Here is a 72,089-nt window from a genome sequence, read left to right as displayed (position 1 = left end):
AAAATAATGTTCCACTGTGGCTGTAAAAAAATATATGCTTCCACAAGAGTGTGGTAGATGAATTTGTTAGTAATGTAGATTCATTAAAACATCAGTTCTTTTTTTAACTTGGAGAAGAAATTGGGGCAGTGGATATCTCTGTTCTGAAATGTTTGAGTTTAATGCTAGAATTTATAGATAAGACTTGATACCTCCTGGAACTTTCACATATGATTATTTACTAAATTATTTTTATCAATAAAATAATTAACGTATGTGTTTTTGTCTAACAGGTATGTATTTGCTTTTTCCTATTGCAATACAAAATGTAAGTACCTTATAAATTCCTTCCCTTCAGGTAGAGGAGTCAAGATGGTCAACTGGAGCCAGCTTTCATCAGAAGCTCCCATCCAGAGGGAGAAATAAAGGCCAGAACCAACCTAATAAAGATTGAGAACTCAGCTGAGAAGAGTGATAAGTCCATGTCATTCCTGATGAGGCAAGCTGGGACTTTAAGAAAACAAATATGAGGTACAAAACCTATCCCAAAGAGGATGAGTGTCCGTCCCCTCCACCCCCAAAAGAGTGGCTCACTGTAAGCTCTTTACAAGCCAGCTGTGAACAGAAGACCTCTTGTTTCACCCCATGGGAGAAAGGGGTTGAAGGCCTGGACTCCCTCTCCAGAGATATCCCTCTGCAAGCTGGGGAAGTCTCTTGCCTGGAATAAAAGTTGAACAAATATTTTCCCTGCCTTCCTGAACTCCCAGTCTACTCTTCCCTGCTCTCCTGAAGGTCTGGAAGCCTACCCCCTGCAGAATCCAGAGTGTCTGGAAATTTCTAGCTAGAGCTGTACATCTCATGGGCTGTAGTACAGCTGCACTGAATCTGTAACTCTAGGAGAAGCAGGGAATCACAAGGGGAGAGAGACTTGCCCAGTACTGTGAAAGAAAGTGCATAGTGTGGGGACCTGCGTGCCACACTTCCAATCAGCAGCGGTCCCACCTCTGACTGAGGACAACTGCACTTCTGACCGGCCCTAGCTGCACCTCCTGCCTGCAGTGGTGACACTTCTCACTGTTAGCTGCCTCACCTCCGACCCCCGGAGGCACCACCAACTGTGATGGCAGTTCCACAGACCCTTGGTGGTGACACCCCTGACCATGGTGGCACACACTTGTGGTGTTCAAATTTGAGAGAGACACCTCCCTAATTCTGTGGACCACTGGAGGGAAACAGATCTTGCCTCACAGGTGTTCCAGAGGAGTGTGGCCAAGGCAGAGGTGTGGTCTCTGAGGGAGAGGATCATGTGCTGCAAGGGTAACCCCAGGTTCAGAACAGACAGAGGTGGAATAATGCCCAGTTTCCATTGAGCACATGAGGTAGTCAGGCTCAACTCCCTCTCTGACTGGTGGCAGAGTGCAGCAGCCTGGTGGAGGAGGCATCGACTCCCCTTTGACTCTGGCAGGCACAAATCCCTGGTGAATTAGCTCATTGGAGGGAACTGGGCCACAGCCCCACAGGGTTTCAGTGACTGGGCATGACAGATGTGTAAGGTGGGGAAGGAGGCACCAGTCCCCAGGGAGTAACCCTTTCTCTGAGACAGCCTTTCTGACTCCACAGAGCCCAGGAGAGCGTCACACTTGTGCTGCCAGGGGAATCCTGCCGTCTAGTTGCTGGAGACCTTTTGATCTCTCCCACTTGATCTGCATTTGTGCTGACTGGGACAATTGGTTTGGAGCTCTTCACCTGGGGTCATCCATGGCGGTGTCCTGGCTGTGTTATAGTGGGAGGATCTGATTTTCCACTTCCAGTTGTTGCCCATGGAGGATGGAGTGTCTTATTTGCATTTCTCCACAGCTGGGATTTTATCCCAAAGCTACTGATTCACTGGGATTGGACAGAGACTAGCTGAGAGCAAGACAAAATCACCTAGCCCCATCACACCAAGCAGGTCCCCAGAGTCTCAGGCTGCAGTACTGAATAGGACCTTTCTAAATTTGTAGGGTAAAGCCACAGTCACCAGCCTACTAGTCTTGCCTCAATGTGTCAAAATCTTTGGATATTTCATCTTTAAATTCATTGATTTTTTTTTTTTTTATGGCCCAGGCTGGGTTTGAACCTGCTATCTCTGGCATATGTGGCCAGCACCCTACTCTTTTAGCCACAGCCTAAATTCATTGAATTTTTGAGACAGCTTTTGAATTACTCCTTAAATATCTAATTCCAGAGGGGGTGGAGCATGATGGCGTATGGGACGGATGTGTAGCCCTCCACTCCCAAGTCATCAGGTGAGAGGAAGGGGGGTCTGGAACTTTTCCCCATGTAGATTATTGCTGTAGACAGACAGCTGGAGACATGCAGTGAATTAGCGGATTGTTGTATTTGAGGTGTAATTTAAAACCATGGACTCTGTTGTAGAGATTCTCCCTGCTTGGCTGGCCGTGCCAGCCAGCAGGCCCCTCCTTCACAGAGAACAGCAGAGTGCAATTCCTGGCAAAACCCATTTGATAAAAATTTATTCCTGAGCTGAGTTTAGTGACCCAAAAGGGGCCCCGCTCAGAGCCACAAGGAACTAAGCAACCAGATGGAAAATTGAAGGGATGAGAGTCAGCCCAGGAAACAGACATTTTGAATTGTCTGAAACAGCAGACACCTTCCCCCAGAACAGCAAGAGTAATTAAATAGACCGGACCATTTCAGATGGGGAATACTGGTGTGGGCTGGCAGCTCAGGCTGTGCGGCAAACTGGTGGGTGGCTGGACTCAAATCTCCAGACTCAAAAGTGAGACGCTGAGCCACATAAACTGAGCAGAAGGTTTCTGTGTGCTGCAGCCAGGGCACCGGCAACAGCCAGCCCCTCCCCCACAGCAGATTGCAGTTGCCAGTTTGCAGCAGAACGTGGGAGCAGAGTGGAAAATTTGTGAGGGGCAGACTCCTGCACCGAGTTGGGAGGTCGGATAGGAGTGCTGTCTCAAACAGAGAAACTGAGGTTGCACAACAATTAGGTAAAAATTTTACAGAAATTCCAAAATGGGATTGGCCAGGTAGGGTGGTTACCTTGGCAACAGTATAAACTATGAATCAGGTATAAGCCTGGGAACCACTCACAGCGCCACCTGGTGTACAGAAAGTATATTGCATTATAAATACATTGCTACGAAAGTTGATGCCTGTCACACACATAGATGTATATTTCTACATATATACAAGAATAATATTTCTGTGGTTGGTGCCTTTTTTATTCTTGTCTCTCATCATTTTCTTGGAGGAACTATCATTAATTTTTATTATTTTTATATATGCTTTTTTATTTTTGTTTTTTCTATTTTTAATTTTTTCTTTCTTCTTTTTTAACGTTTCTATGAAGACCACTTTTTTTCTCTTTTTCCCTTCTCTCTTCCTCTTCTTCCCTTCTTATGGTTTCTGAGAGTACTAACATCAGATTTCTCGAGGGTTTTTGGTTTGTTTGTTTTCTTTGTAGGTTTTTTACCTTTTTTCTTTTTCTCAATTATTCTATGATTATCATAATTTTTATTGTAGTTGGATTTTTTCTTATTGTTTTCTGTATGTCTATGAGTTTCTGACTGTGCATCTGTGGTTTTGTGTGTCTGGTAGCTTTTTCATCTGTTTATTTACTCATTGGTCTCAACAAGTTTGGTGTTTCAACCTGCAATTCTGACCTGCAAGCACTCCCTTACACTCTCACTCTGAGGTCTGGAGACCTGTCCCCCAGGAGTCCAGATTCTTGGGTGATTTCTCAAGGGGTGTGGACAGAGCCTGGACTGCAGCTGGTCAGTGCAGATTCTGTGGCATGGGAGTGAGGAGACGACAGTCGGCTGAGAGGGAACCACATAGGACAGGCAGTGCCCTGACGTGCAGAGCAGCAGCTGTTCTTGGCAAATATAAGGCCAACCCCCAGATATTCCAAGGCCACAACCCCTGTCTTCCTGGGCAACAAGAGGAAGCTGGGCATCTTCTCATATGGCAACCACCAAGGAACAGATCTGGTACTGAAACACAGGCCCCATGAGTAAAGGGTTTGCCTGGTGGTACCGGCCTGGATGGGGCACGGGGACTAGAAAATGCACACACAGACCCAGGTAATTCCCAGGGTGGGGCTGACCCAGAGGACCACTGTACTGAGCCTAAGACACACCCAGCCATCAGGGGATCATCACTCCATAGACAAAGGAAGGCAGGAGGGTAAACCTGACTGTGCTACAAATACAAACCTGCAGGAGTAAAGACAGGATCTGAGGTATAGGTTCTGGGAACTCAAAACAGTTTCTCTTCTGCAGAGGAATTTAGCAGGGACAGAAACAAACTCCCACAAAGTTATTTTGTTTTGTCAGTAACATCAATCACGGGTGGGGCTGGAACTGAGTGAACACACCCGAGCCTCCATCAAGTGCCCAAGGTTGTCAGGCCTCACCACCCCCTGCTGGTAAAAGGCAGAGAGCAGTGGACTGGTTGAGCAGATACAGATTTCCTTGTGATTCAGGCAGGTACAAACCCCTGGAGTATCTGCTCACTGGAGGCAACTGAGTCACAGCCCTGAGGGGGCTATCAGTGACTGGGTATGACAGAGGTGCAAGGTGGGGAAGGAGGCATCAACCTTCCCAGACTACTCTATTTGCTGGGTGGTTCCGCCTGACTTCACAGAGCACCGGAGCAAGTCATATTTGAGTTGTCACCAGACCCCTGCAATGCAGTTCCCAGAGATCTTTGAAACTCTGAAACACCTGAGACAGGTGCTGACTCAGACAATTGATTTGGACCTCTTCAACTGAGCCAATTGACTGAGGACTATACAAGTGGTGCCCTAGCTGTGTGGTTGTAGGAAGGTTTGATTTTTTTTTTCCAATTGTTGCCTGTGCAGGGTGGGGTGACTTAATTGCTGGTATTCTCCACAGCTGAAACTTCAACCCAGAGTAACTGTTTCACTAGGGTCAAACAGAGACCAGCTGAAAACAAGACAGAACCACTTATCCCCAAAACACCAAATAGGTCCCCAGTCTCCAGGCTGTTGCATTGTATGGGTCCTCAACAAAGTTCCAGGGGAAAAGTCAAATGGTGTAAAATAATCATGGGGCAGAATCAACAAAAAATCTCTGGTAGAACAAATAACCAGAATAGATCAACCCCTCCAAGTAAAGATATGGCAGATGTAACTGAAGATCCCATTCATAAACAGCTGGCTGAGATGTCAGAAATCAAATTCAGAATTTGGATTGCAAACAAGATTAATAGAATGGGGGAAAATTTGGAATTAGAAATTCAAAGAACTATTCAAAAGTCAGAATTAGAAATTCGAGGAGAAATTCAAAAGTTGTCTCAAGAACTTAATGAATTTAAATACAAAAGCACCAAAGATTTTGATGCACTGAAGCAAGAATTTGCAGCCCTCAAAGATCTGAAAAATACAGTAGAATCCCTAAGTAACCGAGTGGCCCAAGCAGAAAAAAGGATTTCTGACATTGAAGACAAAGCTTCTGAATGCTCCTGAACTCTTAAAGAGGAAGAGAAATGGAGAGCAAAAGCAGATCATTCCCTCAGACAGCTTTGGGATAATTCGAAGAAGGCTAATATATGCCTCATTGGAATCTCTGAAAATGATGAAGTGGCACAGACACTTTTCTCCAAGAAATTATGAAGGAGAATTTCCCAGACATGCCAAGAGATTTTGAAATTTGGATAGCAGACAGTTTCAGAACCCCAGCATGAATCAATCTGAATAAGACATCCCCCAGGCATATTATAATTAAATTCACTAGTGTAAATACGAAAGAGAAAATTCTGAAACTAGTCAGACGTACGAAACCCACTACCTTCAAAGAGAAGAATATTAGAATGACTGCAGATCTCTCTCCTGAAATTTTTCAAGCCAGAACTGGACGGTAATCGACTTTTAATTTTCTAAAACAAAATAACTTTCGATCCGGATCCTGTATCCAGCTAAACTGAGTTTCATTTATGATGGAGACAGTAAATACTTTAATGACATTCATATGTTGAAGAAATTTTCCATAACCAAACTAGCTCTTCAGGATATTCTCAGACGTATCCTCCATAACGACCAGCCAAATACTCTGCCACAGAAATGAAGTCACTCAGAAACTTTTGATCAACTCCAACTTCAACAGTGGCAAAAGGATTAAAAATGTTCACTGGTCATTCAAAAAACTTGATACCAAAAATTTGACCAGATTTATCAATATTCTCCGTTGATGTGAATGGCTTAAACTGTCCTCTGAAGATGCGCAGGTTAGCTGACTGTATACAAAAACTTATGCCAGATATCTGCTGCATACGACAGTCACATCTCACCCTAAAAGATAAATATAGACTCAGGGTGACAGGATGGTCATCCATATTTCAGTGAAATTATAGCCAGAAAAAAGCAGGCATTGCAATTTTATTTGCAAACACAATAGGCTTGAAACCAACAAATGTAAAGAACGACAAAAATGGTCACTTCATATTTGTTAAGGGTAATACTTAATACGATCAGATTTCAATTATAAATATTTATGCACCCAACCAGAATGAGCCTCAATTCATAAGAGAAACTCTAACAGACATGAGCAACTTGATATCCTCCAGCTCCATAATAGTCAGAGATTTCAACACTCCTTTGGCAGTGTTGGATTGATCCTCCAATAAGAAGCTGAGCAAAGAAATCATAGATTTAAACCTAACCATCCAACATTTGGATTTAGCAGACATCTACAGAACATTTCATCCCCCCAAAATAGAAAACACATACTTCTCATCATCCCATGGAACATACTCTAAAGTCAATCACATCTTAGGTCACAAGTCTAACCTCAATAAATTTAAAGGAATAGAAATTAGTCCTTGCATCCTCTCAGACCACGATGTAATGAAAGTTGAACTCAGTAGCAACAGGAATCTGCATACTCATACAAAAACATGGAACTTAAATAACCTTATGGTGAATGATAGCTGAGTCAGAGATGAGATCGAGAAGGAAAATGCCAAATTTTTGGAACAAAACAACAATGAAGACACGAATTATCAGAAACTCTGGGATACCACAAAGGCAGTCCTAAGAGGGAAATTTATAGCACTGCAAGCCTTCCTCAAGAGAATGGAAAGAAAAGAAGTTAACAACTTAATGAAACATCTCAAGTAACTGGAAAAGGAAGAACATTCCAACCCCAAACACAGTACAAGATAAGAAATAGCCAAAATTAGAGCAGAATTTAAAAAAATTGAAAAAAAAAAAGAATTATACAACAGATCAGTAAGTAAAAAAGTTGGTTTTTTGAAAAGGTCAATAAAAAAGATAAATTTGGCTAACCTAACCAGGAAAAAAAGAGTAAAATCTCTAATCTCATCAATCAGAAACGACAAAGATGAGATAACAACAGACTCTTCAGAAATTCAAAAAATCCTTAATGACTATTGCAAGAAACTTTATTTTCAGAAATATGAAAACCTGAAGGAAATTGACCGTACTTGGAAGCAGGTCACCAGATTCCAAGACTTAGCCAGAATCAAGTGGAAATGTAGAACATGCTAATATTAAGTTCTGAAATAGCATCAATCATATAAAATCTCCCTGAAAAGAAAAGCCCGGGACCAGATGGCTTCACTTCAGAAATCTACCAACCCTTTAAAGAGGAACTAATACCTATATTACTCAACCTGTTCAAAAATGTAGAAAAAGAAGGAAGACTACCCAAAATGTTCTATGAAGCAAACATCACACTGATCCCCAAATCAGGAAAAGACCCAAAAAGAAAAGAAAATTATAGACCAATATCACTAATGAATATAGATGCAAAAATATTCAACAAGATCCTAACACACAGACTCCAGTAACATATCAAACAAATTATACATCATGACCAAGTCGGTTTTATCCCAGAGTCTTAAGGCTGGTTCAATATATGTAAATTTATAAGTATAAATCAGCACATAAATTAAAAAACAAACACGATATGATTATCTCAGTTGATGCAGAAAAAGCTTTTGATAATATACAGCATCCCTTCATGATCACAACACTTAAGAAAATTGGTATAGAAGGGACATTTCTTAAACTGATAGAGGCCATCTACAGCAAACCCACAGCCAATATCTCGTTGAATGGAGTTAAATCGAAACCATTTCCACTCAGATCAGGAACCAGACAAGGCTGCCCATTGTCCCCACTGCTCTTTAACATTGTAATGGAAGTTATAGCCATGGCAATTAGGGAAAAAAAGGTGATCAAGGATATCCATATAGGGTCAGAAGAGATCAAACTTCTGCTCTTCAGAGATGATATGATTGTATATCTGGAAAACACCAGGGATTCTACTACAAAACACTTAGAAGTGATTAAGGAATACAGCAGCATATCAGGTTACAAAATCAACATTCAAAAATTGGTAGCCTTTATATATACCAACAATAGTCAAGTTGAAAAAACAGTTAAGGACTCTATTCTGTTTACAGTAGTGCCAAAGAAGATGAAATATTTGGGAGTTTATCTAACAGAGAACGTGAAAGATCTCTATAAAGAGAATGATGAAACTCTAAGAAAAGAAATCGCTGAAAATGTTAACAAATGGAAAAACATACCATGCTCATGCATGGGAAGAATCAACATTGTTAAAATGTCCATACTACCCAGAGCAATATACAATTTTAATGCAATCCCTATTAAAGCTCCACTGTCATACTTTAAAGATCTTGAATAATTTTATATGGAATCAGAAAAAGCCTCAAATAGCCAAGACATTACTAGAAATAAAAAAAAAAACAGGGGGAATCACGTTATCAGACCTCAAACTATACTATAAATCAATAGTGATCAAAACAGTATGGTACTGGCACAAAAACAGAGAAATAGATGTCTGGAACAGAATAGAGAACCAAGAGATGAACCCAGATACTTACCATTATTTGATCTTTGACAAGCCAATTAAAAACATTCAGTGGGGAAAAGATTTACTATTTAACTAAGGGTGCTGGGTGAACTGGGTGGCAACCTGTAGAAATCTGAAACTGGACCCACACCTTTCACCATTAACTAAGATAGACTCTCACAGGACTAAAGATTTAAACTTAAGATATGAAACTATAAAAATACTAGAAGAGAGTGCAGGGAAAACCCTTGAAGAAATTGGTCTGGGTAAATATTTTATGAGGAGGACCCACCCCCCAAGCAATTGAAGCAGCTTCAAAAATACCCTACTGGGACCTGATCAAACTAAAAATCATCTGCACAGCCAAGAACACGGTAAGTAAAGCAAGCAAACAGCCCTCAGAATGGGAGAAGGTATTTGCAGGTTATGTCTCCGACAAAGGTTTAATAACCAGAATCCACAGAGAACTCAAACATATAAGCAAGAAAATAACAAGTGATCCCATCTCAGGCTGGGCAAGGGACTTGAAGAGAAACTTCTCTGAAGTAGACAGGCTCACAGACTACAGAAATATGAAAAAATGCTCATCATCTTTAATCATCAGAGAAATGCAAATCAAAACTACCTTGAGATACAATCTAACTCCAGTAAGATTAGCCCATATCACAAAGTCCCAAGACCAGAGATGTTGGCATGGATGTGGAGAAAAGGGAACACTTCTGCCCTGCTGGTGGGAATGCAAATTAGTACATTCCTTTTGGAAAGATGTTTGGAGAACACTTAGATATCTAAAAATAGATATGCCATTCAATCCTATAATTCCTCCACTAGGTATATACCCAGAAGACCAAAAATCACATCATAACAAACATATTTGTACCAGAATGTTTTTTGCAACCCAATTCACAATTGCTAAGTCATGGAAAAAGCCCAGGTGCCCATCGATCCACGAATGCATCAATAAATTGTGGTATATGTACACCATGGAATATTATGCAGCTTTAAAGAAAGATGGAGACATTAGCTCTTTCATGTTTACATGGATGGAGTTGGAACACATTTTTCTTAGTAAAGTATCTCAAGAATGGAAGAAAAGGTATCCAATTAGCCCTACTATGAAACTAATTTATGGCTTTCATAGGAAAGCTATAACCCAGTTATAACCTAAGAATATGGGGAAGGTGGAGAGGGAGGAGAGGGAGCAGGGAGGTTGGGCAGAGGGAGGGTGATTGTTGGGATTACACCTGTGGTGCTTCTTACAAGGTTACATGTGAAACTTAGTGAATGCAGAATATGACTGTCTTAATACAATAACTAAGAAAATGCCAGGAATGCTATGTTTACTAGTGTGATGAAAATTTTTCGAACTATTTATAAAACCAGTGGATGGTGCCCCATGATCGCATTAATGTACACAGCTATGATCTAATACTAAGAAAAAAAAATTTATAATCACTCAAACTTTCATATGAGAGATGAATGTCAACTATACCCCAGGATGAAGGAGGGAAGGGGAGGCAGATGGGAAGGGAGGGGCGTGGTTTGATGGAAGGTTAATCGTGGGATCACACCTATGGAGCATATTGCAAGGGTGCAAGTCAAATCTATCAAGTATTGAAAAAATATGTCTTAACACTGTGATTAAGTAAATGAGGTGAAAGCTACGTTAATTAGTAGGATGTAGGCACTCCAATTTGTACAAATAACCAACACATTGAATGCCGCAAACGAATAAATGTATTCATGATCTATGTATATATGACTTAATAAAAAATCTTTGAAAAAAGAAGGGTATGTATGGCTGTGCTATATTCCTACTGCCTGTCAGAACCAATTTTAAGATTTTATAATGAGAGGTCACCTAATTGAGGGTAAGGGCCATATCTCAATTGTCTTAGTATCCTGGGTGATTCAAACAGTACCTGGAACAAAATGATCTAGATTAACAAACTAAGATCAGACCACCATAAAAAAAAAATGCTCATCATCTTTAATCATCAGAGAATTACAAGTCAAAACCACTTTGAGATATCATCTAACTCCAGTAAGAGTAGCCCACATAACAAAATCCCAAAACTACAGATTTTGGCATGGATGTGGAGAAAAGAAAACACTTCTGCACTGCTGGTGGGAATGCAAGCTAATACGTTCCTTTTCAGAAGAAGTTTGGAGAACACTCAGGGATCTGAAAGTAGACCTGGCATTTGATCCTGCAATTCTTCTACTAGGTATATATCTAAAAGACCAAAAATCACTTTGCAGCAAATATATTTGCACCAGATTGTTCATTGCAGCTCAATTCATAATTGCCAAGTATTGAAAGAAGCCCAAGTGCCCATCGACACATGAATGAATTAACAAATTGTGGTATATGTATACCATGGAATATTACACAGTCTTAAAAAAGATGGAGACTTTACTTCTTTTATGTTTATATGGATGGAACTGGAATATATTCTTCTTAGTAAAGCATCTCAAGAATGGAAGAAAAAGTACCCTGTGTACTCAGTAATTTATAAAACTAATCTATAATTACTAACACTTTCTTATGAAAGATAGATTAGAACTGTAGCCCAGGATGAAGGAGAAAAGTAGACAGGGATGGAAAGGGAGGGGGGAGTTCCATAGAGGGAGGGTAAACAATGGGACCATACCTATGGAGCATATTGCAAGGGTATAAGTCTAATATACCAAGTATAGAACATAAATGTCTTAACACAACAATTAAGTAAATGAGTTGAAAGCTATATTAATTAGTTTGATATAAGTGTTCCAAAGTGTATAAAAAAATCAACACACTGTACCCCACAAATGCGTAAGTGTATTCATGGTCTATGTGTGTATGACTTAATAAAAAGGAAAAAAAAACAACACATATACTTAACTTTCTGCAGTCTAAATTGAGTTAACATTATACCATTTAAAAGATCATTAAAACCTTTTCAAGTGTTAAAAAAAAAGAAAGGCCTTCGCTATTACCTTTTCCTCCAAAAATTAATCTCAATTAAGGAACAAAACTGTCCTTTTCATAAATAAATGAGAAACTGAGCTCCTCATCTCCAAAGACAAAGGTCATTTCATTCCTCTGAGCTGAAAGGCACCCCAGCATGACTGGGGACCTAATAAGTAGGAGTGTCTTGGCTGACTCCCTGAGATGCACAATACAAATGGTAGGGTTTAAAACTCCCTGATTACATTTTTAAATCGAATCCCCTTCTATTTCATTTAGGAGAACTTATAGTATATCATGATTTCCTTATAGTAGATAGTGTCTCCGTTCATCTGTGGGGTTAAAATTTTATAGAGATCCATAATGCCCACATCTCATTTTCACAGAAGGGAGAAATTATTCTCAAATTTAGAGACACAGAAGTCTTACAGAAGTTCCCATGTAACGTTATGGTTGCTAAAGTTAATCAAGACTTTGAAGAAGTGGGATCACAGCCATTCTTATCCAAAGTTCCAAATTCTTTATGGGAAAGTTCTTCCATATATAGTGGAAGAATTAAGTCAGCTGTTCCTTTAGAGATAATCATAGATAAGCCCAAACCTCTGCCAAACACCAAGCAATACCTCCTTAGACCTGAAACCTTACTAGGAATCAGACCAATTATGCAGAACTACTTAGACAAGAATCTCTAATATCTTGTCGTCACTCTTACAGTACACTAATCCTCCCATTCAAAAAGCCAAATAGAAAAGACTGGATATTCATTCAGGACATAAAACTCATACCTAAAATAAAAATTCATGGACATCCTGTTGTCTCTAACCCACTCACTTTGCTGTGCAACATTCCTATCATCACCAGTTACTTCTCCATAATTCATTTATGCAGTGCTTTCTTCAGCCTCTGTATAGAGCAGAATAGCAAATACCTTTTTACCTTCACTTGGGAATATTGCCAATATAAATGGAAGATCTTGCCCCAGGATTATTCCAAGAGTCTTATTTGTTTTTCTCAAATATTGAAAGCAGATTTAGATGATCTTGCATTTCCAAATAGATCTATCCTAATTCAGTATATGGATGATTTGTTGTTGTATTCACCCTCCTTGACAAAAATACAGAGAAAACACCACATATCTGTTACAAAAGCCTGCTTTGAAGGAACACAAAATATCCAGAGATAAATTGCAATTTTTTTATCCCTTTAGTTAAATACTTATGACATATGATTTTCCTGCCGGGGCTATTAATAAACCCTGAACGAATCCCTGGCATCATGACCTTTCCTGTGCCCCAAACTAAAAGACAATTAAGAGGATTGTTAGGATTAACAGGCTATTGCAGAAGTTGGATTCAAAATTGCTCATTAATGGCTCAGCCCTTATTTAAAGTAACTAAAACAAACCCAACAAGACAAAATACCCTGGAAAGAAAGGGAAAAAACACACACAGAGGATCTAAAACAGGCTGTTACCCAAACATCTGCTTTAGGCCTTTCCAACTGTAGCTGTCCCTTTTTCCCTTTTTGCTCATGAAATAACTACAAATGCTCTGGAAGTATTAACTCAAAAACAAGGTGACTATTACAGGCCAAGTGGATATTTTAGCCAACAGTTAGACCCAGTAGCAATAGGACACACCCCTGGTATGAGTATGAGGGACATATCAGCTGTGCCTATTTTATTTAAGAATGTTAAAGAATTAATACTGGGGTACTAGCTAACCATTTATGTTCCCCCATTCTGTAGAGTCTCTCCTCAACTCTCATCACACTCAACACTATTCTTTCAGCCACCTCACATCCTATGAGGTGCTCTTGCTTTCTTCTCCTAACACCACTTTGCAGTGACATCACACTCTGAACCCTCCTACTCTGCTCCCTCTTCCAGGTGAACAAAGAGAGGAAGGACATGATTGCAATCAACTAACTGATATGTTACTCTTACACTAGGGAAGATTTACAGGAAACTCCTATAAATCATGTTGAATTAATTTGCTTCACAGATGGTTCTTATTTAAGAAAATATTACGAGTATTGCCAGGTGGGAGATGTCATCCTTTCCATGGTAGACATACTAGAAAATACCCAACACTAAGGAGTAAAATCAGCCCAGAAGGCTGAATAAATAGTGTTAACTAGAGGTTTCCAATTGGCAGAGAGGGGGGTAGCAAAATATATATACTGATAGGCAATAATACTTTTGGAGTAGTCCATGACCTGACATGATATAGACACAGAGAGGGTTTCTCATGTAATCTGGACAAGAGTACTAAGTCTCAGATCTATTAAAAGCAATTCAAATGCCAGGGCAGCTTGCAATCATAAAAAATCCTGGGAATTCAAAGGATAACACCAAAGAATTGAAAAGGAATAATCTTTCTGATGCTGCAGCAAAAAATGCTGCCCTAGGAAAGATGGTCTATCTTATTCTAGAATACACTCCTTGTCCTGCTGATATCCTCACTAACATTCTTTTCCAGGACTCCTTAGGCATCAACCCTTTGCGAAAACAAATGTAGCAGCAAAATGAAGATGCTTTTGACCCAAGTTGAGAACTGAGGTTAGGCCCTAATCCAAACCCCAGCATTCCCGTGTGTGCACAATTACCTCTCCTTTAGTCTATTCATGAAATGGCTCTCACCTGAGAATATGGTATCAGGGTAAAGACAATATTTCTGGAAACCATCTCCCACATAGCTCAAAAGGTATACTCCCAATGTCTAAAACATAAACCTGGCTATCCCTTACATGGCCCCCATGTAATTTCAACAAGAAAATTCGTAATTATATCCATTTAGAAAATTATACCAAGGGAGAGTCCACTGATCCAAACAATCTCTTGGGGGTCTTTGTTAAAGTATTCAGGGCTTTCAGCATTATATTCTACAGCAAGTAAATGAGGAATGAGAGTTATTTCAGGGTACCCAAGATCATTGGTCTTTCCTAGAGAAACATTTGAAGTATGACAATTGGACTTCATTCAGATGCCCCTGTCTCAAAATTATAAATATGTGTTAGTCATGGTTTGTATATTTTCCCACTTGGTAGGAGCATTTTCTTGTCAGAAGGCTACTGTCTTAATTAATGGTAGGCAATATATTATTAGAAAGAATCATTTTCATTTGAGGAATCCCATTAGAGTTACATAGTAAGGTGATAGGTGATCCTGGAACTCATTTCACTGCACAAGATATTCAATCCCCATTTGCAAAATCTGGCCCATAACATAACGTTTTCTTTGTGCCTATCCTCCTCAATACTTTGGGTTGGTAGAAGAGGCAAATGGCACAATAGAAACTCAATTAGCTGAGTTATCAGAGGCTTTTAGCCTCCCTTGGCCAAAAGCCCTCCCAATGCCCTTGCTTGACCTTAAGCCACTCCTTATGGAACACACCATTTATCAGCTTATGAAATAATAACAGAAAGGCCTATAAGGCTGGACAATAGTTTGTAAGAGCTGACCTAACTCAAACAAGAAAAGTATTACTTGAACTTTAACAAATAATAAGAGGCTGGTGACAGAGTATTCCCACAGTGAGCTTCCAGGAACCAAAGACTTCCAGAATCATGGATGATAACCCCATGACTTGTTTATTGATAAAGCCACCAACAAAAGCACTCCTTACAACTTTGCTGGAAAGGTAACTTTCAATGAACTCTTTTGCTGCAAAATTAAAGCAATTCACTTCTTGGATTCATATCTCATTCCTAAAACAAGTGCCTGAGCACATTATTGACCATGGCTGCACCTCTGAACCTGTCTGACACCCTCCTGTGATTTCAGAAAACACCAGAGGTTCAACTGGTCTCCAGAGCCACAACCAAAGTACACATTCTTCCAGAGACATAAGGCCAGGCCAGTCCTCATGAAACTTGAAATAACTCTCATTATTACTGTACTTATTATAGAATATGTTGCTGAAAACCCTGAATACTCTAACCAAGACTCCCAAGAGGTTGTTTTGGGATCAAAGGAATCTCCCTTGGTATAATTTTCTAAATTGGTATGGTTAAGAATTTCCTTGTTAAGAGTCCTGGGGGCAGAACAAGGGTGGAGGCCAGGTCCCCGGCTGAGAACCCTGCCCCTGAGGCCCAGTCAGATGATTGCGCCCTTCTTGGCGGGTCTGGCGTCCCCAGGGGACCCACGATGGGACCTCCGAGTTAGGGACCTACAGGTATGGCTGTCGCCGTCCTGCGGCGTCGGTCCGGCCATCAGCCTGGAGCCCTGTGAGTTGGCCTGGGCTGAGAGGAAGGCCACCTGCCCGGGCCTCCGTCAGAGACTCGGGAGCCGCCACTGCAGAAAGTGACAACAGTGCAGGTCTCCATACAAGGTCACAAGGATTCAAGCATTTGCTCTGAAGATTGGAAAAAACTGGGAATATGTACTGATAAAGTACTCTGTAGTGATGTAGAAGAATTTGAACAGGTAGAGCAAGATGGTGGCCGAGTAACAGCTTCCTTGCACCTGGGCACCCGTGAGTCTGGGGAGATAGGAATCCAGGCATCTCTGGCTGGTGGGATCTGCCTATCATCGCACCTGTGAGGATACAGGGAGTCAGCGAGAGACTTCTGGACCCCAAGAGGAGGACTAAAACAGTGGAAAAACGGCAAGTGGTTGCGTGTGTTCAATCTGTCTAAACCCCCCCGCAACTGTAAGTTCAGTAGCAGTGAGAGTGCAAACCAGAATGGCCTTACCTGTGAACTGTTTTGGTGTCTTTGGACTTGGCACTCAGTTGAACTGCCTTGGGGAGAGCCTGACTGGGAGTGCGGAGAACTTTGGCCATTGACTAGGGCCCCAGTCTGAGCCGCTGAGCAAGACGGAACTAATAGTGTTTGGCTGTGGGTCACAGGGAGCCATTGTGAGTGATCTGCCCCGGCAAGCTCCGCCCTCAGGGTTGCAGAGCTACAATCAGGTGAGAGCTGGTAACCCAGCGACCAAGTAGCCTAAGGGTGGGGTCTGAGCTGCCTTGCAGCCCTAACACTCGGGGGCAGAGTGAGACCTGTTTTGGCACACTGGGTAGTGGATAGCAACTTCAGCAGTGACTCCAGTGACAAGGACTTTCCTGGGAAAGGTTCTGCTCAGAAGTTTACAAGTACAAAGTGCCTTTTAAGTGGGCTGAAGAGAGATTTAGGGGGTCTACCTGCTGGGGTTTGAGAAATCAGCAGCCTCCAGTGGTATCAGAACTGTGATTAACATCTCATACCCCAGAAGACCACATGTTGCCCAGACAATATTTCATAACATATACATACTGCTTGGTTTTTGGTTGTGTTTCTCTTGTTTTCTGTTTTTTTTTTTTTTTTTTTTGTTTTGTTTGGTTGGTTTTTTTGTTTATTTTGATATTGTTGATGGTGTTTTGTTTTTAATTTCAACCTTTTCCATACAGATTCTTTTTCTTTCTCAATTTTTCTACTTTAATTATAACTTCACATTGCTGCCTTTTTCAATAACTAGAATTTCGATTTTGCTAGTGATTCTACTGCTATTATTTGGTTTATCACCAAATTTTATCATTTAAAGTTTTCTGTTTGCTTGTTTTGGTTTGATTTATAGCATTTTTGTCTTTCCTCTCTACTTGGTGGAGGTGGGGTACTGTGTCAGATCAGGTTAGGAAAGAGCTGCTGACCTTAAGGGAAGCACCCAACTGGGCACCCCCAGAAGGTGGGGTTTTTTGAAGGTTGTGTCAAGGTACCCTACTGTACACCTATATTGCTCTGTCTCCCTCTTTCAGTGCCTCTCTTCTTTTTGTCAATATTCCTTTTACCCACTCCCTCTCCTTTCTCTCTTTTTCGTTTTTTTTCTTTTCACTCGGTCCTCCTTTCTTTCATCCCTTTCTTGCTCTTCAACCTTCTCACCCTTCTGGTCTTGTAATCCTTAGTCCACAGGCATGAGAACTTAAAGAGCAAGAGGAAGTGAAAGAAAAATTAGGGCAAGGAAACAGATAAAAGAAATCACTCATGAAGAAGAATCAGCAGAAAACTCCAGGCAACATGAAGAACCAGTCCAGAACAACCACGCCAAGGGACCATGAGGTAGCTATTGTAGATGATTCCACCTATAAAGAAATGTTAGGAATGACAGAAAGGGAATTTAGAATACGCATGTTTAAAACAATGAAAGAAATGATGGAAACAATGAAGGAAACTGCTAATAAAGTGGAAAATAACCAAAAGGAAATCCAAAAACAGAATCAAATAAGAGATGAACGATATGAAGAATATAAAAAGGATATAGCAGAGCTGAAGGAACTGAAACAGTCAATTAGGGAACTTAAAGATGCAATGGAAAGTATCAGCAACAGGTTAGACCATGCAGAAGAAAGAATTTCAGAGGTAGAAGACAAAGTTCTTGTGATAACTCAGATAGTAAAAGAGGCAGAAAAGAAGAGAGAGAAAGCAGAACGTTGACTGTCAGAATTATGGGACTTTATGAAGCATTCCAACACACAAGTTATAGGATTTCCAGAAGGGGAAGAAGAATGCCCCAGAGGAATGGAAGCCATACTAGAGAATATTATAAAAGAAAATTTAACAAATATCACCAAAGATTCTGACACACTGCTTTCAGAGGGATATCAGTCCCCAGGTCCCCTCAACTCTAAATGAGCTTCTCCAAGACACATTGTGATGAACCTGTCCAAAGTCAAGACAAAAGAAAAGATTCTGCAAGCTGCCAGGAGTAAGTGCCACTTCACCTACAGGGGCAAATCCATCAGAGTGACCGCAGACTTCTCTAATGAAAATTTCGAAGCAAGAAGACAATGGTCATCTACCTTTAATCTACTTAAAAAGAATAATTTCCAGCACAGAATTCTGTACCCTGCTAAGCTAAGCTTAAAAATTAACAGAGAAATGAAGTCATTTACGGATATACAGACATTGAGGAAATTCGGCAAAACAAGACCAGCTCTACAGGAAATACTTCAACCTGTTCTGCACACTGACCACCACAATGGATCAGCAGCAAAGTAAGAACTCAGAAATAAAAGGACAGAACCTAACCTCCACAATGATGCAAAAGATAAAACTAAGCAATGGACTCTCACAAAATAAGATGAATAGAATTCTACCACACTTATCAATTATCTCAATAAATGCTAATGGCTTGAATTCCCCACTGAAGAGACATAGATTGGTTGACTGGATTAAAAACACAAGCCATCCATTTGCTGTCTGCAAGAAACACACCTGGCTTCAAAAGACAAATGAAAGCTCTGAGTCAAGGGTTGGAAGACAATTTTTCAGGCAAATGGAATTCAGAAGAAAAGAGGAGTTGCAATCTTATTTTCAGATACATGTGGATTTAAAGCAACTGAAGTCAATAAACACAAAGATGGTCACTTTATATTGGTCAAGGGAAAAATACAACAAGAAGACATTCCAATTCTAAATATTTATGCACCCAATTAAAATGCTCCCAGATTCTTGAAACAGACCTTACTCAGTCTGAGCAATATAATATCTGATAATACCATAATAACAGGAGACTTTAACACTCCTCTTACAGAGCTGGAAAGATCCTCTAAACAGAAATTAAACAAAGATATAAGAGATTTAAATGAGACCCTAGAACAACTGTGCTTGATAGATGCATATAGAACACTCTATCCCAAAGATAAAGAATATACATTCTTCTCATCACCCCATGGAACATTCTCCAAAATTGATCATATCCTGGGACACAAAACAAATATCAACAGAATCAAAAGAATTGAAATTTTACCTTGTATCTTCTCAGACCATAAGGCACTAAAGGTGGAACTCAACTCTAACAAAAATGCTTGACCCCACCCAAAGGCATGGAAACTAAACAATCTTCTGTTGAAAAACAGATGGGTGCAGGAAGAAATAAAACAGGAAATCATTAACTTCCTTGAGCATAACAACAATGAAGACACAAGCTACCAAAACCTGTGGGATACTGCAAAACCAGTTTTGAGAGGAAAATTCAATGCCTTAGATGCCTACATTCGAAAAACAAAAAGAGAGAGCATCAACAACCTAACAAGAGATCTTATGGAATTGGAAAAAGAACAATCTAAGCCTAAACTCAGTAGAAGAAAAGAAATATCCAAAATCAAATCAGAGACCAATGAAATTGAAAACAAAAGAATCATTCAGAAAATTAATGAAACAAGGAGTTGGTTTTTTGAAAAAATAAATAAAATAGATAAAGCATTGGCCAGACTAACGAGGAATAGAAAAGTAAAATATCTAGTAATCTCAATCAGAAATGACAAAGGGGAAATAACAACTGATTCCACAGAGATACAAGAGATCATCTCTGAATACTAACAGAAACTCTATGCCCAGAAATTTTAAATGTGAAGGAAATGGATAAATATTTGGAATCACACCCTCTCCCTAGACTCAGCCAGGAAGAAATAGAGCTCCTGAACAGACCAATTTCAAGCACTGAGATCAAAGAAACAATAAAAAATCTTCCAACCGAAAAATGCCCTGGTCCAGATTTCTTCACTGCAGAATTCTATCAAACCTTCAAGGAAGAAGTTATTCCTGTACTACAGAAATTATTCCAAAAAATTGAGGAAGAAGGAATCTTCCCCAACACATTCTATGAAGCAAACATCACCCTGATACCAAAATGAGGATAAGACCCAACCAAAAAGGAGAATTTCAGACAAATCTCACTCATGAATATAGATGCAAAAATTCTCAACAAAATCCTAGCCAATAGATTACAGCTTATCATCAAAAAAGTCATTCATCATGATCAAGTAGGCTTCATCCCAGGGATGCAAGGCTGGTTTCACATACACAAGTCCATAAATATTTTCCACCATATTAACAGAGGCAAAAATAAAGATCACATGATCCTCTCAATAGATGCAGAAAAAGCATTTGATAAAATCCAGCATCCTTTTCTAATTAGAACACTGAAGAGTATAGGCATAGGTGGCACATTTCTAAAACTGATTGAAGCTATCTATGACAAACCCACAGCCAATATTTTACTAAATGGAGTAAAAGTGAAAGCTTTTCCTCTTAGAACTGGAACCAGACAGTCCTCTGTCACCTTTACTATTCAACGTAGTGCTGGAAGTTCTAGCCAATACAATTAGGCAAGACAAGGAAACAAAGGGAATACAAATGGGAGCAGAAGAGGTCAAACTCTCCCTCTTTGCCGATGACATGATCTTATACTTAGAGAACCCCAAAGACTCAACCACAAGACTCCTAGAAGTCATCAAAAAATACAGTAATGTTTCAGGATATAAAATCAATGTCCACAAGTCAGTAGCCTTTGTAAACACCAACAACAGTCAAGATGAGAAGCTACTTAAGGACACAACTCCCTTCACCATACTTTCAAAGAAAATGAAATACCTAGGAATATACCTAACGAAGGAGGTGAAGGACCTCTATAAAGAAAACTATGAAATCCTCAGACAGGAAATAGCAGAGGATATTAACAAATGGAAGAACATACCATGCTCATGGATGGGAAGAATCAACATTGTTAAAATGTCTATACTTCCCAAAGCAATCTACCTATTCAATGCCATTCCTATCAAAATACCAACATCGTACTTTCAAGATTTGGAAAAAATGATTCTGAATTTTGTATGGAACCGGAAAAAGCTCTGTATAGCTAAGGCAGTTCTTAGTAATAAAAATAAAGCTGGGGTCATCAGCATACCAGATTTTTGTCTGTACTACAAAGCCATAGTGCTCAAGACAGCATGGTACTGGCACAAAAACAGAGACATAGACACTTGGAATCGAATTGAAAACCAAGAAATGAAACTAACATTTTACAACCACCTAATCTTTGAAAAACCAAACAAGAACATACCCTGGGGGAAAGACTCCCTATTCAATAAATTGTGTTGGGAGAACTGGATGTCTACATGTAAAAGACTGAAACTGGACTCACACCTTTCCCCACTCACAAAAATTGATTCAAGATGGATAAAGGACTTAAATTTAAGGCATGAAACAATAAAAATCCTCCAAGAAAGCATAGGAAAAACACTGGAATATATTGGCCTGGGGAAAGACTTCATGAAGAAGACTCCCATGGCAATTGCAACAACAAAAATAAAAAAATGGGACTTCATTAAACTGAAAAGCTTCTCTACAGGTAAGGAGACAATAACCAAAGCAAAGAGACAACCTACACAATGGGAAAGGATATTTGCATATTTTCAATCAGACAAAAGCTTGATTACTAGGATCTATAGAGAACTCAAATTAATCCACATCAAAAAAGCCAACAATCCCATATATCAATGGGCAAGAGACATGAATAGAACTTTCTCTAAAGATGACAGACGAATGGCTATCAAACACATGAAAAAATGTTCATCATCTCTATATATTTGAGAAATGTAAATCAAAACAACCCTGAGATATCATCTAACCCCAGTGAGAATGGCCCACATCACAAAATCTCAATACTGCCGATGCTGGCGTGGATGTGGAGAGAAGTGAACACTTTTACACTGCTGGTGGGACTGCAAACTAGTACAATCTTTCTGGAAGGAAGTATGGAGAAACCTCAAAACACTCAAGCTAGACCTCCCATTTGATTCTCCAATCCCATTACTGGGCATCTACCCCCAAGGAAAGAAATCCTTTTATCATAAGGACACTTGTACTAGACTGCTTATTGCATCTCAATTTACAATCGCCAAAATGTGGAAACCGCCTAAATGCCCACCAACCCAGGAATGGATTAACAAGCTGTGGTATATGTATACCATGGAATACTATTCAGGCATTCAAAAAAAAATGGAGAGTTTACATCCTTCGTATTAACCTGGATGGAAGTGGAAGACATTATTCTTAGTAAAGCATCACAAGGATGGAGAAGCATGAATCTTATGTACTCAATTTTGATATGAGGACAATTAATGACAGTTAAGGTTATGGGGGGGGAGCAGAAAGCGGGACGGAGTGAGGGGTGTGTGCCCTTGGTGTGTGTCACACTTTATGGGGGCAAGACATTATTGCAAGAGGGACTTTACCTAACAATTGCAATCAGTGTAACCTGGCTTATTGTACCCTCAATGAATCCCCAACAATAAAAAAACAAACAAAAAAAAAGTATTTCCTTGTTAAAATTAGAAAAAAAAAATGTTTTATCTGCTAACTCTCATTCCCATAATCTCATCTATCTGCCTACCATACACTCCTTCTCTTTTCAAAACTGAAAACTTCTTCTGATTTGCAGCAATCTTCACCAATTTCCCTGCCAACAGAGCCCACATCATTTGGTATGGCATAGGTCAGTATGAAATGGAAGCCACCGAAGGAACAGTTTCATTCTAGACACTCCCTGAACTATCCCTTTTTCAGGGTACCTGTATTATAAGGCTTTCACTAAATATGATACCGTGCAGGAATATGTACCTAAGAATGCCTCAGAACATTTACTGAGGGAGTTGAATGAGATAGAATAGATCTTGGTGATGACTATCTTTGACAATTTCTAGCCAAGTTCACAGGTAATAAATAAAGGCATTCCTTAGAAAAAAAACTTCTTCCTTAAAATAGACCACGTAGAAGGAATGTTATTTCAAAAAGAGGGAACGGGGAAAGATAATGCAGCACTCACCAAATGGAAAAAAAGAGATCAGGCAAACCATGAAAACATATTCCCAAACCCAAAGATGAGAATGGCCATGTACTCCAACCACACAAGTGTTCATGCTGTCCATCTTATTGCAAATGGAATCTGAGGTAGCTAAGAAGCAAGAGTCTACAATATTCAGTGCTGAGGGACAATCTAAACACCTATGGAAAAATATGGTCCCCAAAATTTATTGGAATTTTTATATCATAAATATGACCTCAGACATTGTCCTCTTAAAGGCCAAGCACTGAAGTAGAGTAGGATCAAAAATATTCTGCAGTACAATTAGCAGGCATTGAAATCATTGTAAATAATGTGAGTATACTCTCCTTGGGAAGCTGATAGTCTATGTTAGCTAATGAAAACACATGGGAATCCTGTTTCCCTGTCATATTGTGAAAGAACAAAAGGAGAATGGTTATGGGCTCAAGCCACTTGGAATTCTGATTTGTCCCCTAATATGTCAGTCATGGGACATAACATTTGGTATATGGGAAAGGGCTATTTTTGTTGAGAGGGATGACAAAGTGACACTGTCGAATTACAGTATATGATTTATCCTGGAATGAAACTTCTTTTTCCCTCAAAACACCTTGTCGTGATACACAAAAAAGGTGGTGGAGAAAAAATAGTTTCATCAATTGTAAGCAATTCTATGACAGTTTACACACTGAAGGCCAGAGGTTTCTCAAACTTGATTTACACCTCTGAAGGATTTTATAGTTATCAGGCCAGAACAACAATTTATTTTATTATATTCTGATTTGATGTTGATCCTACAATCCTCAAATAATATTTTCCTTAAGGTTAAAATGACCATGATAAGAAGCATAAATACATTGTATGTCTGATTAAAGAATATGATGATGCATGCAGTGGAATTTTTGGATGATTAGGTTGTTTCCTGCCTTTTGCTTCTACCTGTAACTGTTTTGGATGACCAATCTTCACAATTTTTATGACACTTATTGCTATATTATCATTATATATCTCTTGTAAATGCTATGCCAGATTCATGAAAAGGAAAAAAACACAATCAAAGACTCGGATCATGGCAGCTCATTGAATAGGTCTGATCAAGGATATTTTTTCAGACTGAACCCCAGTCGTGGCTCTCTGACCCTTAAACAATTGGATATTAAATAAGATCAAACTGTGTCATTCCTCTCCTTAAGATCCAACATAGGTAATACTGAAACTATCATCACCAACACCAGATGACCAAGTAGACAACTCTAAGATTAAGCCTTTCTTGTATGGTTGCACCTCCTGCAATAATAAATTGGCTGCACATACATCCATGGAATGAACTTTGGCCAAAGAGGGGAGCTGAGGACTGAACTCTGACCTTTTCTTCTCTTGCCCAAATTCTTTTCCAAGAAACCTTCTTAGTCATGCTCACAAATGATAAAGAGCTCATTAAATGGGTTTCTATTAACCTGGTGTAATATGGCTTACTTTCCAGCCTGATTCTAGTGTAGGATCTAGTATAGAAAAGATAAAAATACCCGCTGTCTTAACTCAAACAAGCATTCCTTACAACTGACTCCAAGTGTTTGGCAAAGTTTAACTCTTTTAAGCAATTGCCGTTTAATGAATCACTAAAACTCACCTATGACTTGTAAGTCCCTGCTTCAAGATGTCCTCCCTTTCCTGACCAAACCAATATATAACTTCTCTGTGTTGATTTATGTTTTATCTGTAATTCCTGTCTCCATGAATATATAAAACCGAACTGTAACTTGGCTGCCTCAGGCACCCTTTCCCAAGACCTCTTGAGATCATGTTCACTGGTTGCAGGCATATACATTTGGCTCAGAATAAACTTCGTTAAGTTATTTTACAGAATTTGTGGTTTTCCATCAACTCCATCTTATATGCTGCTGTGGCTAAGTCTATATGCAGGTTTGGTTCAGTGGGAAGTTGTATGTTCCTCTTTGCTTGGACCAGTGTGCACTGTGCTTGAGTTTCCTGTGGAGTGCCAATATTAAATAGCATTAGTGTGCTCTCATGGACGTGTAAGAGCTTGGGGGTGTATGATAGGTTTTGCAGGTTCTCTTGGCAGTCCAAGTAAAAATTTGTTAGACTAGCTGCACATCAAATTAGATCTGGAATTATGGGGAATTCACATATGAGATCCTCAGAGGTGAACCAAGTTATTTTAAAAAGAGAGATAAATTGAGTTATGACATTTGTTCCACTTATGTTCCTTTGTATTGTGGTATTGCTGTTTTTCAGTGGAGGATCAAATGCTTTATCAATTTCATTTTATGGGAAACTTTCATAGGGAAGCCTTTTGTATGCTGTTAATAGCCTCATGGCTGGCTCCTTGGGAGGTGACAATGTGCTGAATATACCAATACATCTCCTCCCAGTACAGTTTCACTATGGGGCTTCTCATAATTGTTTTCTTATCTTGTCTACTTTGGGGTATACATAGTTTTTTACAGAGCCCCTAGAAAAGTAACATTGGTTAATAATTTTGCTCAAACACTTTTAATGTTCCAATCCCATAGAATTTGTTGGTATTGGATTTGGATTACAGAATTTTTAATTTTATTGCACCCAATGTTTGTAATATTTGATGTGTTCTATTTCTAGGCATTCCTTACATGAGGCTATATAAATAGTGTTTAATTACTCTATTTGTTTAGTGCCACATGAGTTAATAATAGTGAGTGTCATCTGATTTGAAGTAAAGTGTGGCCCATAGAGTTTAGAAAGAATCAGGGACTCACAAGTGATATCTTAAGGTCTGACTTAGCTGGCAGGATGTTACTAGTGGTAGTAGAGGTAAGAGGAGGAGTGATGGCCTCAATGTTGATGTCTGCAGCTGTGTTAGTACAAATGACCTATAGCATGATTCCCAATGTCCCCCAATCTTACCTGTGTAATGTCTCCCTGTGTAGTGGATGTGGCCTGCTGTTTCCATATATACATTGCCATCAGTAAGGTATCGGCAACCAGGGCTAGTGTGATCCACCAATTGAAGTATAATTGACATTGATGAGAGTAGGAAATTCTCAGGCAAGGAAATTTCAGAGCGTCAGAAAAGGGGTAAAATGCTGTTGGTCATTGGCAGCCAGCAGCAGGGAATCTGAGTGTCCCCTGTTTATCACTGAAATGGTATGCCCAGATATAGGGGCAGTTGCTTCCATTTCCTGGGTGTCTGGAGCAAGTAAATATTTGCTCCACAGTGCCCTTAGTGGAGCAAAGTACAAGGGTAGAAATGAGGATGCCTCTCCCTTAGGATAGTAGATCTAAGCTGGATGACAAGCAGACACAGACTGGACCCAGAGTCAGCGGTCCATGTCGGATTCTTGTCAGGATCGAGGGAAAAAAATAGACTATGGGTTTTCTGTTAGGGAGAAGGAACTATGTGGGTGTAACTTTGCTATGGGCATACATCAGCAGAGGTTATAGCACATTTCCAAATGTGGTGGTCTCCACATTTGTTGTGAACTGGTATGTGATGTAGTCATGCCAGAGGAGTATGAATGTGATGCAATCATATGTATGGGAAGGATTTTTACCTCCTTGGGATGCTATAGCCCTGAACCTTCTGTCAATAACCCTCCTTTGAAAAACCCATTATGCTATTCTATGATATCTGCTGCTGTAGTACCAGAGAAAAATCCAAGCAATGTTGTTTTTTAATGCCCATCCTTGTGTTTGCTTTGCAGGGAAGTCAAAGTCATGATCTGACTGGATAACTTTGTATTATTTTGATACTATTTTAGGCCATTTCTTCCTCAATAACATTAGCAGAGTTTGGTGCCTTACATGAATGAATAAGCTAAAGTAATCCTGTATAGGTATTAGTACATTATTAAGGCATACTTAATAATTTCTACTGCTTCAGAGAGAGGCCCAATGAAGTTGATTTGATTTTCTAGTTCTGATGTGGCCCTCTGCTCTGTAAATTTCTCCTTCTATGCAGTAGGTCCAAGTCTCCAGATTTCTGGTATACAGTAGAGTCCCTAATGGAAAGGTATAACTGTCTCTCTGCTGGGTTTATTTCTACTTAAAAGTTGATTTTCAAGACCTCATGATACCCAAATGCTCTCACCTCTCCTGTGTTCACCCACAGAGAGTTTATGGTAGCTATTTCAAAAGTTTGGAGGACTCATCATGAGTGGTGAGTGGTTTGTTAGTTCTTTGACTTAACCACATGAGTGCTTTGTTAGTTCTTTGGCTTCAGCACATCTTGTTTGGTATGAGCTGAGGTATGAAGTATGACATACAAAGATGGACAGGGTGGAGTCTGATGTGCCAATTTTTTTTTACCTATATCTCCTTATCCCAAACATCTCAGCCTTGAATGTCCTGCCCTGATTTCACTCGAGTCCTGGCAAAATAGTCTATTAGCCACTGACCAGGAGTTGGAGAAAATATGAACTTTAGAAAGATGTCTGTCAAAAGTGTTCTCTATTTCTAGGAGTGTTGCACACAACCTGGCCCATTGGACACTTTAGTCTATCCCTCAGATGGAAATCAGACTAAGGGTGATATGATGTACCTGTCCATATCTGGCTCGTTTATGTCTTGTGCTCACTCTATGTGTAAAGAAAACAATTAAGAGGGGAGACAAGATGGTGGACTGAATCCACCTTTCCACAGAGAATCCCATCCAGAAGGAGAGTTAAGAGACAGAAATTTAGTAAGTAAACTGGTGGATTGGAGCTGCACCAAGAGAGAAGGTTGAAGAATGCACATCAACACCGCTGAGGCAAGCTGCGACCACAAGAACACAAACAAAAGGTACAAAATCCATCACCAAGTGGATGGGAGTACACCCTCCCCCATGAGACCAGCTCAAGAGCCCCATAAATAAACAAACGGGCAGAAATTAAAGGCACTCCCACTACACTCCATGGAAGAGACCTTCTAAAAACTGGACCTACCTCCCCTACTAGGGTTACATGGCGTTCTCCTGCCAGGCATAAAACTGTATAAAACTTTAAATATCCTTTGCCAGCAACCCTGAACTCCCAACACTCCCCCTCACTCACACTGAGGTCTGGAGGCCTGTCCCCCAGGAGTTCGGATTCTTGGGTGATTTCTCGAGGGGAGTGGACAGTGCCTGAGCTGTGAATGGTCAGTGCTCACTCTGAAGCCCGCGAGCAAGGAGAGGGCACTCAGCTGAGGGGGAGTCACGCCTCGGCGGCTCTTCCCTGCAGCGCGGTGCAGCAGCCCTCCTTGGGAAAAAATAAGGCCAGGCATAAAAATGAGTGAAACAGTAGCTTCCCTGTTTCCAGCGCTGAGCTCCCAGCACTACCCCCTACTCTCACTCCGGGGTCTGGGGGCTTGCCCCCAAGGAGTCTGGATTCTTGGGTGATTTCCTGTGGGGTGTGGACAGTCCCTGAGCTACACTGTCTCTGGGGCATGGAAGCGAGGAGAGGATGGTCGGCTAGAAGGGAACCGCTCCACACCGGTGGTTCCCTGAGACCGCAGAGCTGCGGCTGTCTTCTGGCAGTAGTGCGGCCAGGCGTAAAACTATGTGGAACTCTGCGTTCTCAGTATCTACAGCTCTGGGCCTCAGCACTCTCCTTCACCCCCACTCTCAGACCTGGAGGCCTGAACCCCAGGAGTCCAGATTTTGGGGTGATATCTCGAGGGATGTGGACAAAGCATAAACTGCAGCTGGTCAGTGCTGGCTCTGGGGCGTGAGACTGAGGAGAAAAGGGTCGGCTGGGTGCCAACACCAGAGTGGCAGTTCCCGGAGGTGGATCAACAGCTGTTTTTTTTTTTTTTTTTAACAGCAAAATGGCTCACTTCTGGATATTCTGAAGCCACATCCCCTGTCTCCCTGGGCAACCAGAGGTGGCCACCAACGAGTAAAGGATTTGCCTGACGCTGCTCACAGACCCGGGAAGCTTCCAGGGCAGAGCCGACTCAGAGAGGTAATTGGACACAAACCCCCAGCAGCAAAGATGTTTGAATTCAGAACAGCCTGTCTTCTACAGGCAATTTTAGCAGAAACAAAGACAGAATCCTGCAAAGTTGTCTGTTCTGTTAGCATCAATCAGGGGCGGGGCTAAGCCTGAGTGAACACCTCCCCCCCAACTGCATCAAGCACCCAAGGATGTCAGGTCTCACCTCCTCCTGCTAGATAGCGGCAGACTGCAGAGGCCTGGCAGATTGCCTTGTGATTCAGACACGTGCAACACCCTGGAGTATCTGTTCACTACAGTCAACAGAGTCAGCCATCTGCAGAGATACCAGTGACTGGGTCTGACAGAGGGGCAAAGTGGGGAAGGAGACATCAACCTTCCCAGACTGATCTATTTGCAAGGTGGCTCCTCCTGACTCCACACAGCACTGGAGGAAGCCATATCAGAGTAGTCACCAGACCCCTATGATCCAGTTCCCAGACACCACTTGAACTCTCCCACCCGAGACAGGTGCCGACTGAGACAATCGATTTGGACCTTTTGAACTGAACTAATAGACTGAGGACTTTACACTCGATGCCCTGGGTATGCGGTTGTAGGAAGGTTTGATTTTCCTTTTCCAATTGCTGCCAGAGGGGGGTGGGTGGGGTGAATTAATTGCTGGTTTTTCCACACAGCTGAGACTTCAAGCCAGAGTAAATATAACACTAGGCTCAAACATAAGCCAGCTAAAAACAAGACAGAACCACTTAGCCCCACCACACAAGACAGGTTTCTCAAGCCACAACACTGTACGGGCCATCGATAAAGCCGCAGGGGAAAAATTAAAGGGAGTAAAATAACCATGGGGCGGAATCAGTGGAAAAGCTCTGGTAACACGAACAACCAGAATAGATCGACACCCCCAAGAAAAGATATGGCAGATGTAATTGAAGATCCCATTCATAAACAACAGGCTGAGATGTCAGAATTCAAATTCAGAATTTGCATTGCAGACAAGATTAATAAAAAGGAATTAGGAATTCGAGGAGAAATTCAAAAGTTGTCTCAAGAATTTAACAAATTTAAAGACAGAACCACCAAAGACTTAGACACACTGAAGCAAGAATTTACAGCCCTCAAAGACATGAAAAATACAGTAGAATCCCTCAGCAACAGAATGGAGCAAGCAGAAGAAAGTATTTCTGACATTGAAGATAAAGCCTTTGAATGATCCCAAACATTCAAAGACGAAGAGAAATGGAGAGAAAAAACAGATCATTCTCTCAGAGAACTCTGGGATAATTTGAGGGAGACTAATATACGAATAACTGGAATTTCTGAAAGTGATGAAGTGGCCTCAATGAGCACAGAGGCCCTTCTGCATGAAATTATGAAAGAAAATTTTGCAGACATGCCTAGAGATTCTGAAATTCAGACAGCAGACAGCTTCAGAACCCCAGTACGATTCAACCCAAAAAAGTAATCCCCCAGGCACATCATAATTAGCTTCACTAAAGTTAATATGAAGGCGAAGATTCTCAAAGCAGCCCAGCGAAAGAAAACCATTATGTACAAAGGAAAGAATATTGGAATAACTGCAGATCTCTCTGCTGAAACTTTTCAAGCCAGAAGAGGGTGGTAATCGACTTTTAAGCTCCTAAATCAAAATAACTTTTAACCCCGGATCTCGTATCCAGCTAAACTGAGTTTCATTTATGATGGAGAAATTAAATACTTTAATAACATCCATATGTTGAAGAAATTTGCCATAACCAAACCAGCAATTCAGGATATTCTCAGACCTATCCTCCACAATGACCAACCCAATACTATACCACAAAAGAAAACTCATTCAGAAACTTCGGGTGAAACTCCACTTCCACCCCGCTGAAAGGATTAAAAATCCACACTGGACCTTTGAAAAAACTCGATACCCAAAATTCCACCTGACTTCTCAATATTCTCCAGAAATGTGAATGCCTTAAACGGTCCTCTAAAGAAGCATAGGATAGCTGACTGGATACAAAAACTCAGGCCAGGTATTTGTTGCATACAAGAGTCACATTTTAACTTCAAAGACAAATACAGACTCAGGGTGAAAGGATGGTCACCCATTTTTCAGGAAAATGGTAATCAGAAAGAAAGCAGGTGTTGCAATTTTATTTGCAGATACAATAGGCTTTAAACCAACAAAAGTAAGGAAGGACAAGAATGGTCACTTCATATTTGTTAAGGGTAAGACTCAATATGATGAGATTTCAATTATTAATATCTATGTACCCAACCAAAATGCACCTCAATTTATAATAGAAACTCTAACTAACAGGAGCAACTTGATTTCCACCAGCTCCATAATAGTCAGAGATTTCAACACTCCTTTGGCAGTATTGGATTGATCCTACAGCAATAAGCTGAGCAAAGAAATTGTAGATTTAAACCTAGCCATCCAATATTTAGATTCAGCAGACATCTATAGAACATTTCATCCCAACAAAACTGAATACACATACTTCTCATCAGCCCACAGAAGTTACTCCAAAATCGACCATATCTTACGTCACAAGTCTAAACTCAGTAAAATTAAAGGGATAGAAATTATTCCTTGCATCTTCTCGGACCACCATGAAAAAAAAAAAACTTCAGATGAGTAACAACAAGAATCTGCATACACATACAAAGACATGGAAGTTAAATAACCTTATGCTGAATGATAGATGGATCAGAGATGAGATTAAGAAAGAAATTGCCAATTTTTTGGAACAAAACAACAATGAAGACACAAACTATCAGAACCTCTGGAACACTGCAAAGGCAATTCTAAGAGGGAAATTTATAGCACTGCAAGCCTTCCTCAAGAGAACAGAAAGAGAGGAAGTTAACAACTTAATGGGAGCGGAAAGAGAGGAAGTTAACAACTAACACCTCAAGCAACTGGAAAAGGAAGAATATTCCAACGCTAAACCCAGTAGAAGAAAAGAAATAACCAAAATTAGAGCAGAATTAAATGAAATTGAAAACAAAAGTATAATGCAACGGATCAATAAATCAAAAACCTGGTTTTATGAAAAGGTCAATAAAATAGATAAAGCACTGGCCAATCTAATCAGAAAAAAAAAGAGTAAAATCCCTAATCTCATCAATCAGAAACAACAAAGATGAAATAACAGCAGACTCCTCAGATATCAAAAAAATCGTTAATGAATGTTACAAGAAAATTTATTCTCAGAAATATAAAAATCTGAAGGAAATTGACCGATACTTGGAAGCACGTCACCTTCCAAGACTTAGCCAGAACAAAGTGGAAATGCTGAACAGGCTCATATCAAGCTCGGAAATAGCATCAAACATAGAAAACCTCCCAAAAAAAAAGCCTGGGACCAGATGGTTTCACGTCAGAATTCTACCAAACCTTTAAAGAGGAATTAGTACCTATATTACTAAACATGCTCCAAAAGTTAGAAAAAGAAGGAAGACTACCCAACACGTTCTATGAAGCAAACATCTCCCTGATCCCCAAACCACAGCTAGGATTTAATAAAAAAAAAAAGAAAAAAAAGAAAAAAAAATTATAGACTGATATCACTAATGAATATAGATGCAAAAATATTCAACAAGATCCTAACAAACAGAATTCAGCAACACATCAAACGAATTATACATCATGACCAAGTCGGTTTTATACCAGAGTCTCTAGGCTGGTTCAATACACATAAATCTATAAATGTAATTCAGCACAGAAACAAATTAAAAAACAAAGACCATATGATTCTCTCAATCGATGCAGAGAAAGCTTTTGATAATATCCAGCATCCCTTCATGATCAGAACACTTAAGAAAATTGGTATAGAAGGGACATTTCTTACACTGATAGAGGCTATCTACAGCAAACCCACAGCCAACATCATATTGAATGGAGTTAAATTGGAATCATTTCCACTCAGATCAGGAAACAGACAAGGCTGCCCATTATCTCCATTGCTTTTTAACATTGTAATGGAAGTTTTAACCACTGCAATTAGGGAAGAAAAGATGATCAAGGGTATCCATATAGGGTCAGAAGAGATCAAACTTTCGCTCTTTGCAGACGATATGATTGTGTACATGGAAAACACTAGGGACGCTACTACAAAACTCCTAGAAGTGATCAAGGAATACAGCAGCGTCTCAGGTTACAAAATCAACATTCATAGATCGGTAGCCTTTATATACACCAACAATAGTCAAGTTGAAAAAGCAGTTAATGACGCTATCCCATTTACAGTAGTTCCAAAGAAGATGAAATATTTGGGAATTTACCTAACAAAAGACATGAAAGATCTCTATAAAGAGAATTATGAAACTCTAAGAAAAGAAATAGCTGAAAATGTTAACAAATTGAAAAAACATACCATGCTCATTGCTGGGAAGAATCAACATTCTTAAAATGTCTATACTACCCAAAGCAATATATAATTTCAATGCACTCACTATTAAAGCTCCGCTGTCATACTTTAAATATCTTGAAAAAACAATACTTGGTTTATATGGAATCAGAAAAAACTTTGAATAGCCAAGACATTACTCAGAAATAAAAACAAAACAGGAGGAATCACGCTACCAGACTTCAGACTTTACTGCAAATCGATAGTGATCAAATCAGAATGGTATTGGCACAAAAACAGAGAAGTAGATGTCTGGAACAGAATAGATAACCAAGAGATGAATCCTGCTAATTATCGTTATTTAATCTTTGACAACCCAATTAAAAACATTCAGTGGAAAAAAGATTCCCTATTTAACAAATGGTGCTGGGTGAACTGGCTGGCAACCTGCAGAAGACTGAAATTGGACCAACACCTTTCACCATTAACTAAGATAGACTCTCAATGGATTAAAGATTTAAACTTATGACATGAAACTATACTAGAGGAGAGTGCAGGGAAAACCCTTGAAAAAATGTGTCTGAACGACTATTTTATGAGGAGGAACCCCTGGGCAATTGAAGCAGCTTAAAAAATATACTACTGAGACTTGATAAAACTAAAAGGTTTCTGCACAGCCAAGTGCACAATAAGTAAAGCAAGCAAACAGCCCTCAGAATGGGAGAAGATATTTGCAGGTTATATCTCTGACAAAGGTTTAATAACCAGAATCCACAGACAACTCACATGCATTAGTAAGAAAAAAACAAGGGATCGCATCGCAGGCTGGGCAAGGGATTTGAAGAGAAACTTCTCTGAAGAAGACAGGCGCACGGCCTTCAGACATATGAAAAAATGCTCATCATCATTAATCATCAGAGAAATGCAAATCAAAACTACTTTGGGATATCATCTAACTCCAGTGAGACTAGCTTATATCACAAAATCTCAAGATCAGAGATGTTGCCATGGATGTGGAGAAAAGGGAACACTTCTGCACTGCTGGTAGGAATGCAAATTAATACATTCCTTTTGGAAAAATATATGGAGAACACATAGAGATCTAAAAATAGATCTGCCATTCAATCCTGTAATTCCTCTGCTGGGCATATACCCAGAAGACCAAAAATCACATCATAACCAAGATATTTGTACCAGAATGTTTATTGCAGCCCTATTCATAATTGCTAAGTCATTGAAAAAACCAAGGTGCCCATCGTTCCCCAAATACATTAAAAAACTGTGGTATATGTACACCATGGAATATTATACAGCCTTAAAAAAGATGGAGACTTTACCTCTTTCATGTTTACATGGACGGAGCTGGAACATATTCTTCTTAGTAAGGTATCTCAAGAATGAAAGAAAAAGTACCCAATGTACTCAACCCTACTATGAAACTAATTTGGGGCTTTCACATTAAAGCTATAACCCAGTTATAACCAAAGAAAAGGGGGAATGGGGAAAGGGAGGGGAGGGATGGGGGTGGTGGGTAGAGGGAGGGGGATTGGTGGGATTACACCTTTAAATAAAACCATAAATTCTGCCAAAAAAAGAGAAAACATTTAATATTCTTTTCATGAATGTGCTGACCATCTTCTCTGCAGTCCCCATTTAACAAAGGCCAGAGGCATTTCTGGGGAGTTCTGGCAAGTTAACCTCACTGACAGGGCATATGGCTATTTCTTTATACAATAGTGACACTCCAGTAGAGCCAGATTTAGTTCAATCCTGTAGATACTATTTTAATTTTTAAAAGAGAGACCTTTGTTGCTGATAAAATCTCACAGGGAGTTTTTTTATTACCCACAGTAATCTCCACAGTTCAAGTTTTAGGGTAATTGGCTCTGGCCCAGTAAGGGCAGTTTCGATGAGTGCCCTCTCTGCCACCAGGGGCGTCTCTCTAGTGAATGTTCTGGGCTGAGTCTGGGAGCTACTTAAAGCAAAAGCCCATGGATAGGCATTTATCTGTTCATTGGGTCCAGAGGCACTAGGAAGCAAATTTGGGGGGGGTGGTAATGTAAGTCCTGTCCTTGGGGGTTCAAGTGGGAGAACCAAAGAAATAGCCGCCTTTAGCTCATCTAGTGCCTGTTGTTGTTCAGGTCCTCAGAGAAAGATGGAAGATTTACAAAGTGTCTCAATAGACACTTCCATAAGAGCCAGCACATTCTAGGGTGGAGGAATGTCTTGCACTAGAATTCCTTCATTCCTATTAAACATTGGGACTTCTTTACCGATGTGAGAAGTGTAAGCACTAGGAGCTATAGGGAATAGTTCACCTTTCCAAGGCTTAACTGCAGCCCCCTAATTTTTTTTTTATTGAATCATAACTGTATACATTGATATGATCATGGGACATTATACACTCGATTCATAGACCATTTGACACATTTTTATCACAATGGTTAACATAGCCCTTCCAGCGTTATCTCAGTTACAGTGCCAAAACATTTACATTCTACATTTACCAAGTTTCGCAAATAACCCTGTAAGATGCACCACAGGTATGATCCCACCGATCTCCCTCCCTCTACACACCATCCCCCCTCCCATCCCTTTCCCACTTCCCCCTATTGTTAGGTTATAACTGGGTTATAGCTTTCATGTGAGAGCCCCAAATTAGTTTCATAGTAGGGCTGAGTACATTGGGTACATTTTCTTCCATTCTTGAGATACTTTACTAAGAAGAATATGTTCCAACTCCATCCATGTAAAATCAAAGAGGTAAAGTCTCCATCTTTCTTTAAGGCTGCATAGTATTCCACGGTGTACATATACCACAAATTATTAATCCATTCGTGGATCGATGGGCACTTGGGCTTTTTCCATGACTTAGCAATTGTGAATTGGACTGCAATAAACATTCTGGTACAAATATCTTTGTTATGTTGTGATTTTTGTTCTTCTGGGTATATGCCCAAGAGAGGGATTACAGGATTGAATGGCAGATTTATTTTTAGATCTCTGAATGTTCTCCATATATCTTTCCAAAAGGAATGTATTAATTTGCATTCCCACCAGCAGTGCAGAAGTGTTCCCTTTTCTCCACATCCACGCCAACACCTCTGGTCTTGAGATTTTGTGATATAGGCTGGTCTCACTGGAGTTAGATGATATCTCAAAGTAGTTTTGATTTGCATTTCTCTGATGATTAAAGATGATGAGCATTTTATCATATGTCTGAAGGCCGTGCGCCTGTCTTCTTCAGAGCAGTTTCTCTTCAAATCCCTTGCCCAGCCTGTGATGGGATCACTTGTGTTTCTCTTACTGATGCGTTTGAGTCCTCTGTGGATTCTGGGTATTAAACCTTTGTCAGAGATATACCCTGCAAATATCTTCTCCCATTCTGAGGGCTGTTTGTTTGCTTTACTTACAGTGTTCTTAGCTGTGCAGAAGCTTTTTAGTTTGATCAATTCCCAGTAGTGTATTTTTGAAGCTGCTTCAATAGCCCGGGGGGTTCTCCTCATGAAATACTCACCCAGACTGATTTCTTCAAGGGTTTTCGCTGCATTCTCCTCTAGTATTTTTATAGTTTCATGTCTTAAGTTTAAATCTTTAATCCAATGAGAGTCTATCTTAGTCAATGGTGAAAGGTGTGGGTCGAAATTCAGTCTTCTGCAGGTTGCCAGCCAGTTCACCCAGCACCATTTGTTAAATAGGGAATCTTTTCCCCACTGAATGTTTTTAATTAGCTTGTCAAAAATCAAATAGCAGTAAGTAGCTGGATTCATCTCTTGGTTCTCTATTCTGTTCCAGATATCTACTTCTTTGTTTTTGTGCCAATACCATGCTGTTTTGATCACTATCAATTTGTAGTAAAGTCTGACGTCTGGTAGTGTGATTCCTCCTGTTTTGTTTTTATTTCTGAGTAATGTCTTGGCTATTCGAGCTTTTTTCTGATTCCATATAAAATGAAGTATTGTTTTTTCAAGATCTTTAAAATATGGCACTGGAGCTTTAATAGGGAGTGCGTTGAAATTATATATTGTTTTGGGTACTATGGACATTTTGATAATGATGATACTTCCCAGCCATGAGCATGGTAAGTTTTTCCATTTGTTAACATTTTCAGCTATTTCTTTTCTTAGAGTTTCATAGTTCTCTTTATAGAGATCTTTCACATCTTTTGTTAGGTAAATTCCCAAATATTTCACCTTCTTTGGCACTACTGTGAATGGTATAGAGTCCTTAACTGTTTTTTCAACTTGACTGTTGTTGGTGTATATAAAGGGTACCGATTTTTTTTTTTTTTTTTTTGTAGAGACAGAGTCTCACTTTATGGCCCTCAGCAGAGTGCTGTGGCCTCACACAGCTCACAGCAACCTCCAACTCCTGGGCCTAAGCGATTCTCTTGCCTCAGCCTCCCGAGTAGCTGGGACTACAGGCGCCCGCCACAACACCCTGCTATTTTTTGGTTGCAGTTTGGCCGGGGCCGGGTTTGAACCCGCCACCCTCGGTATATGGGGCCGGCGCCCTACCAACTGAGCCACAGGCACTGCCCTAAAGGGTACCGATTTATGGATGTTGATTTTATACCCTGATACGCTGCTGTATTCCTTGATCACTTCTAGGAGTTTTGTAGTAGATTCCCTAGTGTTTTCCAAATACACAATCATATCGTCTGCGAAGAGTGAAAGTTTGATCTCTTCTGACCCTATATGGATAACCTTGATCGCCTTTTCTTCCCTAATTGCGGTGGCTAAAACTTCCATTACAATGTTGAAAAGCAGTGGAGACAATGGGCAGCCTTGTCTGGTTTCAGATCTGAGTGAAAATGATTCCAATTTAACTCCATTCAATAAGATGTTGTCTGTGGGTTTGCTGCAGATGGCCTCTATCAGTTTAAGAAAAGTCAATTATAGACCAATTTTCTTGAGTGTTCTGATCATGAAGGGATGCTGGATATTATCAAAAGCTTTTTCTGCATCAATTGAGAGAATCATATGGTCTTCGTTTTTTAATTTGTTTATGTGCTGAATTACATTTATAGATTTATGTATATTGAACCAGCCTTGAGACCCTGGGACAAAACCAACTTGGTCATGATGTATAATTTGTTTGATGTGTTGCTGGATTCTGTTTGTTAGGATCTTGCTGAATATTTTTGCATCTATATTCTTTAGTGACATTGGTCTATAATTTTCATTTCTTGTTGGGTCTTTTCCTGGTTTGGGGATCAATGTGATGTTTGCTTCATAGAACGTGTTGGGTAGTCTTCCTTCTTTTTCTACATTTTGGAACAGGTACTAATACAGGTACTAATTCCTCTATAAAAGTTTGGTAGAATTGTGACGTGAAACTATCTGGTCCTGAGCATTTTTTTTAGGGAGGTTTTGTATAGTTGATGCTATTTCTGAACTTGATATGGGTCTGTTCAACATTTCCACTTGATTCTGGTTAAGTCTTGGAAGGTGGCGTGCTTCCAAGTATCAGTTAATTTCCATCAGATTTTCATATTTCTGAAAATAAAGTTTCTTGTAATATTCATTAAGGATTTTTTGGATTTCTGATGAGTGTGTTGTTATTTCATCTTTGTTGTTTCTGATTGATGATATTAGAGATTTTACTCTTTTTTTTCTGATTAGGTTGGCCAGAGGTTTATCTATTTTATTCACCTTTTCAAAAAACCAACTTTTTGATTTATTGGTCTTTTGTATAATTCTCTTCTTTTCAATTTCATTTAACTCTACTTTAATGTTGGTTATTTCTTTTCTTCTACTGGGTTTGGGGTTGGACTGTTCTTCCTTTTCCAGTTGCGTGAGATGTCCCATTAAGTTGTTAACTTCCTCTCTTTCCGTTCTCTTGAGGAAGGCTTGCAGTGCTATAAATTTCCCTCTTAGAACTGCCTTTGCGGTGTCCCAGATGTTCTGATAGTTTGTCTCTTCATTGTCATTTTGTTCCAAAAAATTGGCAATTCCTTTCTTCATCTCATCTCTGAACCAGCTATCATTCAGCATAAGGTTATTAAACTTCCAAGTTTTTGTATGACTATGCAGATTCCTGTTGTTACTCAATTCAATTTTTATTCCATGATGGTCCAAGAAGATGCAAGGAATAATTTCTATTCCTTTAAATTTACTGAGGTTAGAGTTGTGACCTAAAATGTGGTCAATTTTGGAGTAAGTTCCGTGGGCTGATGAGAAGTATGTGTATTCAGTTTTTTTGGGATGAAATGTTCTGTGGATGTCTGCTAAATCTAAATATTGAATGGTTAGGTTTAAATCTAAGATTTCTTTGCTCAGCTTCTTATTGGAGGATCGATCCAACACTGCCAAAGGCGTGTTGAAATCTCCGATGATAATGGAGCTGGAGGAAATCAAGTTACTCATGTCTGTTAGAGTTTCTCTTATAAATTGAGGTGCATTCTGGTTGGGTGCATAGACATTAATAATTGAGATCTCATCATATTGAGTATTACCCTTAACAAATATGAAGTGACCATTCTTGTCCTTCCTTACTTTTGATGGTTTAAAGCCTACTGTATCTGCAAATAAAATTGCAACACCTTATTTTTTCTGATTACCATTTGCCTGAAATATGGATGACCATCCTTTCACCCTGAGTCTGTATTTGTCTTTTAAGTTAAGATGTGACTCTTGTATGCAACAAATATCTGTCTTGAGTTTTTGTATCCAGTCAGCTAACCTATGCCTCTTTAGAGGACAGTTTTAGCCATTCACATTGATGGAGAGTATTGATAAGTTTGGTGGAATTTTGGGTATCGACTTTTTCAAAGGTCCAGTGGACATTTTTAATCCTTTCACCAGTGTGGAAGTTGGAGTTTGATCCGAAGTTTCTGAGTGAGTTTACTTTTGTGGTATAAGATTGTACTGGTCATTGTGGAGGATAGGTCTGAGAATATCCTGAAGAGCTGGTTTACTTATGGTAAATATTTTCAACATATGAATGTCATCGAAGTATTTAATTTCTCCATCATAGATGAAACTCAGTTTAGCTGGATACAAGATCCTGGGTTGAAAGTTGTTTTGCTTTAGGAGATTAAAAGTTGATGACCACCCTCTTCTGGCTTGAAAAGTTTCAGCAGAGAGATCTGCAGTTATTCTAATATTCTTACCTTTGTACGTTATAGTTTTCTTTCGCCAGGCTGCTTTGAGAATCTTCTCTTTCATGTTAATTTTAGTGAAGCTAATTATGATATGTCGAGGGATGACTTATTGGGGTTGAATCGTGCTGGGTTTCTGAAGCTGTCTGCTATCTGAATTTCAGATTCTCTAGGCATGTCTGGAAAATTTTCTTTCATAATTTCATGCAGAGGGCCGCTGTGACCTTCGAGGCCACTTCATCATTCTCAGAAATCCCAATAATTCATATATTGCTTTCCTTCGAATTGTCTGAGAGTTCTCTGAGTGAGTGATCCGTTTTTGCTCTCCATTTCTCTTCCTCTTTGAGTGATTGGGAGCTTTTGAAGACTTTATCTTCAATGTCAGAAATCCTTTCTTCTGCTTGCTCCATTCTCTTGCTGAGGGATTCTACTGTATTTTTCATATCTTTGAGGGCTGTAAATTCTTGCTTCAGTGTGTCTAAGTCTTTGGTGGTTTTGTCTTTAAATTCGTTAAATTCTTGAGACAATTTTTGAATTTCTCCTCGAATTCCTAATTCCATTTTATTAATCTTGTCTGCAATCCAAATTCTGAATTCGATTTCTGACATCTCAGCCTGTTGTTTATGTATGGGATCTTCAATCACATCTGCCGTATCTTTTCTTGGGGGGGTTGATCTATTTTGGTTATTCATGTTACCAGAGTTTTTCCACTGATTCCGCCCCATGGTTATATTACTCCATTTGATTTTTCCCCTGGGGATTTATCAAGGGCCCATACTTTGTTGTGGGCTGAGGAACTGGGGCCCTGTCTTGTGTGGTGGGGCTAAGTGGTTCTGTCTTGTTTTTAGCTGGTTTCTGCTCGGTCCTATTGCAACATCTACTCTGGCTTGACGTCTCGGCTTTGTGGAAACATCAGCATTTAAGTCACCCTGCCTGCCGACTTCTGGCACCAGTTGGAAAAGGAGAAAAAAAGCTTCCTACACCCGCACACCCAGGGCACCACCTGAAAAGTCCTCAGTCTATTAGCCCAGTTCAAAAAGTCCAAATCAATTGTCTCAATCGGAACCTGTCTCGGGTGGGAGAGTTCAAGAGGTCTCTGGGAACTGCATCACAGGGGCCTGGTGACTGCTCTGACACGGCTCACCTCAGTGCAGCGTGGAGTCAGGAGGAGCCACCCAGCAAACAGAGAAGTCTGGGAAGGTTGATGTCTCCTTCCCCACATTGCCTCTCCGTAGCACCCAGTCACTGGTTTTTATTATTTTTTTTATTTTTTTATTAAATCATAACTGTATACATTGATATGATCATGTGGCATCATACAATCGCTTCATAAACCATTTGACACATTTTTATCACAGTGGTTAACATAGCCTTTCCGGCGTTATCTCAGTTACTGTGCCAAAACATTTACATTCTACATTTACCAAGTTTCGCAAATAGCCCTGTAAGATGCAACACAGTTGTGATCCCACCGATACCCCTCCCTCTACACACTCACCCGCCTTTCCCACTTCCACCTATTGTTAAGTTGTAGCTGGGTTATAGCTTTCATGTGAGAGTCCCAAATTAGTTTCTTAGTAGGGCTGTGTACATTGGGAACTTTTTCCTCCTTTCTTGGGATACTTTACTAAGAAGTATATGTTCCAGCTCCATCCATGTAAACATGAAAGAGGTAAAGTCTCCATCTTTCTTTAAGGCTGCATAGTATTCCATGGTATACATATACCACAATTTATTAATCCATTCGTGGATTAATGGGCACTTGGACTTTTTCCATGAATTAGCTATTATGAATTGGGCTGCAATAAACATTCTGGTACAAATATTTTTGTTATGTTGTGATTTTTGGACTTCCGGGTATATGCCCAGCAGAGGAATTACAGGATTGAATTGCAGATCTATTTTTAGATCTCTGAGTATTCTCCATATATCTTTCCAAAAGGAATGTATTAATTTGCATTCCCACCAGCAGTGCAGAAGTGTTCCCTTTTCTCCGCATCCACGCCAACATCTCTGGTCTTGAGATTTTGTGATATAGGCTAGTCTCATTGGAGTTAGATGATATCTCAAAGTAGTTTTGATTTGCATTTCTCTGATGATTAAAGATGATGAGCATTTTTTCATATGTCTGAAGGCCGTGCGCCTGTCTTCTTCAGAGAAGTTTCTCTTCAAGTCCCTTGCCCAGCCTGCGATGGGATCCCTTGTTTTTTTCTTGTTGATGCGTTTGAGTTCTCTGTGGATTCTGGTTATTAAACCTTTGTCAGAGATATACCCTGCAAATATCTTCTCCCATTCTGAGTACTGTCTGCTTGCTCTGCTTACTGTGTTCTTAGCTGTGCATAAGTTTTTTAGTTTGATCAAGTCCCAGTAGTGTATTTTTGAAGCTGCTTCAATTGCCCTTGGGGTTCTCCTCATGAAATACTCACCCAGACCAATTTCTTCAAGGGTTTTCCCTGCATTCTCCTCTAGTATTTTTATAGTTTCATGTCTTAAGTTTAAATCTTTAATCCAATGAGAGTCTATCTTATTTAATGGTGAAAGGTGTTGGTCCAATTTCAGTCTTCTGCAGGTGGCCAGCGAGTTCACCCAGCACCATTTGTTAAATAGGGAACCTTTTCCCCACTGAATGTTTTTAATTGGCTTGTCAAAAATCAAATAGCAGTAAGTAGCTGGAGTCATCTCTTGGTTCTCTATTCTGTTCCAGATATCTACTTCTTTGTTTTTGTGCCAATACCATGCTGTTTTGATCACTATCGATTTGTAGTAAAGTCTGAGTTCTGGTAATGTGATTCCTCCTGTTTTGTTTTAATTTCTGAGTAATGTCTTGGCTATTCGAGGTTTTTTCTGATTCCATATAAAACGAAGTAATGTTTTTTCAAGATCTTTAAAATATGACAGTGGAGCTTTAATAGGTAGTGCGTTGAAATTATATATTGCTTTGGGTAGTATGGACATTTTGATAATGTTTATTCTTCCCAGCCATGAGCATGGTATGTTTTTCCATTTGTTAGCATTTTCAGCTATTTCTTTTCTTAGAGTTACATAGTTCTCTTTTTTTTTTTTTTTAACAGTTTTTAGGTCTTACCCTGTATGTATTTTGTAGTCTATTTGTTTTTTTTTCCTTTTTTTTTTTATTAAATCATAACTGTATACATTGATATGATCATGGGGCTTCATACACTCGCTTCATAAACCATTTGACACATTTTTATCACAGTGGTTAACATAGCCTTTCTGGCGTTATCTCAGTTACTGTGCCAAAACATTTACATTCTACATTTACCAAGTTTCGCAAATACCCCTGTAAGATGCACCACAGGTGTGATCCCACCGATTCCCCTCCCTCTACACACCCCACATGAAAGCTATAACCCAGCTACAACTCATAGTTCTCTTTATAGAGATCTTTCACGTCTTTTGTTAGGTAAATTCCCAAATATTTCATCTTCTTTGGCACTACTGTGAATGGGATAGGGTCCTTAACCACTTTTTCAATTTGACTGTTTTTGGTGTATATAAAGGCTCCCGATTTATGAATGTTGATTTTGTAACCTGAGACACTGCTGTATTCCTTGATCACTTCTAGGAGTTTTGTAGTAGAGTCCCCAGTGTTTTCCAGGTACTCAATCATATCATCTGCGAAGAGCGAGAGTTTGATCTCTTCTGACCCTATATGGATAACCTTGATCACCTTTTCTTCCCTAATTGTGATGGCTAAAACATCCATTACAGTGTTGAAAAGCAATGGAGACAATGGGCAGCCTTGTCTGTTTCCTGATCTGAGTGGAAATGATTCCATTTTAACTCCATTCAATATGATATTGGCTGTGGTTTTGCTGTAGATAGCCTCTATCAGTTTAAGAAAAGTCCCTTCTAGACCAATTTTCTTGAGTGTTCTGAACATGAAGGGATGCTGGATATTATCAAAAGCTTTTTCTGCATCAATTGAGAGAATCATATGGTCTTTGTTTTTTAATTTGTTTATGTGCTGAATTACATTTATAGATTTACGTATATTGAACCAGCCTTGAGACCCTGGGATAAAACAAACTTGGTCATGATGTATAATTTGTTTGATGTGTTGCTGGATTCTGTTTCTTAGGATCCTGTTGGATATTTTTGAATCTATATTCGTTAGTGATATTGGTCTAGAATTTTCTTTTCTTGTTGGGTCTTTTCCTGGTTTGGGGATCAGGGTGATGTTTGCTTCATAGAACGTGTTGGGTAGTCTTCCTTCTTTTTCTACATTTTGGAACAGGTTGAGTAATATAGGTACTAATTCCTCTTTAAAGGTTTGGAAGAATTCTGACGTGAAACCATCTGGTCCCTGGCTTTTATTTTAGGGAGGTTTTGTATAGTTGATGCTATTTCTGAACTTGATATGGGTCTGTTCAACATTTCCACTTGATTCTGGTTAAGTCTTGGAAGGTGGCGTTCTTCCAAGTATCGGCCTATTTCCTTCAGATTTTCGTATTTCTGAGAAAAATTTTCTTGTAATATTCATTAAGGATTTTTTGGATTTCTGATGAGTGTGTTGTTATTTCGTCTTTGTTGTTTCTGATTGATGATATTAGAGATTTTACTCTTTTTTTCCTGATTAGGTTGGCCAGAGGTTTACCTATTTAATTGACCTTTTCAAAAAACCAGCTTTTTGATTTATTGATCTGTTGTATTACTCTTTTGTTTTCAATTTCATTTAATTCTGCTCTAATTTTGGTTATTTCTTTTCTTCTACTGGGTTTGGGGTTGAAATGTTCTTCCTTTTCCAGTTGCGTGAGATGTCCCATTAAGTTGTTAACTTCCTCTCTTTCCGTTCTCTTGAGGAAGGCTTGCAGTGCTATAAATTTCCCTCTTAGAACTGCCTTTGCAGTGTCATAGAGGATCTGATAGTTTCTGCCTTCATTGTCGTTTTGTTCCAAAAAATTGGCGATTTCTTTCTTAATCTCATCTCTGACCCAGCTATCATTCAGCATAAGGTTATTTAACTTCCATGTTTTTGTATGGGTATGCAGATTCCTGTTGTTACTCAATTCAAGTTTTATTCCATGATGGTCTGAGAAGATGCATGGAATAATTTCTATTCCTTTAAATTTACTGAGGTTAGACTTGTGACCTAAAATGTGGTCAATTTTGGAGTAAGTTCCGTGGGCTGATGAGAAGTATGTGTATTCAGTTTTGTTGGAATGAAATGTTGTGTAGATGTCTGCTAAATCTAAATATTAGAGGGTTAGGTTTAAGTCTAAGATTTCTTTGCTCAGCTTCTTTCTGGAGGATCGATCCAACACTGCCAAGGGAGTGTTGAAATCTCCGACGATTATGGAGCTGGAGGAAATCAAGTTACTCATGTTTGTTAGAGTTTCTCTTATAAATTGAGGTGCACTCTGGTTGGGTGCATAGATATTAATAATTGAGATCTCATCATATTGAGTATTACCCTTAACAAATATGAAGTGACCATTCTTGTCCTTCCTTACTTTTGATGGTTTAAAGCCTACTGTATCTGCAAATAAAATTGCAACACCTGCTTTTTTCTGATTACCATTTGCCTGAAATATGGATGACCATCCTGTCACCCTGAGTCTGTATTTGTCTTTTAAGTTGAGATGTGACTCTTGTATGCAACAAATATCTGGCTAGATTTTTTGTATCCAGTCAGCTAACCTATGCCTCTTCAGAGGACAGTTTAAGCCATTCACATTTTTGGAGAGTACTGATAAGTTTGGTGGAATTTTGGGTATCGAGTTTTTCAAAGGTCCAGTGGACATTTTTAATCCTTTCACCAGTGTGGAAGTTGGAGTTTGATCCAAAGTTTCTGAGTGAGTTTACTTTTGTGGTATAGGATTGGGTTGTTCATTGTGGAGGATAGTTCTGAGAACATCCTGAAGATCTGGTTTATTTATGGCAAATTTTTTCAACATATGAATATCATTGAAGTATTTAATTTCTCCATCATAGATGAAACTCAGTTTAGCTGGATACAAGATCCTGGGTTGAAAGTTTTTTTGCTTCAGGAGATTAAAAGTTGATGACCAGCCTCTTCTGGCTTGAAAAGTTTCAGCAGAGAGATCTGCAGTTATTCTAATATTCTTACCTTTGTACGTTATAGTCTTCTTTCGCCGGGCTGCTTTGAGAATCTTCTCTTTCATGTTAACTTTAGTGAAGCTAATTATGATATGTGTGGGGGATGACTTATTGGGGCTGAATCGTGCTGGGGTTCTGAAGCTGTCTTCTATCTGAATTTCAGATTCTCTAGGCATGTCTGGAAAATTTTCTTTCATAATTTCATGCAGAAGGGCCTCTGTGCCCTCGGAGGCCACTTCATCGTTTTCAGAAATTCCTATAATTATTATGTTGCTTTTTTTCAAATTATCTGAGAGTTCTCTGAGTGAGTGATCCGTTTTTGCTCTCCATTTCTCTTCCTGTTTGAGAGATTGTGAGCGTTCGAAGACGTTATCTTCAATGTCAGTAATCCTTTTGTTCTCCTTGCTCAATTCTGTTACTGAGGGATTCTACTGTATTTTTCATATCTTTGAGGGCTGTAAGTTCTTGCTTCAGTGTTTCTAAGTCTTTGGTGGTTTTGTCTTTAAGTTCGTTAAATTCTTGAGACAATTTTTGAATTTCTCCTCGAATTCCTAATTCCATTTTATTAATCTTGTCTGCAATCCAAATTCTGAATTCGATTTCTGACATCTCAGCCAGTTGTTTATGAATGGGATCTTCAATCACATCTGCCATATCTTTTCTTGGGGGGGTTGATCTATTCTGGTTATTCATGTTACCAGAGTTTTTCCGCTGATTCCGCCCCATGGTTATTTTACTCCCTTTGGTTTTTCCCCTGGGGTTTTATCGAGGGCCCATACAGTGTTGTGGCCTGAGAAACTGGGGCCCTGTCTGGTGTGGTGGAGCAAAATGGTTCTGTCTTGCTTTCAGCTGGTTTCTATTCGATCCTATTGCAACTTCTACTCTGGCTTGAAGTCTCAGCTGTGTGGAAAAATCAGCAATTAAGTCACCCTGCCTGCCCACCTCTGGCCCCAGTTGGAAAAGGAGAATCAACCTTCCTACAACCATACACCCAGGACACCGCCTGAAATGTGCTCAGTCTATTAGCCCAGTTCAGAAGGTCCGAATCAACTGTCTCAATCGGCACTTGTCTCGGGTGGAAGGGTTCAAGAGGTCTCTGGGAACTGGATCACAGGGGCCTGGTGACTCCTCTGACACGGCTCACCCCAGTGCAGCGTGGAGTCAGGAGGAGCCACCCAGCAAACAGAGCAGTCTAGGAAGGTTGATGTCTCCTTCCCCACTTTGCCCCTCCATTGGACCCAGTCACTGGTATCTCTGCAGATGGCTAACCCAGTTGCCTGCAATGAACAGACACTCCAGGGGTTTGCACCTGCCTGAATCACAAGGAAGTCTGTCAGTCCCCCGCAGACTGCCACTATCTAGCAGGAGGAGATGGGGCCTGATATCTTTGAGTGTTTGATGCAGGTGATGGGAAGGAGGTGTTCACTCAGGCTTAGCCCCGTCCCTGATGGATGCTGCTAACAGAACAGAACAGAACAGACAACTTTGTGGGGTTCTGTCTCTGTTCCTGTCAAAATCGCCTACAGAAGACGGGTTGTTTTGAGTTCAAACGTCTTTGCTGCTGGAGGTCCGAACACCTCTCTGGGTCGGCCCCGCCCTGGAAGCTTCTCGGGTTTGTGAGCCGTGTCAGGAAATTCCCCGCTCACCGGTGGCCTCCTCTGGTTGCCCAGGGAGACAGGGGTGTGGCCTCAGAATATCCAGAAGTGAGCGTTCTGCCGTTAAAGAAAAAACGGCTGTTGATCTACCTCCAGCGAACTGCTGCTCTGGTGTGGGCATTCAGGCGACCCTTTTCTCCTCTGTCCCATGCCCCAGAGTCAGAACTGAGTGGCCGCAGTTTGTGCTGGGTCCACACCCCTCAAGAGATCCCCCAAGAATCAGAACTCTTGGGGGATGTGCCCCCAGACCCCGATTGGGAGTCGGGGGTGGAAGCTAGATTTTCGTTCAGTTTTACGCAACACTACGGCCCGGGGAGGGCTCCTGCACTGCACCGCAGGGAAGTGCCGCCAACGCTTGATTTCCCCTCAGCAGAGTGCCCTCTTCTCGCTCACGTGTCCCAGAGTCAGCGCTGTCATGACGCAGATCAGGCACTGTGCACTCCCCTCAAGAAATCACCCAAGGATCTGAACTCCTGGGGGATAGGCCCTCAGACCCCGAGTGAGAGTAGGAGCTCTCAGCTCTCAGCGGGGAAGCTAGAGTCTTATTCAGTCTTGTGCCCAGTAATGTTGCCCGGGGAGGGTTGCTGCACTGCACCGCAGGGATGTGCCGCGAGACGTGACTCCCCCTCAGCCTGTGCCGTCTCCTCACTCGCGCGCCTCAGAGTCAATGCTGACCAGTCCCAACTTGGGTAATGTCCACTCCCCTTGAGAAATCACCCAAGTATCCGAACTCCTGGGGGACAGGCCTCCAGATCTCAGTGGGCGGGAGGGGAGTGCCAGGAGGTTTGCTGGCGAAGGATTCCCAAAGTTTTATTCAGTTTTATGCCTGGCAGGATAACGCCACGTCACCCCAGTAGGGGAGATAGGTCCAGTTTTTAGAAGGTCTCTCCCGTGGAGTGTAGTGGGAGGGCCTTTAATTTCTGCCCGTTTGTTTAATTGTGGGGCTCTTGAGCCGGTCTCATGGGGGAGGGGGACTCCCATCCGCTTGGTGGTGGATTTTGTACCTTTTGTTTGCGTCCTTGTGATCACAACTTGCCTCAGCGGTGTTGATGTGCGTTCTTCAACCTTCTCTCTTGGTGAGGCTCAAGTCCACCAGGTTACTTACTAAATTCCTGTCCCTTAACTCTCCTTCTGGACGGGAGCCTCTGTTGAAAGCTGGCTTCAGTCCGCCATCTTGTCTCCCTCCCTCACCCAGTCACTGGTATCTCTGCAGATGGCTAACCCAGTTGCCTTCAGTGAAAAGACACTCCAGGGGTTTGCACCTGCCTGAATTGCAAGGAATTCTGCCAGGACCCTGCAGTCTGCCACTATCTAGCAGGATGAGATGGGGCCTGACATCTTCGAGTGCTTGATGCAGGTGATGGGAAGGAGGTGTTCACTGAGGCTTAGCCCCATCCCTGATTGATGCTTCTAACAGAACAGAACAGAATAGACAAGTTTGTGGGGTTCTGTCTCTGTTCCTGCCAAAATCACCTACAGAAGCCGGGCTGTTCTGATTTCCAACATCTTTGCTGCTGGAGGTTTGTGTCCTCTTTGCTGCTGAAGGTTTGCGTCCGATCGCCTCTCTGGGTCGGCCCCACCCTGGAAGCTTCCCGGGTTTGTGAGCAATGTCAGGAAATCCCCTGCTCACCGGTGGCCTCCAGTGGTTGCCCAGGGATACAGGGGGTGTGGCCTCAGAATATCCAGGTGTGAGCCGTTCCGCCGTTAAGGAAAATACGGCTGTTGATCTGCCTCCAGGGAACTGCCACTCTGATGTGGGCACTCAGCCCACCCTTTTCTCCTCAGTCTCGCACCCCAGTGTCAGCACTGAGCGGCCGTAGTTTATGCTGGGTCCACACCCCTCAAGAGTTCTCCCAAGAATCTGAACTCTTGGGGGACAGGCCCCCAGACCCCGAGTGGGAGTGGGGGGGAAGCTAGAGTTTCATTCAGTTTTATGCCCATCCGTATTGTTGCCCGGGGAGGGCTGCTGCACCGCACCGCAGTGAAGTGCCGCCAAGGCTTGATTTCCCCTCAGCAGAGTGCCCTCTCTTCGCTCACGTGTCTCAGACTCAGCGCTGACCTGACGCAGCTTGGGCACTGTGCACTCCCCTCGAGAAATCACCCAAGGATCCGAACTCCTGGGGGATAGGACTCCAGACCCCAAGTGAGAGTTGGGGGGAGTGCTGGGTGCTCGGCGGGGAAGCTAGAGTTTTGTTTAGTTTTGTACCCGGCGGTATTGTTGCCCCTGGAGGGCTGTTACACAGCACTGCAGGGAAGTGCCGCCAAGGCTTGACTCCCCATCAGCAGAGTGCCCTCTCCTCACTTGCATGTCTCAGAGTCAGCGCTGACCTGATGCCACTCGGGCACTGTGCACTCCCCTCGAGAAATCACCCAAGGATCCGAACTCCTGGGGGACAGGCCTCCAGACCCCGAATGAGAGTGGGGGGTATTGCTGGGCGCTCAGTGGGGAAGCTAGAGTTTTATTCAGTTTTATGCCCAGCAGGAGAATGCCCCGGTACCCCAGTAGGGGAGGTAGGTCCAGTTTTTAGAAGGTCTCTCCTGTGGAGTGTAGTGGGAGGGCCTTTAATTTCTGCCCGTTTGTTTAATTGTGGGGCTCTTGAGCCGGTCTTATGGGGGAGGGGGACTCCCGTCCTCTTGGTGGTGGATTTCGTACCTTTTGTTTGCGTCCTTGTGATCACAGCTTGCCTCAGCGGTGTTGATGTGCGTTCTTCAACCTTCTCTCTTGGTGTGGCTCAAGTCTACCAGGATACTTACTAAATTCCTGTCCCTTAACTCTCCTTCTGGACGGGAGCCTCTGTTGAAAGCTGGCTTCAGTCCACCATCTTGTCTCCGCCCCCTGCAGCCCCCTAATTTAACAGACATATACCTTATGTGGGGTACATCCCCTCTCAGTGAGGAGTTGTTTACTTGACATTGTGATGACCTGTGAGACAGAGTCTTGGTCAGGTTCAGTGAGGGAGATGTCACCAATGTATTTTCAAAGCCTAGTTTCTGATAGATTTGGGGGGGGCAAGTAACTATGTCCTGTGGAAAAAGACTGTACAATCATAGGGCTATTTAAGCAATTGGGTAAAGGTGTATTAATGACTCTCAAACATGAAGGAAAAATGTGTTTGAATCGACTGCAACATTTTTACTGAGTAGAATATCTTAGCCAAGTTTATAACTCCAGATTCAAATTCAAGAAGCCATTAGGTGCCCTGAATTTAACAGAAAATTGCCGATATTTTGAATGGCATCTATTAAGGCAACAGTATCTGATAGAGGTGCTCTAATAAAGGAAAGGCCTTGTTTAAATCTCTGTGGTCTATCTTTAATCTCCACTCCATGGCAGTTGTCTTTTAGTTCAGGCCAAACAGGGGATTTGAAAGGTGAGATGTAGCAGTCCTTCTTTATTGAAGTCTCCTGTGACAGGCCACAATTCTTCAGTGTCTTGACTTAGCTGCTGCTGTAGCTGAACTAGTAGGGGAAGTTTAACTGGTTCTCATCCAGGAGCACCTGCCTGTACCATAAAAAACTTAGTGTTGTTTCATGTGTTTACCATCTGTCTGAGAGGTTCATTTCAATAATGAGAAAGTGGATGATCTTGGAGGGAGGGGGAACCAGGACAGAAGCATACTTTTAGCAAGACTGGTCCAACTTTGATACTTAATGGGGGATTGCGCCTTTATTTTTTTAATTTTTTTAATATTTTATTTTTATGTTTCCCATTGCATGGAAATTTTTACAACATTTTATTTTATTTATGTTTCTGATTCAAATAAATATGATATGAGGGGACACATTTTTAGGTTACATTTTTCTCACTTCCAAGGTTAAGTTCAAGTTGTAGGAGAGCCCTTCACCCAGGGGGCATGCTGAATATTCTCAATTTTTATACATTAGGTGAGAGCTCACCAAATGCCTTCCCTCATCCCATCAGTCACCCTCTACCCTTTCCCTCTCCTCGCCCTACTCACTCTGCTCCCCCCCTTGCTAGACTATATTTGTGTTTTACCATTTGTATTAGTATGTAAGTGTCTATATATTGGTTCATACTAGTATTGAGTACATTGGATACTTTTTTTTCCATTTTTGAGATACTTTACTAAGAAGAATGTGTTCCAACTCCATCCAGGTAAACATAAAAGATGTAAAGTCTCTATCTTTTTATGGCTGAGTAGTATTCCATGGCATACATATACCACAATTTGTTAATCTATTCGTGAGTTGATGAGTGCTTGGGTTGCTTCCATGACTTGGCAATTATGAATTGACCTACAATAAACATTCTGGTACAAAAGTCTTTGTGGTGAAATTATTTTTGTTCTTCTCCATAGATACCTAGTAATGGGATTAGGAGATCAAATGGAAGATCAACTTTTAGTTCATTGAGAATTCTCTATACTTCTTTACATAGAGGTTGTATTAATTTGCAACCCCACCAGCACTGTAGAAGTGTTTCATTCTCTCCACATCCACACTAGCATCTGCAGTTTGGGGACTTTGTGATGTGGACTAATCTTATTGGAGTAGGTGATATCTCAAAGTGGTATTGATATGCATTTCTCTGATAATTAAAGATGATGAGCATTTTTTCATGTTTTTTTTTTCTTGGCCATTTATCTGTCATCTTCAGAGAAGTTTCCATAAAACACTTTAATTAATCCTCCTCCCAAACAGGTAGCCCACTAGGGGACTAGTCTCTTCAAGGCATGAGTACTTCCTGGGATTAAGGAGAACTCGGCACCCATGATGACTGAGCTGAGCTAGCCAGTGTCATTTCTTTGTTGGGGCCCAAACCATAGTAAGCATGGTTAAAGGGTGGTTGTCTGCCACAGGCACCTTTGATGACCAAGACATGAAGGATCCCTATGTGGAGGATCTGACCACTGATGTTGATCAGAGATAGGTGTGAAGGATAAGACTACCTCCAAAGGGAAAGCAAGCTTGGGGTCATAGAGATCATAATTTAATTTGGGCATGTGTTGCAATTGCTCCAAAGATTTAGCAGAGATTATTCAGTTTGGCATCCCCATTTTTCCTTAGGGTCCAATATAATGTCTCCTGTTCATCTCATGGTTGATGCTTGCACAGAGGCCTTCCAGGAGGTGGTTTGTTTGGCCTAGGAGGGGGAAGCCTCACCACTGTTAGTAGTTTTTATATAGGCCAGGTAGGGTATTGTTTTTAGTCTTAACAGGCAGCACCTAACTTTGAGTTTGTCTTTCATGAATTTATATTAAATCTAGTGAAGCTATGGCCTCTTGAATCATTTTAGCACTAGCACTACACCAAGTAATGGAACCCCCATGAGAAACAATAGGGTTGATTCAGGACTCAATTCAGCCTCCTCTAAGCTTGTCAAGTCATCATTCCCTGCCTCATCTGTTGGTTAATAAGCAGACTCTAACATCCCAAATTGGTGGAGGAGATCTTTGGCCTTGGCTAGCCTTTTCCATTGACCATCATCCCAGGCCATCATGAGGCCTAATGTTGATTGAGCAGCCTTCCAAGCCATAAAAATACATGTTAACAATACACATGTATACTGGGGCCCAAAGCCTCTCTATGGGTCATTGCTATTTAGTAGGGACACCCGTTTTCCATCCTGCACTATGGTAGCAAATTGTTGAATTTCATCCCCCATTAAGTGGAACTTTCTCCCGGCCAGATAGGTTCAATACAGCCAATGAACCCTTGTTTATTTGGTTCCTGGACTGAGTACTTCTGGAGAGACTGGGCCTCAGGTAAGAAAGAGGATGGATCTCTTTTCCCGAGCAAGAATAGACCCCTCCTTCTTGGCTCTCCATCTTTCATTATTACTTTCTGTGTGTCAACTGGAAAAGCAGAGGGGAAATTATCCCAGGGCCTATTATGGTGACATTGTGTTACCTTGTCTTCTGGAGAGCATCATTACTCCTATCCAGGGTGCTTTCCTTCATACTGTCTCCCTCAGGGGTCAGGCTCCTTCCTCCTCTCCAGGTGGAATCCTGGTGACAAGGTGCTGCCAGCTAGGTGAGAACATGTGCCTTGGTTTGGGACATTTCTTCAGCCAAAAGAAACCTCCTATCGAATTCAAGGGAAGGGCAGGGATCCAAACTTCCTTGCCTTTAGTCACCTTTAGTAACATTTTAGCTGGCTCAGCCTGATGGGTGGGATGTTGATAACTCTCTGAGGAGGAGATAACATAATGATGACAACTGCAACATAATAGCAGAGGCATGTTTGCAAAGGCCTCTTCCATAGATGTTCTTAGGAGACCAGTCTTGGCCTAATGATTCTTTTCTATTGGCTCACTTATTTACCTAGTACTCTCTAGAGGAGGACATACTCACATCTCAGAGTACCCAAATGCTCAACATGTCTGCAGAGAACTCCCACTATAACCTGTTATAGAGTCAGGGGTCACTCATCTTTATTCCAAAGAATAAACTCCCTCTCTTTCTCTCTTGACATGCATAGGTGGACAAAGTTCAATATCAAACTAGCGGGGGGCAGAGACAAGATGGCTGACTGAAGCCATCTTTCCACAGGGGCTCCCATCCAGAAGGAAAGTTAAAGGACAGAAATTTAGCAAGTAACCTGCTGGATTAGAGCTGCACCAAGAGAGAAGGTTGAAGAACCACATCAACCCAGCTGAGGTGAGATACGACCCCAAGGATACAAACAAAAGGTACAAAATCCATCACCAAGTGGACGGAAGTCCCCTCCCCCATGAAAATGGCTTGGAGTGCCCCACAAACAAACAAGCAGAGTTCAAAGGTCCTCCCACTACACTCCATGGGAAAGACCCTCTAAAAACTGGACCTACCTCCCATACTACGGTGCCACGGTGTTCTGCCAGCCATAAAACTGTATGTATTCTCTACCTACAACTCTGAGCTCCCAGCACTCCCCTCCACTCTCACTCTGAGGTCTGGAGGCCTGTCCCCTAGGAGTCTAGATTCTTGGGTGATTTCTTGAGGGGTGTGGACAGGGCATAAACTGCAGCTGGTCAGTGCTGACTCTGCGGCACAGGAGTGAGGAGAAGACAGTCAGCTGAGAGGGAACCACACTGAAGCACCAGTGCCCCAAGGCACAGAGAAGGAGCTGTCTTTTGGCAACAATGGAGCTCATTGGATATTCCAAAGCCACACCCACTGTCTCCCTGGGCAAACAGAGAAGGCTGGGCATCTACTCAGTGGCAACCACCATGGAACAGATCTGGGATGGAAATGCAGGCCTGGTGAGTAAAGGGTTTCCTAAGGTGGTACCGGCCTGGGAGGAGCACGGGAACTAGAAATGCATGCCAGAGCCGGGAAGTTCACAGAGCAGGGCTGACCCAAAGGACCGCTTTACGGAGCCTAAGATGCACCCAGCCCTCAGGGGATCATCAGCCTATAGACAGGGGAAGACAGGCAGCTAGAACTGACAGCTAACTGAATACAAACCTGCAGGAGCAAAGACAGCGCCTGAGGCGCAGGCTCTGGGAACTCAAAACAGCTTCTCTTCTACAGGGGACTTTAGCAGGGACAGAAACAAATTCCCGCAAAGTTGTTCTGTTCTGTTCTGTCAGTAACATCAATCAGGGGCGGGGCTGGAACTGATTGAACACCCCCCAGCCTCCATCAAGCACCCGAGGTTGTCAGGGCTCACCTCCCTCTGCTAGATAGAGGCAGAGGGCAGAAGGCTGGCTGAGCCTTCCTTGTGATTTCCTTGTGATTCAGCAAGTACAAACCCCTGGAGTATCTGTTCACTACAGGCAACTGGGTTACAGCCCTGCGAGGCTATCAGTGACTGGGTGTGACAGAGGTGCAAGGTGGGGAAGGAGGCATCAACCTTCCCAGGTGGATATATTTGCTGGGTAGATCCTCCTGACTCCATGGAGCACCGGAGCAAGCCATATCTGAGTAGTCACCAGACCCCTGTGATCCAGTTGCCAGAGACCTTTTAACTCTTCCACATGAGAAAGGTGCTGACTGAGACACTTGATTTGGACTTTTTGAACTGAGCCAATCGCCTGAGGACAATTCACTTGGTGCCCAGGGTGTGTGGTTGTAGGAAGGTTTGATTTTCCTTTTCCAATTGTTGCCTGTGTAGGGCAGAGTGACATAATTGCTGGTATTTCTCCACAGCTGAGACTTCAACCCAGAGTAACTGTTTCAATTGGGTCAAAAAGAGACCAGCTGAAAAGAAGACAGAACCACTTAGCCCCACCACACCAAACAGATCCCCAGTTTCTCAGGCCATAGCACTGTACGGGTCCTCGAAAAAGCTCTAGGGAAAATATGAAACAGTGTAAAACAATCACAGGACGGAATCAGTGGAAAAACTCTGGTAACATGAATAACCAGAATATATCAACCATCCCCCCAAAGGAAAGATATGGCAGATGTAAATGAAGGTCCCATTCATAAACAGATAGCCGAGATGTCAGACATCAAATTCATAATTTGGATTGCAAACAAGGTTAATAGAATGGAGAAAAATTTGGAATTAGAAATTTGAGGAGCAATTCAAAAGTCAGAATTAGCAATTCAAGGAGAAATTCAAAAGTTGTCTCAAGAATTTAACTAATTTAAAGACAAAACCACGAAGGATTTTGACATGCTGAAGCAAGAATTTGCAGCCCTCAAAGATCTGAAAAATATAGTAGAATCCCTCAGCAACAGAGTGGAGCAAGCAGAAGAAAAAAATTTCTGACATTGAAGACAAAGCCTTTGAAGGCTCCCAAACTCTCAAAGAGGAAAAGAAATGGAGAGCAAAAATGGATCATTCTCTCAGAGAGCTCTGGGATAATTCAAAGAAGGTTAATATCTGCCTCATTGGAATCCCTGAAAGTGATGAAGTGGCCTCGGAAGGCACAGAGGCCCTTTTCCATAAAATTATGAAAGAGAATTTTCCAGACATGTCAAGAGATTCTGAAATTCAGATAGAAGACAGTTTCAGAATGCCAGCATGACTCAATCCGAATAAGACATCCCCCATGCATATCATAATTAACTTCACTAAAGTTAATATGAAGTAGAAAATTCTGAAAGCAGCCAGACATAAAAAATCCATTACCTACAAAGGGAAGAATACTAGAATGACTTCAGATCTCTCTGATGAAACTTTTCAAACCAGAAAACTGTGGCCATCGACTTTACTACATTTTTAATTGTTTTATTTATTTATTTATTTTCATTAAATCATAGCTGTGTACATTAATGTGATCATGGGGCATCATACACTAGTTTCATAGAGCGTTTGACACATTTTCACCACACTGGTTAACATAGCCTTCCTGGCATTTTCTTAGTTATTGTGCTAAGAAATTTACATTCCACATTTACTAAGTTTCACATATACCCTTGTAAGATGCACCACAGGTGTAATCCCACCAATCCCCCACCCTCTGCCCACCTCCACCCTCCCTCCCCTCCCTTTCCCCCTTCTCCCTATTCTTAGGTTATAACTGGGTTATAGCTTTCATGTGAAAGCCATAAATTAGTTTCATAGTAGGGCTGAGTACATTGGATAATTTTTCTTCCATTCTTGGGATATTTTACTAAGAAGAATATGTTCCAGCTCCATCCATATAAACCTGAGAGAGGTAAAGTCTCCATCTTTAATTAAGGCTGAATAATATTCCATGATGTACATATACCAAAATTTATTAATCCATTTGGGGATCGATGGGCACTTGGGCTTTTTCCATGACTTAGCAATTATGAATAGGGCTGCAATAAACATTCTGATACAAATATCTTTGTTGTGATATGATTTTTGGTCTTCTGGGAAAATGCCTAGCAGAGAAATTATAGGATTGAATGGCAGAATTATTTTTTGATCTCTAAATGTTCTCCATACATCTTTCCAAAAGAAATGTATTAATTTTCATTCCCACCAGCAGTGTAGAAGTGTTCCCTTTTCTCCACATCCAAGCCAACATCTCTGGTCTTGGGATTTTGTGATATACGGTAGTCTTACAGGAGTTAGATGATATCCCAAAGTAGTTTTTATTTGCATTTCTCTGATGATTAAATATGATTAGCATTTTTTCACATGGACATCGACTTTAAACTCCTAAAGAAAAATAACTTTCAATCCTGGATCCTGTATCTAGCTAAACTGACTTTCATTTATGATGGAGAAATGAAATATTTTAATGAAATTCATATGTTGAAGAAATTTTCCATAACCAAACCAGCTATTCAGGATATTCTCATCCCTATCCTCCATAATGACCAGCCTAATCAATCCTCTACCACAAAAGTAAACTCACTTAGAACGTGTTGATCAAACTCCAACTTCCACAGCGGCAAAAGGATTAAAAGTGTCAACTGGCCTTTCAAAAAACTCAATACCCAAAATTTTACCAGACTTATTAATACTCTCCATTAATGTGAATGGCTTAAACTGTCCTCTATAGAGGAACAGATTAGGTGACTGGATACAAAAACTCAGGCCAGATAATTACTACATAAATGAGTCATATCTTACCTTAAAAGATAAATATAGGCTCAGGGTGAAAGGATGTTTGTCCATATTTCCTGCAAATGGTAATCAGAAAAAAGCAGGTGTTCCAATTCTCTTTGCAGATACAATAGACTTTAAACCAACAAAAGTAAGGAAGGATAAGAATGGCCACTTCATATTTGTTAAGGGTAATAATATGATGAGATTTCAATTATGAATATTTATGCACCCAAAAAGAATACACCTGAATTTATAAGAGAAACTCTAACAGACATGAGCAACTTTATTTCCTCCAGCTCCATAATAGTGGGAGATTTCAACACTCCTTTGGCAGTGTTGGATTGATCCTCCAGGAAGAAGCTGAACAAAGAAATTTTAGATTTAAACTTAACCATCCAACATTTAGATTTAGCAGACATCTACATATTTCATCCCAACAAAACTGAAAACACATACTTCTCATCAGCTCACGGAACATACTCTAAAATTGATCACATCTTAGGTCACAAGTGTAACCTCAGTAAATTTAAAGGAATAGAAATTATTCCATGCATCTTCTTGGACCAACATGGAATAAAAGTTGACCTCAATAACAACAGGAATCTGCATACTCATACAAAAACATGGAAGTTGAATAACCTTATGCTGAATGATAGCTGGGTCAGAGATGAGATTAAGAAACAAATTGCCAAATTTTTGGAACAAAATGACAAGGAAAACATGAAATATCAGAACCTCAGGGACACCGCAAAGGCAGTTGTAAGTGGGAAATTTATAGCTCTGCAAGCCTTCCTCAAGAGAATGAAAAGAGAAGAAGTTAGAAACTTAATGGGACATCTCAAGCAACTGGAAAAGGAAGAACATTCCAACCCCCAACACAGTAGAAGAAAGAAATAACCAAAATTAAAGCATAATTAAGTGAAATTGAAAACATAAGAATTATACAACAGTTCAATAAATCAAAAAGTTGGTTTTACTAAAAGTTCAATGAAATAGATAAACCTCTGCCTAACCTAACCAGAAAAAAAAAAAGAGAAAATCTCTAATCTCATCAATGAGAAAGGACAAACATGAAATAACAGCAGACTCCTCAGAAATTAAAAAAACCCTTAATGAATATTACAAGAAACTTTATGCTCAGAAATATGAAAATCTGAAGAAAATTGACCAATACATGGAAGCACATCACCTTAAAGACTTAGCCAGAATTAAGTGGAAATTATGAACAGGCCTGTATCAAGTTCTGAAATAGCATAAACCATACAAAATCGCCCCCAAAAGAAAAGCCCCAGACCAGATAGCTTCACGTCAGAATTCTACCAAACCTTTAAAGAGGAATTAGTACCTATATTACTCAACGAGTTCCAAAATGTAGGAAAAGAAGGACGACTACCCAACACGTTCTATGAAGCAAACATCACCATGGTCCCCAAACCAGGAAAATACCCAACAAGAAAAGAAAATTATAGACCAATATCACTAATAAATATAGATGCAAAAATATTCAACAAGATCCTAACAAACAGAATCCAGCAACACATCAAACAAATTATACATCATGACCAAGCCGGTTTTATCCCAGGGTCTCAAGGCTGGTTCAATATACGTAAATCTGTAAGTATAATTCAGCACATAAACAAAGTAAAAAACAAAGACCATATGATTCTCTCAGTTGATGCAGAAAAAGCTTTTGATGATATCCAGCACCCATTCATGATCACAACACTTAAGAAAATTGGTACAGAAGGGGCATTTCTTAAACTGATAGAGGCCATCTACAGCAAACACACAGCCAATACCGTATTGAATGGAGTTAAAATGAAATCATTTCCACGCAGATCAGGAACCAGACAAGGCTGCTCATTGTTTCCATTGCTTTTTAACATTGTAATAAAAGTTTTAGCCACTGCAGTTACGGAAGAAAAGGCAATCAAGGGTATCCATATAAAATCAGAAGAGATCAAACGTTCACTCTTCGCAGATGATATGATTGTGTATCTGGAAAACACTAGGGACTCTACTACAAAACTCCTAGAAGGGATCAAGGAATACAGCAGCATCTCAGGTTACAAAATGAACATTTATAAATCGGTAGCCTTTATATAAACCAACAATAGTCAAGTTGAAAAGCAGTTAAGGACTCTATCCCATTCACAGTAGTGCCAAAGAAGATGAAATATTTGGGAATTTACTTGACAAAGGATGTGAAAGATCTCTATAAAGAGAACTATGAAACTCTAAGAAAAGAAATAGCTGAAAATGTTAACAAATAAAAAAACATACATGCTCATGGCTGGGAAGAAGCAACATGGTTAAAATGTCCATACTACCCAAAGCAATTTATAATTTCAATGCAATCCTATTAAAGCTCCATGGTCATACTTTAAAGATCTTGAAAAAACAATACTTCGTTTTATATGGAATCAGAAAAAACCTCGAATAGCCAAGACATTACTCAGAAATAAAACCAAAACAGGAGGAATCACGCTACCAGGTCTCAGACTTTACTTCAAATCAATAGTGATCTGAACAGCATGGTATTGGCACAAAAACAGAGAAGTAGATGTCTGGAACAGAATAGAGAACCAAAAGATGAATCCAGCTACATACTGTTATTTGATCTTTGACAAGCCAATTAAAAACATTCAGTGGGGAAAAGATTCCCTATTTAACAAATGGTGCTGGGTGAACTGTCCGGCAACCTGCAGAAGACTGAAATTGGACCCACACCTTTCACCATTAACTAAGATAGACTCTCATTGGATTAAAGATTTAAACTTAAGACATGAAACTATAAAAATACTAGAGGAGAGTGCAGGAAAAACCCTTGAAAAAATTGGTCTGGACGAGTATTTTATGAGGAGGACCCCCCTGTCAATTGAAGCAGCTTCAGAAATACACTACTGAGACTTGATAAAACTAAAAAGCTTCTGCACAGCCAAGAACATAGTAAGTAAAGCAAGCAAACAGTCCTTAGAATGGGAGAAGATATTTGCAGGTTATATCTCCGACAAAGGTTTAAGAACCAAAATCCACAGAGAACTCACACGCTTTAGTGAGAAAAAAAACAAGGGATCCCACCACAGGCTGGGCAAGGGATTTGAAGAGAAACTTCTCTGAAGAAGACAGGCGCATGGCCATTAGACATATGAAAAAATGCTCATCATCTTTTTTTTTTTTTTTTTTTTTTGTAGAGACAGAGTCTCATGGTACCGCCCTCGGGTAGAGTGCCGTGGCGTCACATGGCTCACAGCAACCTCTAACTCTTGGGCTTACGCGATTCTCCTGCCTCAGCCTCCCGAGCAGCTGGGACTACAGGCGCGCGCCACAACACCCGGCTATTTTTCTGTTGCAGTTTGGCCAGGGCTAGGGTTTGAACCCACCACCCTCGGCATATGGGGCTGGCGCCCTACTCACTGAGCCACAGGCGCCGCCCTGCTCATCATCTTTAATCATCAAAGAAATGCAAATCAAAACTACTTTGAGATACCATCTAACTCCAGTGAGACTAGCCTATATCACAAAATCTCAGAACCAGAGATGGCGTGGATGTGGAGAAAAGGGAACACTTCTGCACTGCTGGTGGGAATGCAAATTAATACATTCCTTTTGGAAAGAGATTTGGAGAACACTTAGAGATCTAAAAATAGATCTGACATTGAATCCTGTAATACCTCTGCTGGGCATATACCCAGAAGACCAAAAATCACATCATAACAAAATATTTGTACCAGAATGTTTATTGCAGCCCTATTCATAATTGTTATGTCATGGAAAAAGCCCAAGTGCCCATCGATCCACGAATGGATTAAAGTAGTGCAAAGGAAGATGAAATATTTGGAAGTTTATCTAATAAATGATGTGAAAGATCTCTATAAAGAGAACTGTGAAGCTCTAATGGATTAATAAATTGTGGCATATGTACACTGTGGAATATTATGCAGTCTTAAAGAAAGATGGAGACTTTACCTCTTTCATATTTACATGGATGGAGCTTGGACATATTCTTCTTAGTAAAGTATCTCAAGAATGGAAGAAAAAGTACCCAATGTACTCAGCCCTACTATGAAACTAATTTATGACTTTCACATGAAAGCTATAACCCAGTTATAAACTAAGAATAGGGGGAAGGGGGAACGGGACGGGAGGGAGAGGGAGGTGGGTAGAGGTAAGGGGATGGTGGGATTACACCTGTGGTGCATCTTACAAGGGTATATGCAAAACTAAGTAAATTTGGAACAGTAACTAAAAAATGCCAGGAAAGCTATGTTAACCATTGTGATGAAAATGTGTCAAACGGTCTATGAAGCTAGTGTATGATGCCCCATGATCATATCAATGTACACAGCTACGATTTAATAAAAGAAAAAAGAAAAAAACAAACCAGACAAGGTTGCCCTTGGTCTCCATTGCTTTTTAATGTTGTAATGGAAGTGTTATCCACCACAATTAGGGAAGAAATGGCGATCAAGGTTATCCATATTGGGTCAGAAGAGAACAACCTTTCACTCTTTGCAGATGATATGATTGTATGTCTGGAAAACACCAGGGATTCTACTACAAAATCTTGGACGTGATTAAGGAATACAGCAGCGTCTCAGGTTACAAAATCAACATTTATAAGTTGGTAGCCTTTATATATACCAACAATAGTCAAGCTAAAAAAGCAGTTTAGGACTCTATTCCGTTCACAGTAGTGCAAAGGAAGATGAAATATTTGGGAGTTTATCTAATAAATGATGTGAAAGATCTCTATAAAGAGAACTATGAAGCTCTAAGAAAAGAAATAACTGAAAATGTTAAAAAATGGAAAAACATACCATGCTCATGGCTGGGAAGAATCAACATTGTTAAAATGTCTATACTACCCAAAGCAATATACAATTTTCATTCAATCCCTATTAGAGCTCCACTGTCTTGCTTTAGAGATCTTGAAAAAACAATACTTTGTTGTACATGGAATTAGAAAAAACCTCGAATTGCCAAAACATTACTCAGAAATAAGAACAAAACTGGAGGAATCACGCTACCAGACCTCAGCCTATACTATAAATCAATAGTGATCAAAACAGCATGGTACTGGCACAAAAAAAGAGAAGTAGATGTCTGGAACAGAATAGAGCACCAAGAGATGAATTGAGCTACTTACCATTATTTGATCTTTGACAAGCCAATTAAAAACATTCAGTGGGTAAAAGATTCCCTATTTTACAAATGGTTCCGGGTTAACTGGCTGGCAACCTGTAGAAGACTGAAACTGGACCCACACCTTTTACCATTAAGTAAGATAGACTCTCACTTGATTAAAGATTTAAACTTAAGACATGTAACTATAAAAATACTGGAAGAGAGTGCAGGGAATACTCTTGAAGATATTGGTCCAGGCGAGTATTTTATGAGGAGGACCCCCCGGGCAATTGAAGCAGCTTCAAAAATACACTACTGGGACCTAATCAAACTAAAAAGTTTCTGCACAGCCAAGAACACAGTAAGTAAAGAAAGCAAACAGCCCTCAGAATGGGAGAAGATATTTTCAGGTTATGTCTCCGACAAATGTTTAATAACCAGAATCCACAGAGAACTCAAACATATAAGTAAGAAAAGAACAAGTGATCCTATTGCAGGCTGGGCAATGGACATGAAGAGAAAGTTCTCTGAAGTCGACAGGCACACGGCCTTCAGACATATGAAAAAATGCTCATCATCTTTAATCATCAGAGAAATGCAAATCAAAACTACTTTGAGATATCATCTAACTCCCATAAGATTAACCCATATCACATACTCCCAAGACAAGAGATGTTGGCATGGATGTGGAGAAAAAGGAACACTTCTACACTGCTGGTGGGAATGCAAATTAATACATTCCTTTTGGAAAGATGTTTGGGAGAACACTTAGAGATCTAAAAATAGACCTGCCATTCAATCCTATAATTCCTCTACTAGGTATATACCCAGAAGACCAAAAATCACATCATAGGTGCATCTTACAGGGGTATTTGTGAAACTTGGTAAATGTAGAATGTAAAGGTTTTGGCACAGTAACTGAGATAATGCCGGAAAGGCTATGTTAACCACTGTGATAAAAATGTGTCAAATGGTCTATGAAGCGAGTGTATGATGCCCCATGATCATATCAATGTATATAGTTATGATTTAATAAAAAAAATCACATCATAACAAAGATATTTGTCCCATAATGTTTATTGCAGCCCAATTCATAATTGCTAGCTAAGTCATGGAAAAAGCCCAAGTGCCCATCGATCCACAAATGGATTAATAAACTGTGGTATATGTACACCATGGAATATTATGCAGCCTTAAAGAAAGATGGAGACTTTACCTCTTTCATGTTTATATGGATGGAGCTGGAACATATTCTCCTTAGTAAAGTACCTCAAGAATGAGATACTTAGTAAAGTATCTCAAGAATGGAAGTACTTAGCCCTACTATGAAACTAATTTATGGCTTTCACATGAATGCTGTAACCCAGTTATAACCTGAGAATAGGGGGAAGTGGGAATGGGAGGGGAGTTAGGGGGGAGGTAGGTGGAGGGATGTTGATTGTTGGGATTACACCTGCGGTGCATCTTACAAGCTTATATGTGAAACTTAGTAAATGTAGAATGTTAATGTCTTAACACAATAACTAAGAAACTGCCAGGAAGTCTATGTTAACCAGTGTGATGAAAATGTGTCAAATGGTCTATAAAACTAGTGTATGGTGCCCCATGATCACATTAATGTACACAGCTATGATTTGATAATAATAGAAAAAAAAATTCTAACCTAGCCCAGGACTCTGATGGGTATACTCACTTCCTTCCCTGGCTAGCCCAGCACGTCCTACACCAAAAGTTAGTTCTAATGGTGCTGGTTCATTCATATACTGGTGCTACCTCTAAATCAGGTCAGTGAGGAATAGGAAGAAACAGTAAAAAGTATACTATGTAGTACTGCAATGAGCAATGCCATGATATATTGCTACAGAGGCATTCCAAATGCCAAGTCTGAGCACTTAAGGCTGGCTATATTTAATTTTTGAATTGACTGACTGACTGGATAGACTCTGCCAATTTCTTGTTCATCGCTAAAATCCCATCCTCTTCACTGGGGGTTGAGTTCCAAGATTTTGAGGTGGATGAGAGAAAAATATATGACCACAAAATGGCAATGCACACAAGGAGATTTTTATTTCGGTGGTGCTTTGACAGGTTTTTGGAGAGGGGAAGTCTCTTTCACAACAGGAAAACTTCCAAAGGCAGCAGCAGGGGGCCACTGTCCAAAAGAAGAAAAGGATAAGGCAGCTCTTGAAGTAGAGGAAAATAAGAGAGGACCTTAAGTGTCAGGGGGATGTAGCAGCCAGAAGAGGACTCTGAAGGCAAGCCAGGGCCCAGGATCTTTTACAGGCCCTGGGATTGCCTTAACTATGGCTAGCAGATGTCTGGTGCCGTTTCGTATGTTATGTAAAGCAGGTAAACTCTAAATGGCTACAAATATCCTTTCTTTGGCCATATTTAAAGCAATTGCATGTGTAAAAAAGTACAGTTTTGTGCTGGTGGGCTTTGAGTGAATGGTCTTAGCCTGCCATGAAGAAGTAATGAACACGAGGCTATCTTTAACCCAGTGATATAACAATATGTCACTTAGCCACTATGATTAATCTGACTGGCAGGTCTGAGGTTGAATCCATTCAATTTGTACTATCAATAGAACTCTAAGCAGCGAGGTAAGATCAAGCTGCAGCATGAATCTGAACTTAGAAGGTTAAGCATACACTCATCATACTACTGCCCTTGAGTTTTTATCTAAGAGAAAGGAAAGTATAGGTCTACACAAAGGCTTTTACATTGCTTGGGTCCCTAGGGAGCACATTTCTGGAGGAGGGAGGTTGGCAGTGAGGGTGAAAACTAAATGGCCAGAAGCTGAAGATAAATATGGATACACAGTGGTTTTTATCTTCACCAGATCACATGGATGAAAGACAATGGAAATGTAGATGTACCTTTTTTGAGAAGTTCAACATCCAAAAGTGGAAGTTGGTGGAGGGAAGGGATTAAAAAGTCTCCCACTGAACAAATAATTCAGATAGCTCTTCCAGTTATGTACTGTCCTGGCAGGCAGAATGGAATTGTCTTGGGGAAGGCTCAGGCCATCACTCCCTAGTCCATTTTCTGTCTCCAGAGAGATGCTGGTCAAGACATCCTTTATAGGGGGAGAATTGCACAAATGAATTCCTTTTTCTTTTTTATTAAATCATAGCTGTGTACATTGATATGATCATGGGGCATCATACACTAGTTTCATAGACCGTTTGACAAATTTTTATCACATTTTTCCCCTTTGTCAGACCCAGTCACTGATATCACTGCAGATGGGTGACCCAGTTGCCTGTAGTGAACAGATACTCCAGGGGTTTGCGCCTGCCTGAATCGCAAGGAAATCTGCCAGGCCTCTGCACTCTGCTGCTATTTAGCAAGAGGAGGTGAGGCCTGACATCCTCCGGCACTTGATGAAGGTTGGGGGGTGTTCACTCAGGCTCAGTCCAACCCTGATTGATGTTACTGACAGAACAGAGCAGAACAGAACAGAACAGTACAACTTCGTGAGATTCTGTCTCTGTTCCTGGTAAAATGGCCTGCATAAGATAAGCTGTTCTGAGTTCCAACCTCTTTGCTGCTGGAGGTTTGTATTCGGTTGCCTCTCTGAGTCGGCCCCGCCCCGGAAGCTTCCCAGATTTGTGAGTAGCCTCAGGCAAATCTTTTACTCACAGGTGGCCTCCTGTGGTTGTCCAGGGAGACAGAAGGTGTGGCTTCAGAATATCAGGAGTGAGCCAGTTCAGTTTGCTGTTAGAAGAAAAAAAAAAGGCTCTCATGCCCCAGAGTGGGCACTGACCAGCCGCAGTTTATGCCCTGTCCACACCCCTGGAGAGATCACCCAAAAATCCGGACTCCTGGGGGACAGGCCTCCAGATTTCAGAGTGAGGGGAAGGAGAGTGCTGGGAGCCCAGAGCTGTAGGTAGCGAGTACACTCAGTTCCACACAGTTTTATGCCCGGCTGCACCACTGCCAGAAGACAGCTGCCGCTCTGCGTCTGAAGGAAACTCGGCTCTGGAGCGATTCCCTCAGCCACGGCTCTATGTCTGAGGGAACTGCCACTATGGAGCGGTTCTCCTCTAGCTGGTTGTTCTCTCCTCGCTCATACACCCCTGAGTCAGCACAGCTCAGTCACTGTCCACATCCCACAGAGAAATCACCCAAGAATCCAGACTCCTGGGGGACAGGCCTCCAGATTTTAGAGTGAGTGGAGGGGGGTGCTGGGAGATCAGGGTTGCAGGCAAAGGATATTTACAGTTTTATACAGTTTTATGCCTAGCAGGAGAACACCATGGCACCCTAGTAGGGGAGGTAGGTCCATTTTTTAGGAGGTCTCTCCCATGGAGTGTAGTGGGAGGGCCTTTGATTTCTGCCCATTTGTTTGTTTGTGGGGCTCTTGAGCCAGTCTCATGGGGGAGGGGGGACTCCCATCGCTTAGCAATGGGTTTTGTACCTTTTGTTTGCGTCCTTGTGGTCTCAGCTCACTTCAGTGGGGTTGATGTGTGTTCTTCAGCCTTCTCTCTTAGTGCAGCTCAGATCCACCAGGTTACCTGCTAAATTTTTGTCCCTTAACTCTCTTTCTAGACGGGAGCCTCTGTAGGAAGCTGGATTCAGTCCGCCATCTTGTCCCCAACCAATGAATTCCTTTTTAAAAATTCCTCAAAGCCTGTCAGAAGATGTAAAGCTTGCGGAAGAGAGGGAATCAGAGCCTGAGCAAAGTCTCAGAGTGGCCCAGATCGCCCTAACTGTGGTTTGGGAAGTTTTTTTCTTTTCTTTTCTTTTTTTTTTTTTTTTTTTCACTAAGATGAGACAGACAGAGAAAGAAATGTCCTGCACTCATTAAACATTTAAGGGGAAACTCGGGCTTAATGTAACAGAGACCGTTCATTCTAGGAAATTTTATTATATTCTCAGAGAGGACTTAAGGGCACATGGCTCTGTGTTCAGGCTGGGGTTTCTCTGGTGCAAGAGTATGACTGGTCATTTGGAATAAACATGCCATTACCCCTGTCCCCTATCCCCATCTTCCACCTGGACAAGAGATAAATTATGATGTGAATTTTTAGGAACCACCAAACCTTGGCCCTAGCTCTGGTTCACATTCTCTGCCACATCACAGAAGGTTAGGCCAAGGTACACAGTGAATGAGAACTACACTTTTATGGTGCCCTCATCTCCTGTTTAACCCTGTTCCCTTTTGTGTTAGCTCAGGAGTGACCACTCTGGGATCACTAAAGTTGTCAGTGGGAGGATACAACCCATCATGGGCTCCTCCCAGCCTGCTCTGTGTGGAGAACTCCCAATTCCCCTTTCTCCTTCAAGGAAGGATGCCACGCCTATGTAGCTTCTCCTTCAGAAACTACAGATTGGAGGTGTGCCTTTCCACAAAACCTAGTTCTAAGAGATTTGTAGCAAGTGAGAGTGACTGACTGGATGTCTAAGCATGATGGCTACCTAGTCAGCAGACCTAAAGAACTGTTCCTCCAGGTAGTGAATGAATTTTGGATTTCATGTTTGTGTCTCACCATTGCCAGAGTGAAAGCTAAGAGAGTTGAGCTGGATCAGACAGCAGGTGGAACTAGCCTTTAAAAGATAATCTCCCAGTTCATATGCAGGTCCTTGTGTTCAAGTTCTCAGAGTGCCTCCTGAGATAGGAAGCCCAGCCAAGTCCTGTGTATGAATAGAAGGCTGTAGGTTAATTTGTCACCTGTACTTCTGAATACAAGAGGTGAATATGTTCTGTACTTTGACAGTCCCAGGAACAGATCACTGAAATATGGGTAGCTCTGGAAGTATTTTTCTCATGATTTGGTAATATCTTATTACAGGTGTTGATTATGGAATACACTAAGAGAAAAAAAGTTTTTATTTTACTAAAGTGTCTCTCCATCTCAATACATGCTGCCAGTTCAATCACAAAACTATGTGCTATTTTCTTCAATTTTTGCCTATTTTGGATTCTAAACATAAATGTGCTTAAAATACTCAAGTTGTCAATATAGTTGAATATATACATTTTGTAAGACTAATCTATAGAAATCTACAATCCTGCTCCTCCAAGGATAGGGCTCTGTGAGGCATGACTTTACATGAAAGCCAAGCATCTTCTCTCCCTATTTAACCCAGGTGCAGGAGAACAGAGCAGCATTTAAGGTATAAACTAGGATAGTCTTAAAGAGAACATTTGCTTCTCACGCTTCTAATGAAAGATGCCACCTCACCAGCTCTCTTTGCAGATGGAGCAGACAGGTCCTGGGAAGGGATAGACTGCAGGCCTCCTAGGCTTTGTGCACTAAGCCAGTGACACACTTTTGTGCCAGAGGCTGGGTTTTGCAGTAAAACTGAGTTCAGGCCAGGGAACCCTGGGTCCATCAAAAACCCTAAATTCCTAAAATATCCAGGCCTATTGCTTTAATCATTGTTTCACCACAGAAACTCCAGTGTGGTGGAAAAATATTCTTTGTGTGAGCGAGCTAACAACTGCAACACCAGAAGGTAGGGTGCCTGCTATTTATACAAACTAAAAAGAGCAAGACCCCCCATAACCTGATAAAGGATATGAAGACAGTTATTGATTTATTGCCTCTCAGTTCTAAATTCACCCTTCAATGTATGTTGTCAGATAATTGAGGGATTCTGTAAGCACCTCCCTTTCAAAGTAACATCAAAAATCATGTGACCTTTTTTGCTGAAGGGACAATGAAGAAGTAAGTGGCCATTCTATGATTTCTAGTTCTCAGAGGTGTGGATGTGAGGATATTTGGGGATGCTGTGTCCCACGCCTTGACTGAGAGCAACTGTCTCTCAGGAAATGTGCCATCCTTGCATGCCCCAGTGATCGGCTTTGGGGGCTCTCTTGATAGGGACATCCTGTGCTTCAAGTCATCTACCCCCTGATTCCCTCTGCTTATTTGCATCCCTCTGCTCTCTTACTCCCCAGCCACACACACTGCAAGGTTTATGTAGTCCTTCTAGCACTGGAAACTTTCTAACACTGAACCCACCACCCCAACTCTTGGCCTATCCTGTACACAGGCCATTGTCTGCTCTAGGACTCCAGTTGAACTGGGATCCTCAACTCCTACTACATGCCCACATACTGGCCACTAGTTAAGGCTTGTCCACACTACTCTGCTCTGAAGAGTTGCTTTCTGCTTTCCCTGTGACAGTAGACCAGCTCTGTATCTGCAAACCAGCCCAGATACTGACAAACCAGTGGAATTTCTCTACTGTCCAGTGGGTTCTTCTCCAAAGAAGGTACGAACTCCAGCCTTGGGAAGGAGACCCCATTCTAAGTTTGTCGTTCCTTGGGAATGCTCCTTCAGCCCAAGAAAAAAGTCCATATGGAATATTCTTATAAGTTTTATCATAGAATTTATGGACAAATTAGTAGAATCAATAAAATAATACCTATGTGTGTAGGAGAAAAAAATTAACATCCAAAAGACAATTGCATTGTATTTAGCAGAGACACTTTAGACAATGAAATCTTCAATGACAGTATTTGCAACATGTGAAGTACCTAGGATAAAAAGGTTATCTTATGAGGAAAATATAAAAATATTATGGGGCACATTAAAGGAGATCTTACTAAAAGGAGAGACAGACCATGAATCAAACTTTCATTATTGAGAAGTCAAATCTAAAATATCAACACAATGCTAATTAGAACCCAAGATGAACTGTTGGTTGAACTTTCTAGATCTTTAGTAATTAAGACAGTGTGGTATTTCAAATAGATGAATATGCCCATGGCACTTAAAAGAGCGTATAAAAACTAACCCACACATGTGTCCATAATTGATTTATGTCACTATAATTAAATTGTAAAAAGGAAGACTTTTCAATAAGGAGCTCACTGAGAAAATTGGATAGCCACATGAAATAAATAAATAAATAGGACCCTACCCAACACCATCAATTGCAGGCTGATTAGGACGTGAATGTGGAAGGCAAAACTGTACATATTTTAGAATATAATATAGAGAATATTTTCATGACTCAGTTTTTTTTTTTTTTCTGAAAACAGCAAAGATTTCTGACAACAGAAAAGCAGTGGCCATAAGGAAACAAATGATGAATTTGACTATA

Source organism: Nycticebus coucang, chromosome X (assembly GCF_027406575.1).
Source record: "Nycticebus coucang isolate mNycCou1 chromosome X, mNycCou1.pri, whole genome shotgun sequence".
NCBI classification, from domain to species: domain Eukaryota; kingdom Metazoa; phylum Chordata; class Mammalia; order Primates; family Lorisidae; genus Nycticebus; species Nycticebus coucang.
The sequence above is the reverse complement of the archived record's forward strand: the minus strand, read 5'-3'. Positions refer to the sequence as shown.